This window comes from Triticum aestivum, chromosome 2A, assembly GCF_018294505.1.
Source record: "Triticum aestivum cultivar Chinese Spring chromosome 2A, IWGSC CS RefSeq v2.1, whole genome shotgun sequence".
Lineage (NCBI taxonomy): Eukaryota > Viridiplantae > Streptophyta > Magnoliopsida > Poales > Poaceae > Triticum > Triticum aestivum.
In genome coordinates this window covers 474,840,539-474,912,627 of record NC_057797.1, presented here as the reverse complement: position 1 = coordinate 474,912,627, position 72,089 = coordinate 474,840,539, and the positions used below count along the sequence as shown (strand labels likewise).

Sequence of the window (72,089 nt, the reverse complement as noted above, 5' to 3'; positions counted from 1 at the left end):
ACTGATTCTCACAATTGCGCGCCCGTACCTGGCGCGCCAAATATGTCGGTGGGAAACGACAACTATAGGATCACAAGAATGCCTACTGCGGTTGCAGGGCACGGGGTTGAGAGAAGAGCGGGTCTAACAGAGAGCACGTGGTTCGTTTACCCAGGTTCGGGCCGCGAGGATGCGTAAAACCCTAGTCCTGCTTTGGTGGATGTATTCTGAGTTCTTGAACTAGCTACGGGGTGCAACGAGCTCCAAAAAGCCAAATCCCTCTCCTCGTCGCCTTGGGCCTCCTTTTATAGAAAAAGGGGTTGCCACAATGGCACACAGGAGGTGGAAAGTCAATAGTGTTGCAAGGTTATCCTGGTATTACAGGACAAAGCGCATTAAATGCGAGGCTTAGGTGTCCCTCCACTTTATCGGGGACGGGGGCGAGGCCCGTCCCGTCCGTCGCCACTCCTCCAAGATTTGACACGCGCCCTGGCCAGCGATGCATGCGGTGCCATGTAGGTAGGCAGGCAGCTGAGGTGGCGCGGTGGTGGAGCCTCCATGAAGGGTTGCATGTCACCACGCAGGTGCCTGCCCAGCTGGTTGGGTCGGCAGCTGCATGCAAACGGTGGCGGAGACTTGGCTGGTGCGGGCCTGACGGTGGCCCTGCTGATGCGCTTGGCGAGGGCCTTGCCGGGCGGCCCGGCAAGGGTCCTGCCGTGGCGCGCAGGCGTCCCCGGCAAGGATCTTACCGGGGGTCTTGTGGGTTTCTTCGGTGAGGATGGCTGCCTTCCTATCCTCATTTGATCTTGACTATTCTTTGTCTTCACGAAGATCTGCATGCCACCACAGAGGTGCCTCCCGAGCCCTGTCCAATGCATTTGTCGAGTGTTGGTGGGCTCGAGGGTGGCTCACTCGGCTGGCGTGGGCGAGCTGCCCCGGCAAGGGTCTTGCCGGGGAAACCTGCTTTGCCCATCTAATCTTTGTGGCCTTGGTCCTTGTCGTTGCTTTGCTTCGTCTTGGGCTTCAGTCTTACCTTGGCTTACCTCCCTTGCTCTGCTTGATGTGGTCACGGGCGCGGCTCTGACTGCCCGTGCACAGGTAAAGGGGTACAAAAATGTGCCCCTAGTTTTGTACACCAACACCAAGTGCTAGATACCTGTTGTGCCACCAGATCCGAGTCACCGAAGCACTTAACCCGGCTTAAGTTCATCTCCTTAGCCATCCGAAGACCGTGGAGTAAGGCCTCATACTCAGCTGCATTGTTAGTACAAGGGAACATTAAGCGGAGGACATAACAAAACTTGTCACCTCGTGGGGAAGTTAATACGACTCCAGCCCCGAGCCCTCCAACTGTCTGGATCCATCAAAGTGAATAGTCCAATATGTGTTATCTGGCTTTTCCTCTGGTGCCTGCAACTCTGTCCAATCATTGATGAAGTCCACGAGTGCTTGGGATTTAATCGCTGTGCGAGGTGTGTATTTGAGCCTGTGAGGTCCATGCTCAATAGCCCACTTGGCAATCCGACCAGTTGCTTCTCTGTTTTGAATGATATCTCCCAGAGGGGCTGAACTGACCACTGTGATGGGATGACCCTGAAAATAATGTTTGAGCTTCCGGCTTGCCATAAACACCCCATACACCAGCTTCTGCCAATGTGGTATCTCTGTTTTGATTCGATAAGTACCTCACTGATATAATAAACCGGCCGTTGTACCGGATATTCCTTTCTAGCCTCCTTGCACTCCACAACAATAGCCACACTAACAGCCCTGGCATTAGCAGCCACATACAGCAGTAAAGGCTCTTTATCGATCAGAGCTGCAAGCACAGGCGGTTCAGCTAACTGCCTCTTCAGATCCTCAAACGCTTTATCAGCTGCATCGCTCCAGACAAAGTCATCCGTTTTCTTTAACATCTGGTATAAAGGGATAGCTTTCTCCCCGAGATGACTGATAAACCGGCTCAAAGCCGCAATCTGGCTGGCTAAACATTGAACGTCATTGATACACGCCGGTTTGGCCAAAGATGTGATTGCTGAATTTTTTTCCGGATTAGTCTCAATGCCCCTGTTTGACACCAGAAAGCCCAAGAGTTTGCCTGCCGGGACACCAACGACACATTTGTCCGGATTGATCATCATCTTGTAAACTCGGAGGTTGTCAAAGGTTTCTCTCAGGTCATCTATCAATGTTTCCTCTTTCCTGGACTTTATCACAATATCATCCACATATGCATGAACATTGTGCCCAATCTGCTTATGAAGACAATTCTGAACACAACGTTGATAAGTCGCCTGGGCATTCTTGAGCCCAAAGGGCATGGAGATATAGCAGAAGTCTCCAAAGGGAGTTATAAAAGCTACCTTCTCCTGGTCCTTAACTGCCATTTTGATCTGATGATAACCAGAATAAGCATCCAAAAAACACAAGCAGTCAGAACCCGCCGTAGCATCAATAATCTGATCAATACGAGGGAGGGCAAAGGGATCTGCTGGGCAAGCCTTGTTCAAGTCTGTGTAGTCCACGCACATACACCAAGTGTCGTTTTTCTTGAGAACCAACACCGGATTAGCCAACCACTCCGGGTGAAAGACCTCCACGATAAACCCTGCGGCCAACAACCGAGCTACCTCTTCACCAATAGCCTTGCGCCTTTCTTCGTTGAAGCGGTGGAGAAACTGTCTGACCGGTTTAAACTTAGGATCAATATTAAGTGTGTGCTCAACGAGTTCCCTCGGGACACCTGGCATGTCAGAAGGCTTCCATGCAAAAATGTCCTGGTTCTCACAGATGAACTCGATGAGCGCGCTTTCCTATTTGGGATCCAAGTTAGCACTAATGTTGAACTGCTTGGATGAATCGCCAGGAACAAAATCAACCATCTTAGTATTTGTAGCCGATTTAAACTTCAACGCCGGATCATGTTCCGTAGTTGGCTTTTTCAAAGAAGTCATATCTGCCGGATCAACCTTGTCTTTGTAAAACTTCAGCTCTTCGTGGCACAAACCGACTCAGCATAAGCCGCATCCCCTTCCTCGCATTCCAAAGCGATCTTCCTGCTCCCATGTACTATGATGGTCCCCTTATAACCTGGCATCTTAAGCTGCAGATAAACATAACACGGCCTCGCCATGAACTTGGCATAAGTCGATCGCCCAAACAGAGCGTGATACGGACTCTTGATTTTCACCACTTCAAAAGTCAATGTTTCTGACCTTGAATCATGATCATCTCCAAAATCCACCTCTAGGGCTATCTTGCCCACCGGATATGCAGATTTACCGGGTACCACACCATGGAAAATGGTGTTCGATGGTTTAAGATTCTTATCTGTCAACCCCATACGGCGGAAGGTATCATAGTAGAGAATATTGATACTGCTTCCCCCATCCATGAGCACCTTGGTGAACTTATACCCCCCAACTTGAGGTGCCACCACTAAGGCCAGATGACCCGGATTGTCAACTCAGGGTGGGTGATCCTCTCTACTCCATAAAATGGGTTGCTCAGACCAGCGCAAATACTGCGGCACAGGCGGTTCAACAGAGTTTACGGCCCTCTTGTGAAGCTTTTGATCATGCTTGCACAAGCTAGTGGTGAAGACATGATACTACCCACTATTTAATTGCTTCAGATTGCTTTGATAACCCGACTGCTGCTGCTGCTGATTCCCCTGATGGTTATAACCTCCCTGGTTGCCCTGGTTCCCTTGATTGTTATAGCCGGTTTGATTGCCCTAAAATCCTGAACCGGAGCTACCACCTCCATAACCCGGCCCATGAAAACCACCTCCTCAACCGCTGGGCGGGCCATTGTCGTATTGAAACATGTTGGAGTTCTTAAACTCCCGCATGATATAATAGTCCTTCCAAAGATGTGACGCTCGCTTCTCCTTTGATCCGTGCTTTGGACAAGGTTGATTTAATAGGCGCTCCAGATTGGGGCCCGAACCTCCGCCCCTCTGGGGTTGTTTGCCCTCACGACGCTGACCGTTATCCTGAGCATTGCTGTTAGCCACAAAATCCAAACTATTGTCGGCCTTGCGCTTACCATTATTCCCATGACCTGCCGGCTTATGCTGTTGTCCCTTGGTGTTGCCGTTCTTTTTCCCTTTCCCCGGTTTGTCCTCCTCTGAGTCAGGGTCTTTGGTATTATCTGAATCGACGTATTTAACCTAAGCGGCCATAAGTGTTGACATATCATTGCAGTGACGTTTGAGCCTTCCTAACTTCTGTTTCAGTGGCAGGAACCGGCAATTGCCCTCCAATGTTAACACTGCGATGTCCGCATTGATGCGGTCCGACGAATGCAGAATAGATGAGACCCGCTTCACCCAATGGGTTGTAGACTCCCCATCCTCTTGGACACAAGCGGCCAGGTCCACAATCGACATAGGCTGCTTACAAGTATCCTTAAAATTCTGGATAAACCAGTGTTTTAACTCGGCCCATGACCTGACGCAGTTAACTGGTAAGCTCTTTAACCAAGTACGAGTTGTCCCCTCTAACATCATGGTGAAATATTTTGCACACACCGCTTCATCTACATCCAACATCTCCATTGCCATCTCATAACTTTCAACCCATGACTTTGGTTGCAAATCGGCGGTGTAATTGGGCACCTTACGAGGGCCTTTAAAGTCCTTAGGCAGTCACACATTACGTAAAGCGAGGGTGAGACACGGCACCCCTAAGGAACTGTAGACCACACCTGGCTCCACTGAAGCGGTCGGGTGAACCGGTGTAGGTTGACGAACTCCATGCAGAGCTGCTAATTCGGCATCTCGATGTGCATGACCATGATCCACCACATCCTGTGCATTAGCACCTCCACCCACCGGGTTGTGCCCTTGCGGAGAGTTACGGCGACATGCACTACTTGACACGGCCGATTCATCCTCAACATGCCTGTTGTAGCTCCGGCTCGGGTGGGGGGATGGAATGAATCCTCTCACGACTATGCGAATAAGCCTGCTGGTGGTTTAAAGCTGTTTGAAGGAGCTCTTTGGCCTGTCGTGCCTCAATCGCAACCGGTGACTCGCCATCGGTTGGGAGGGCTACCAATCGTGAAGCGGCGGCCACAATGTTGTCCAACGGGTTAGAGTAATGCCCTTGGGGCGTCGGAACATACTGCGGCACGATGTTGCCTTAACAAGGCGGGTCCATCATGCGCGGCTGAACCGAAGCTCCTGTCCCCGACGCCTTTGTCCGGTTTAACACTGGCTGGTTACTAGTTCCTGCTCCTGGCGTATTGAAGAGATTTCTTGGCTCATAAGCCAGTGGGAGATGCGGCCGGGATCTTCTTCTCATGACTTCCTCTGAGGCATTCTGATCCAGCCTAAGCCGGTAGGCCCGAGCTTCCAACTCGGCCAGTTCCGTAGCCATCCTAGCGTTCTCTGCTGCTAGGTCCGCTTTAGCCTGAGTTATCTGATCTTTCACCTTTGCAATCTCTGCATTGTGCTGGTCCCGGGCTGCTGCGTCCACCTCTGCGGCCATCAATGTTGCCAAAGCGTCAAACAAATCAGACATAACTTGAGCCGGAGGCGGCGCAGAGCCCCCTGCTCCCGCCGGCGTTGCTGTCGCTGAATCAGAGAGCATTGCCACAGTGGTTGATGAGTGGTGTGTTGATTGTGTACCGGCCATGAAGATAGAGACCCGGTTTGGCAGATCGAGGGGGTCCGGAATACTGTTGCCATCGGACCCTCTGCTAATCTGGCCATCCTGCAACTGATACAACGATTCGGTCTCTCCAGTTGAAGACTCGTTGTCGGAGCAGACAACGGTTTCTCCATCGGATGCCGGTCCATCCTCATCTTTCGCTCCATGTATGACACCTACGAAAACATGCCTTGCTACGGGCTGAACCGAGGAAGGGCTTGCACGCTGAGCCGTCTCGATGATGTTGGTGCAGGTGTCTGGCTCAGGGCCCGGTTCGCCAATCTTGCCGATGAAGACGTGAATCCCACCAAAGGGGACCCGGTACCGTATTCGATTGAACCGGCCTCGGGACCCCATCCTGCGTCATCGATGTAGAGCTTGCCGTGACGACTCTTCGTCATCCGGCCCACAACGTACCCCTTGAGTCCATCAAAGCTGTCCTTCAAGATCTCGAAACCATCGTGCGATAGCCCCACGGTGGGCGCCAACTGTCGTGGGTTTGTCACGGCAGATGTCCTCGTGAAAGGACTTAGTCGTGGAGCCATCGCTACGGGGTAGCTTAAAGGGTTTAAACCGGACAAGGGGACATGAGAGGGTTTATACTAGTTTGGCCCCTTCGATGAAGGTAAAAGCCTATGTCTAGTTGTGATTGGTATTGCTAGGGTTTCGATGACCAGGGAGCGAATCCGCTTTGCCTGGCTCTCGAGTTGTTGTCTGTTGTCCTCAAACCGCGGTCGGGTCGTCCCTTTATATACATAGGTTGACGCCTGCCGGTTTACAGAGTCCCGAGGACGGATCATAGATGTGTCCAGCTCGGTCTCTATTCCTCTAAGTTACAATACAAATTACATGACAGAGTCAGTTTACATCTACAGGCTTTAACCTGCCTTTGGGCCTTGGGCCTTCATAAAGCGCCACCACCTTCACGTCTTCATGGGCTTCTACCCTCGTGGAGCTAACCCGGCCACTCCTAGCTGGTTTACCTCCAGTAATCATATCCCCAACACGTTCCCTCTCGGAACCATGAGCCTTCTTGAGGGAAGCTCCGGTTAGCAAGAAGCTTACACCAAAGCTTGTCCCAATTTGGCCAAATAAAATACTACAACATGTTGGTGCCATGTCATGACACCATGCCAAGTTTCATGATTTTCAGGTGTGTTTTGGATTTACATGAATTAAAAAACCAAGTTTCTCAATCATTCCGGCCGAGCCACGACGCCCAGATGTTTGAATTTCACTCCCATCTCTTGCATGGGACCTAGAAATTCACCCAAGGACACACATGTGATTTTTCAAACAACTTTGGTGCACTGGAGCCTGTGCTTGTAGTTCAAATTTGAATTATGCACATTAAATGCGTAGAAACTCAATTAATGTATAAAAAAGGCCAAACGAACCTGGAATAATTCCAAAATTTAGCACGGTACTTCTATTTGGTCTAATCTGCCAGTGTAAAACAATTAAGGCGGGAGAAGGCAGTGTACATATGTTGTTTTGCACACCGAGGTGACACGTTCCCTCTCGTAACCACGAGCCTTCTTGAGGGAAGCTCCGGTTTGCAAGAAGCTTACACCAAAGCTTGTCCCAATTCGGCCAAAAAAATTACCACAACATGTTGGTGCCATGTCATGACACCATGCCAAGTTTCATGATTTTTGGCGTGTTTTGGATTTACAGGCATTAAAAACCCAAGTTTCTCAATCTTTCTGGCCGAGCCACGACGCCCAAATGTTTGAATTTCACTCCCATCTCTTGCATGAGACCAAGAAATTCACCCAAGGACACACATGTGATTTTTCAAACAACTTTGGTGCACTGGAGCATTTGCTTGTAGTTCAAATTTGAATTATGCACATTAAATGCGCAGAAACTCAATTAATGTATAAAAAAGGCCAAACGAACCCGGAATAATTCCAAAATTTAGCACGGTAATTCTATTTGGTCTAATCTGCCTGTGTAAAAAAATTAAGGTGGGAGAAGGCAGTGTACGTATGTTGTTTCGCACACGGAGGGGACACGTTCCCTCTCAGAACCACGAGCCTTCTTGAGGAAAGCTCCGGTTTGCAAGAAGCTTACACCAAAGCTTGTCCCAATTCGGCCAAAAAAAATACCGCGGCATGTTGGTGCCATGTCATGACACCATAGACCAAGTTTCATGATTTTTAGGCGTGTTTTGGATTTACAGGAATTAAAAAACCAAGTTTCTCAATCTTTCCGGCCGAGCCACGACGCCCAGATGTTTGAATTTCACTCTCATCTCTTGCATGGGACCTAGAAATTCACCCAAGGACACACATGTGATTTTTCAAACAACTTTGGTGCACTGGAGCCTGTGCTTGTAGTGCAAATTTGAATTATGCACATTAAATGCGCAAAAACTCAATTAATGTATAAAAAAGGCCAAACGAACCCGGAATAATTCCAAAATTTAGCACGGTACTTCTATTTGGTCTAATCTGCCAGTGTAAAAAAATTAAGGTGGGAGAAGGCAGTGTACGTATGTCGTTTCGCACACGGAGGTGATACGTTTCCTGAACCACGATCCTTCTTGAGGGAAGCTCCAGTTTGCAAGAAGCTTACACCAAAGTTTGTCCCAATTCGGCCAAAAAAATTACCGCAGCATGTTGGTGCCATGTCATGACACCATGCTGCCTCTTGAGCACTGCGTTGGTTTTACCTTGAAGAGGAAAGGGTGGTGTAGTAAAGCAGCGTAAGTATTTCCCTCAGTTTTTGAGAACCAAGGTATCAATCCAGTAGGAGACCACGTGCGAGTCACCTCGTACCTACACACACAAATAAGAACCTCGCAACCAACGCGATAAAGGGGTTGTCAATCCCTTCACGACCACTTGCAAGAGTAAGATCTGATAGAGCTGATAAAAATAAGATAAATATTTTTGGTATTTTTATGATATGGATTGAAAGTAAAGATTGCAAAATAAAATAGATTAGAAACTTGTATGATGGAAAATAGACCCGGGGGCCATAGGTTTCACTAGTGGCTTCTCTCAAGATAGCATAAGTATTACGGTGGGTGAACAAATTACTGTCGAGCAATTGATAGAAAAGAGAATAATTATGAGAATATCTAGGCATGATCATGTATATAGGCATCACATCCGTGACAAGTAGACCGAAACGATTCTGCATCTACTACTATTACTCCACACATCGACCGCTATCCAACATGCATCTAGAGTATTAAGTTCATAAGAACAGAGTAACGCCTTAAGCAAGATGACATGACGTAGAGGGATAAACTCATGCAATATGATACAAACCCCATCTTTTTATCCTCGATGGCAACAATACAATACGTGTTGTTTCCCTTTCTGTCACTGGGATCGAGCACCACAAGGTTGAATCCAAAGCTAAGCACTTCTCCCATTGCAAGAAAGATCAACTAGTAGGCCAAACCAAACTGATAATTCGAAGAGACTTGCAAAGACAAACCAATCATACATAAAAGAATTCACAGAAGATTCAAATATTGTTCATAGATAATCTGGATCATAAACCCACAATTCATCGGATCTCGACAAACACACCGCAAAAAGAAGAGTTACATCGAATAGATCTCCAAGAGAATTAAGGAGAACTTTGTATTGTGTTCCAAAGAGAGAGAAGAAGCCATCTAACTACTAGCTATGGACCTGAAGGTGTGAAGTAAACTACTCACACATCATCGGAGGGGCCATGGAGTTGATGTAGAGGCCCCTCCGAGATCAATGCCCCCTCCGACGGAGCTCCCGAAAAGGCCCCAATATGGGATCTCTTGGGTACAGAAGGTTGCGGCGGTGGAATTAGGTTTTCGTGGTGCTCCTGGATGTTTGCGGGGTATATGGATATATATAGGAGGGAGAAGTAGGTCGGTGGAGCAGCGAGGGGCCCACGAGGGTGGAGGGCGCACCTAGGGGGTGGGCGCGCCCCCTGTCTTGTGGCCTCCTCGATTGTTTTTTGACGTCCACTCCAAGTCTCCTGGATCACGTTTGTTTCAAAAATAACGCTCCCGAAGGTTTCATTCCGTTTGGACTCCGTTTGATATTCCTTTTCGGCGAAACTCTAAAATAGGCAAAAAAACAGCAATTTGGGTTGGGCCCCCGGTTAATAGGTTAGTCCCAAAAATAATATAAAAGTGTAAAAATAAGCCCATTAACATCCAAAATAGATAATATAATAGTATGGAACAATCAAAAATTATAGATACATTGGAGACGTATCACACCATGCCAAGTTTCATGATTTTCAAGCGTTTTTTGGATTCACGGGAATTTAAAAACCAAGTTTCTCAATCTTTCCGGCCGAGCCACGATGCCCAGATATTTGAATTTCACTGCCATCTCTTGCATGGGACCTAGAAATTCACCCAAGGACACACATGTGATTTTTCAAACAACTTTGGTGCACTGGAGCATGTGCTTGTAGTTCAAATTTGAATTATGCACATTAAATGCCTAGAAACTCAATTAATGTATAAAAAGGCCAAACGAACACGAAATAATTCCAAAAATTAACACGATACTTCTATTTGGTCTAATCTGCCAATGTACAAAAATTAAGGCGGGAGAAGGCAGTGTACGTATGTCATTTTGCACACGGAGGTGACACGTTCCCTCTCGAAACCAAGAGTCTTGTTGAGGGAAGCTCGAGTTTCACTACACAACAACACTCGATTCGGGGCAATTAACTGCCGGGAGAAATACCGGATTAAGGGCAAATCTTCTGCCGGGAATCTTATAACTGCCGGGAGAAGTACTAAAGGGCAGTGAAACTGCCGGCAAAAGTTGAGTAAAGAGGGCACGCAAACTGCCGGAAATGACGCACACATGTCAGGTCAGTGTATCTGCCGGGAGAACCAAGTCACGGCCCGTTAACTGCCGGCGATTGTGTGGCGCGCGACATTGGGCCCAGACACGCTCTAGCGCGGGAGATACCGAAAGTTTGGGCTCCAAAGAAAATAAAGCCGCCGGCCCGAGCAGTTCTTCCCCAAATCGACCATCCCTCCAACAACCTTACCACCGCCTTTCCAAACCCTAGATCTGGGCAGTCCGTTCTTCCCCTTCCCCGTGCGCCGCCGCCACTACATCTCTTCCTCTCCCTCTCCGATCCACACACGCCCTGCTACGGCCTCACCTCGCTGGCCTGCCTTTGGATGGAACCGTCCTGGCCTAGTCCTTGCCAGATCTGGCCGCACCGGTCGTCGGTGCTGCTGGATATGGCCGCTCCGGGCCTCATCACCACCACCCCAAGTGTGCACCTCTCCACCGCCACTTCCCCGTCGTCTTCACATCCGCCTCGCCCAGTTCCAGAGTAGTCGCGTGTCTCCCGAGGAGCCCGACCCCGGCGGCCTCTCCATGGACTCCCTCCACCATAGCTAAGGCAGCGCCACTGCATCCAGAACACGGTTCAACCTCCAGAACGCTTGTGGCAAGCACCAGATCGTGAGTTCAAGTAGGTCAACCGCGAGTTGCATCTACATCGACAGGTTCTCTTCTTCTTTGTGGGCCTGCACCTTCCACGTGGGCTGTGGAGGACGGATGGCGCTGTGCTGTTCGGGCTGCAACATGACGGGCAGCGGTTCTACGTCCCCTCTCAGAGCAGCTCTTTCATGGTACTAGTTCCTCGGAGCCATCCCTATATATCATGTATATCTTAATTACTTCCTATTTACAACTAGGTATTTGGCTTGTAGAACGCGTTGTATACTCATACTTTTTGGGTAAAGCAGCGGAAGCATGTCGATACTCACTGACGAACTTAATTAGCAAAGTAAAAAATTTGTTCAAAATTCAGAACAGATACAATTTATTGTACATGCTTTTACATGTACTGGAACTGAGCATTTGCATGACTTGTGTATTCTGAAGCTTAGTCTTTTGTTATTGGGAAGTTCATGAAACAGAGTTGTTGGTCTGCCTGCCATAGAGCAATTTATGAATAGCATAGTTGCTGCCTTCTTTTGTATTCCTATACAAAGTCCAGTACTTATTTTTCATGTGTAAAAAGTGGTTGACCTGACATTATAGTGTTTAATATTTTGTACACAACAGGAATCTTGCCATCGATACACACTGAAAGTCGAAAATGATGCTTGTAGAAATAGTTGTTCTGTTAGCTATTTATCTATTTTAAATCATGGTATGACTACTTGCTTTGGAACAGTTACTTCTTGATACTATCTGATTTTTTATCTCATGTATAATTTAGTTATTCCAAGAAACAAGCTTTACAAACCGAACTGAGTTCACTAGAACTCGAAGTCTTGTGCATGGAAGAGAATTGAGATATTTGCTCATTCTATACTACTCAAAATGTATGTGTAGATATTCTTCTCATTCTGGTTCATGATGCTTCTTAATTAAGGTCTCTTTTATGAGGTTCTTCCTTTTGCAAATAATATGATTATGTAGCAACTTGGTTTCACGGCTTTGGATCTCATATCACTAGACTATATGTTGAAATGTTTGCTGTTCTTTGCTTAATAATGATAGCAGCTTTGCAAATAACAAGAACTTCAAGTATTTTGGAATGGAGGAAGTAGTAGTTAGTGTGGATTAAATTCCAGTTGCAATGTTTTTATCTTGTGTGAGCATGCTTTTCGTGTCCAGAGAATTGTTGGTGAAAGTGACTTGAAGTTGACACAACTTTGCCAGTTTGAATATTATACCGTCATGTTTTTCAGGACCGCAAGCAATTACATACTTATAATACAATGTATCCTTATTGTCTCTGTCACATTCTTTGTACAGTTTATTTATTGTTAAAGTTGTAAAGCAGTGCTTCCACAATTAGTAAAATTTACTAGAGAAAATACGAATGTTTAGTCAACTACATATTCTGACTTGTAAACAGAAGTATTGCTTGTTTTACTTACTGCAGAAGGGCACATGTTGTCTCACGTGACTTGATCGTCCTAATCTTATAGGTTGTCTGCATAGGCCTCGTGGCACCATTGTCTAGGGCTTGTTTGCTGTTGCCCACTTGTACCTCATGGAAGCCTCAAGCGTGGAAGCCAGCGCACATATACACACTCATTCAGGCTCAGGCATGAACCAAGGAAAAGTTCACAGCAGAAAACTGAAGCTCTAGCATGTGTGCCAGCCGATGAAGCTCGCCTTAACCCATCGCTCATTGCTAAGGTACCGGCACATGCTACTCTATCTGTTGTATGTTGAGCCAGAATGTATGCTACTCTATCTGTTGTATGTTGAGCCAGAATGTATTTGCCTGACTGATCATAATCCTTGTCTGGTAGGAAACTTATGGTATCCAGTACAAAGATGCCAAAGTTTCGATATAAATTTTGCTAATTTATAATGGTGGCTTCAAATTATAGTGAACTATATAGGCGGTAGGCGCTCACATCCTATTGGCCTTCGGTGACATTTTGAGCTCTTATCTGCTGTCTTTAATTGTTAGTGTGTACCATCCAACAAAATTAGCTCTAGTGCTTGGTGTGAATTTTTTATGGTTATTTAGTTTATTTCATTGTACAATGCATGGTGCTATGTTTCATAAGTATACACATGCTATGCTTGGCATGCAGTTTTGGTGGAAAAAGGAAGCATATCATGCTTACAAATTGTTTGACCTTGCATTTTATTGCTTACTGTTTACTATACATTAGTATTTGTACTTGGAAGTGTCAAAAATCTGTCATTATAATCAGCTGTAGTAATATTGCTATAGATATACACACACTGAAAGTCTGAAAGATTTCTTGTAAAAGTACATGTCAGCTGCCATATCCTTTCCTATGTCCTGTTCAGTTTTTTTAATCTTCTCTTGGTTTGATGTTATGATTTTTGTTACATAGTTCATAGATGTTGCTGGTTTGTACTTTGAAAATATTTAAAGTTATTTTTTTTCTCTTGTTCAAAATGTTCTGTATCAAGCTCGTAAGTTTAAGGATGAGATTGTTGAATGCTACAAAATTTCATACCTTTGATTTCATAATTCTATAAATTCAACCATTCTAAACTAAACCAACCAGATCATATCCTTAATTAATGGGTTTGTAGGTTAAGGGTGGATACTCAGAAGTATTTCGGTTGTGTAAGTTCTCGACATGTTAATTCGTTCTAGAGTCTCCCTTTTCCTTTCTTTTTACAATTGTCATGATTTTATATGGCCTTAGTCAATCTGTTGTGTCTGGTCTGATTTGTTAGATAACTACAATGTGTGATGAATTCTTCAATTGATTAGGAAGGCTAGATGTGTAAAACTTTGTTTATGGAGCTTGCACATGAGCATATCCATTTCACCAAATGAAGATAAAAGACTCATGTTCTTGATGTTTGAACTGGGGATCCCATGGAATTTTTTTTCTGTAACATGGTTCTCATCTCTGAACATGCACACATGTTGTTTTCATGTTAAGATATTTTTAAAACAAAATACAGTAACTGACATCTGTTTCATTAGCTTTTTATACTAATGTTTTACTTCTCTGAACTAAATTCTTGCAAATCACATTGATCTAGTTGCAGGTCTTCCATATACATCCACAATCATGTGGAGGTGTGGTTAAGCTGTGATCTTTAAAGCATTGCAAGTATGGTAACTCTTTGAATGTTGTTGTTTTACAAGATGTTGGCAAGTTTGGTATTTACTATTTTGAAGACATCGCAGGAAGTTATTCAACAAACGGTTGCGACCAAGCAATTTGTCTTCCTGGACATGGCTCCTTCTGTGCATCAAAGCTCGAACCATTTGTCTAGCTTAGTTTGAAGAAAAATAAAATCTTAGTCTTATGTAAATTCTGTTTATTGATGTAGCTAGATGCAACTCTACGCACATATGTGTTTTGTCAGTTCTGTTTATTGATGTAGCTGGATGTTACTGAACGCATGTAGGTCTTGTGTAAATTCTGTTTATTGATGTAGCTGGATGCTACTGAACGCTTGAATGAATGTTGAAGTATTGATATATAGTCATTATGTGTATGAGATCTGCTATTGAATCTTGAGTGAATTCTTCTGGATAGAAATTAGAAGAAATATACATGTGCTACCCGGATCAGGAAAACTGCCGGGGTAAGTACAAGTAAAGGGCAGACCGTCTGCCTGGCATTATTATAACTGCCGGCAATTGAATTACCGGCATACACTTGTATCTGCCGGGAGAACAGGGCTTCCTGGCAGTGGAACTGCCGGGAGATTTGTATCTGCCGAGAAATATGATTCCTGGCAGCCGTTGTTGTGGTAGTTCTATCTGCCGGGAGAAACTCTGGCAGTTTTTCTGCCCTCTTAAGGGTCTTCTTCCGGCAGATTACATGCCATCACATCGGTGTTGTGGTGTAGTGTTTGCAAGAAGCTTACACCAAAGCTTGTCCCAATTCGGTCAAAAAAATTTACTGCAACATGTTGGTGCCATGTCATGACACCATGCCAAGTTTCATGATTTTTAGCCGTGTTTTGGATTTACAGGAATTAAAAAACCAAGTTTCTCAATCATTCCGGCCAAGCCACGACACCTAGATGTTTGAATTTTATACCCATTTCTTGATTGAGACCTATAAATTCACCTAAAGAAACACATGTGATTTTCAGCAAACTTTGGTGCATTGGAGCATGTGCTTGTAGTTTAAATTTGAATTATGCACATTAATGCATAAAAGTGCCAAACGAACCCGGAATAATTCCAAATTTAAACACGACACTCATGTACTAGTTGCATGTTCACTGTACGTAAATGTTCTAGCAATTCAAACACCATCCTTTCCCTCTGTAACACCATTTTGTCTTTCAAAACATAATGAAAAATTCAGGTATACCACAAACAGTTTACTAGAAAGAATCATGTTGGATGCGATATAAAATATCTTGGCGTACCATCTTGTCTGGCTTACGCAGGAAGCTTCGTCGTCTACAGTCCACCGCCCCCGCTTGAACCACAGTTCGCTCCAGTTTCTCGCGGCACCGAGAGAAAATTTTTGGCCACCGCGGAAATATCTATCTCCCTGCCCCCTCCCTCCTACCAAAAGCCACATTTCCACTCTTCCTCCTTGCTTTCCAAGTTCAAACCTTCACTACTGCTTACTGGTAGCTCAGCCTCCTTGCCGGCGACCTTTCTTGCAGCGCCGCCTCCTCACCAGCTACCCTTCTTCTTGTAGTGCCGCCTCCTCATCGGCGACCCTTCTTCTTGCAGCGTCGTCTCCTTGCCGGCGACCCTTCTTCTTGTTGCGTGGCCTCCTCGCCACCGACCCTTCTTCTTGCTGCGCGGCCTCGTCGATATGGTCAGGTAATCCACACCCCACCCACACCATCCTCCTCCTTTCCCGTCCCACATGCCCCGACCAACGGAGCGACACCTTCCACTGAAATCACTGCCCCCCTCCTCCAATTAAGCGCCGCCCACAGCCATTTTACACGTAGTATAACATGGAGCTAAGTAGCATGCGACCGCACGCGCGAACGAGGTCGCTATGGCTGCCATGCGTGTCGATCGCCAGAGCTTGGAGGAGCACCTCATCTTCGAGGCCACCGTCGACACCGCCACGCGGTTGTCTACTTTAAAATACAGTTCGTGATGTTTTCTCGAGGCCACCGCCAGTGCCTTCTAGTGATTTGTCCTCTGTAATGTTAATATGCAATCTGATGTTCAGTTAACAGTTTGGTCCTCTGAAATGTAATGTTCAGTTAACACTTTGGTCCAACAATTGCTATATTTCATAGTACTGTTCTCAAGCATTCTTTGTTTTGTTAACTGTCTTATCTTCTAGTACATGTTTCTATTGTGCAATGTCATGCTCAGTTAACTATTTTGGTTCATTTGGTCTGCTGTCCATTTAACTATTTGGTTCAGTTCTGCAATTTGATTTTCATTTGTTGTGGGTACAATTTTGTATTGTTATGCATGTGACACCAATCGAATTTGTCTGTACTCAATACATATTCTATTGATAGTATGTCAACTCTCAGTTAACCTGATCAAGATCTTCCTTATGTGTGTTGCAGGGAAACAATGGGAGACACTGCGGTTTACCATCGAGGTTTGTTCAAGCAGGGTCCTTTGGCTAATAGCACATTGTTGTGCAGTTGTAGGAATCATTCTAATATTTAGGTTTCTTACAATTTGGTCTTGCACATGTAGGTCCTGCTGTCAGAGGCTTAGACCCACTGTCGTGGGTTTGTCACGGCAGATGTCCTCGTGAAAGGACTTAGTCGTGGAGCCATCAAAATGGGTTAGCTTAGAGGGGTTAAACCGGACAAGGGGACATGGAGAATTTATACTAGTTCGGCCCCTTCGATGAAGGTAAAAGCCTACGTCTAGTTGTGATTGGTATTGCTAGGGTTTCGATGACCAGGGAGCGAATCCGCTTTGGCTGGCCCTCGAGTTGTTCTTTCTCTGTCCTCAAACCGTGGTTGGGTCGTCCCTTTATATACACAGGTTGACGCCCGCCGGTTTACAGAGTCCCGAGGCCGGATCATAGAGGTGTCCGGCTCGGTCTCTCTCCCTCTAACTTACAATAGAAGTTTACATGATAAAGTCGGTTCACATCTACAGGCTTTAATCCGTCTTTGGGCCTTGGGCCTTCTTAAAGCGCCAGTATCTTCTCATCTTCATGGGCTTAAATCTTCATGGAGCTAATCCGGCCATGCCTAGCCGATTTACCTCCAGTAACTATATCCCCAACACCCACTGTTTGACCCATTTTGCATATGGGGAAATGAGATGTCCATGAATATCAGTCAAGTCAACAAACTCAGAAAGATTGTTAGGATGAAGAAACTTGTGACGAATAACAACAAGATCTTTATTTCCACAATGAAGAAGACATCAATCAACTATAGGATGGTACCAACTCTTTTACCTTGTTTTTACCCCTTGCGCCATTTCAAAATTTACAACGGCGATTTATGCATAGCTTTGTTTTCAGTACTTTTCAAAGCAGTTCACCAATGATTACCTCTCAAACCACCTGGATGGTCAAGAGGCGAGGAAGGTATTCATTCAACAACCATGATACAATATTGAAGTCTTGTTGAAGAGGACGAAGGTTGGACGGGAAATTATCCATAGCCACTGGCCTAAAGTTGCAAGGACATTCAACATCACTGAAGGCTCAATATTTGCCTTCCGCTTCTGTAGTTTCCCAGGTGAGATTCATCTGTCTATTTACCATGCATGATGCTACTTTCCAAAGGTTTTTGATGCTGCATGTGAAACTTGGTGCTATTGTGTAATTGCGTAACTGAGTGCCGAAGCTATCTGATGTAATTCGATTATGAAATCCTGGTTGCTTTTGTACGGATATGAAATATCTGGCATGTTTTATAAGAAATATCAGTTTGATTAGTACACGGATTATCAATAATAGGCTAATTACCCTGCTTATTGGGGTTTTCTATTGCAGACGGTTACTCAGACAGCACCATGGGCGATGAACTCAAACAACCCGCACGGTTTCTAGAAAGTAGGCGTGTTCGATCAACTAACAATCACACACGGCTTTCGGTAGCGAACAGTTTGCGTTAGGCCACCTTGCACAAACGTTTCCACACAAAGAACTATGTGTGATATACGTACGAACTGAAACGTTTTCCCTGGATTGACTATGTGGGACGTACATAAGAACATAAACGAATTCCTTGGATTGACTATGTGTGACATACATACCTACGGAAATGTTTTTCTGGGATTCACCGTGTGGGATGTACATACCTACGGAAATGATTTTCTCAGATTACCGTGTGGGATGTACATACCACCTACAGAAATGATTGGGTTTCGATGCCTCACCCGATCACACACGGCCCCAGCCTGGGTCCCAGGAGGGCCCATCCCCGACGATTTCTGGGTCGTGTGGGAAGGACACCCTATCGCACACACTCACTTGGCGACGGTTCCAAATGCCATCGAGGAAAGAAGTTAAAAATCATTTGTTTAGAACATCATTGTACAAGTGCTAATTCTTTTGCCTATATATGCTCTTATACCCCAAAAACATCCAAGGGAGCCATGTAACCACTTTTCCACCGCTGCAACCTTCTGTACCCGCGAAATCCCATCTTGGGGCCTTTTCACGCATCCTGTCGGAGGGGGAATCGATCACGGAGGGCTTCTGCATCAACACCATCGCCTCTCCGATGAAGCATGAGTAGTTTACTTCGGACCTACGGGTCCATGGCTGGTAGCTAGATGGCTTCTTCTCTCTTTTTGATTCTCAATACAAAGTTCTCCTTGATGTTCTTGGAGATCTATTCGGTGTAATACTCTTTTGCGGTGTGTTTGTCGAGATCCGATGAATTGTGGATTTATGATCAACTTATCTATGAATATTATTTGAATCTCTTCTGAATTCTTATATGCATGATTTGATATCTTTGCAAGTCTCTTCAGACTATCGATTTGGTTTGGCCAACTAGATTGGTTTTTCTTGCAATGGGAGAAGTGCTTAGCTTGGGGTTCAATCTTGCGGTGCTCAATCCTAGTGACAGAAGGGGAACCGACACTTATTGTATTGTTGCCATCGAGGATAAAAAGATGGGGTTTTCATCATATTGCTCGAGTTAACTCCTATACATCATGTCATCTTGCTTAAGGTGTTACTCCGTTCTTTATGAACTTAATACTCAAGATGCATGTTGGATAGCGGTCGATGTGTGGAGTCATAGTAGTAGATGCAGAATCGTTTCGGTCTACTTGACACGGACGTGATGACTATATTCATGATCATTGCCTTAGCTATTGTCATAACTTTGCGCTTCTCTATCAATTGCTCAGCAGTAATTTGTTCACCCACCGTAATAATTTCTATCTTGAGAGAAGCCTCTAGTGAAACCTATGGCCCCCGGGTCTATTTTACATCATATTAGTTTCCCGTCAACTTGCCAATTTCTGTCATCGTTCCCTTACTTTGCAATCTTCTAATTTTCTTTCCATAAACCAAAAATATCAAATTTATTACTTTACTATTTATCCATCTATCAGATCTCACTTTGCGAATAACCGTGAAGGGATTGACAACCCCTTTGTCGCGTTGGTTGCAAGTTGGTCTTTGTTTGTGCAGGTATTCGGTGGCTTGTTGCGTAGTCTCCTACTGGATTGATACCTTGGTTCTCAAAACTGAGGGAAATACTTATGCTACTTTGTTGCATCACCCTTTCCTCTTCAAGGGAAAAACCATCACAAGCTCAAGAGGTAGCATGGATTCATCACTAAATAAAGTCATGACCTCTCCAAATCCACGTTCATAAACATTATAAGGTTCAACACCCTCCAAAATAGTGGGATCATTACCTAGAGTTGACACTCTTCCAAACCCACTTTCATCAATATAATCATCATAAATAAGAGGCATGCTTTCATCATAATAAATTTGCTCATCAAAACTTGGGGGACAAAAAATTTCATCTTCATCAAACATAGCCTCCCCAAGGTTATGGCTTTGCATATCATTAGCATCATGGATATTCAAAGAATTCATACTAACAACATTGCAATCATGCTCATCATTCAAATATTTAGTGACAAACATTTTATTGACTTCTTCCTCTAATACTTGTGCACAATTCTCCTTTCCACTATTTTCACGAAAGACATTATAAAGATGAAGCATATGGGGCAACCTCAATTCCGTTTTTTGTAGTTTTCTTTTATTGACTAAACTAGTGATAAAACAATAAATTAAAAGATTTGTTTGCAAGATCTAAAGATATACCTTCAAGCACTCACCTCCCCGGCAACGGCGCCAGAAAAGAGCTTGATGTCTACTACGCAACCTTCTTCTTGTAGACTCGTGTTAGGCCTCCAAGCGTAGAGTTTTGTAGGACAGTAGGAAATTTCCCTCAAGTGGATGACCTAAGGTTTATCAATCCGTGGGAGGCGTAGGATGAAGATGGTCTCTCTCAAAAAACCCTGCAACCAAATAACAAATAGTGTCTTGTGTCCCCAACACACCCAATACAATGGTAAATTGTATAGGTGCACTAGTTCGGCGAAGAGATGGTGATACAAGTGTAATATGGATAGTAGATATAGGTTTTTAAAAATCTGAAAATATAAAAACAACAAGGTAGTAAGTGGTAAAAGTGAGCAAAACGATATTGCAATGCTTGAAAACAAGGCTTAGGGTTCATACTTTCACTAGTGCAAGTTCTCTCCACAATGATAACATAATTGGATCATATAACAATCCCTCAATGTGCAACAAAGAATCACTCCAAAGTTTCTATCAAAGAACATAAGATCAAATTGCTTGTAGGGTATGAAACCACCTCAAAGTTATTCTTTTTGATCAATCCATTGAGCTATTCCTATAAGTGTCACAAACAACCCTAGAGTTCGTAGTAAAATAACACCATATGACACACATCAATCAACCCTAATGTCACCTAGATACTCCAATGTCACCACAAGTATCCATGGGTCAATTATACGATATGCATCAAATAATTTCAGATTCATAATATTCAATCCAACACAAAGAACCTCAAAGAGTGCCCCAAGATTTCTACCAAAGAAACAAGGACGAAAATGTGCATCAACCCCTATGCATAGATTACCCCAATGTCACATTGGGAATCGGCAAGTTGAGTGCCAAAACATACATTAAGTGAATCAATAGAATACCCCATTGTCTCCACGGGTATCCCACGCAAGACATACATCAAGTGTTCTTAAATCCATAATAGTATTCAATCCGATAATAGTGAAACCTCAAAGGTAAAAGTCAATTCATCACAAGAGGGTAGAGCGGCAGAAACACCATATGATTCAACTATAATTACAAAGCTCGCGGTACATCAAGATCGTGCCAAATCAAGAACACAAGAGAGAGAGAGAGATCAAACACATAGCTACTGGTACATACCCTCAGCCCCGAGGGTGAACTGCTCCCTCCTCATCATGGAGAGCGCCGGGATGATGAAGATGGCCTCCGGTGATGGTTTCCCCCTCCGGCAGGGTGCCGGAACGGGCTCCCGATTGGTTTTTCGTGGCTACAGAGGCTTGCAGCGGCAGAACTCCCGATCTAGGTTTATTTCTGGGAGTTTCTATATTTATAGGAAATTTTGGCGTTGGGAACAAGTCAGGGGGTCCACGAGGCCCACAAGATAGGGTTGCACCCCCAGGGGGTAGGGTATGCCTCCACCCTCATGGAGGCCTCGTGGATCTTCTGGCCCAACTCTTTTGCTTCGGGGGCTTCTTCTGGTCCATAAAAAATCATCATATATTTTCAGCTCAATTGGACTCCGTCGATATTCCTTTTCTGCGAAACTCAAAAACAAGGAACAAACATAAAGTGGCATTGGGCTCTAGGTTAATAGGTACGTCCCAAAAATCATATAAAATAGCATATAAATGCATATAAAACATACAGGATGGATAATATAATAGCATGGAACAATTGAAAATTATAGATACGTTGGAGATGTATCAAGAGGCAACAAAAGGCAAAACGCTCTCTCTCTCTCTCTCAACGTAATGATCTATACTCTTTCTCCCCCTTTGGCAACGAGTTACCAAAAATCTTGAAAATGCATAGTGCTATGCGGCACTCTAGGCACGATCTCCGGGAGCTCCTGAAGTGATCTTCTGGCTAGTTGCTCCGGTGTGCGTAGAAGGTGTGGAGAGGACAGCATCTGCAAATGCTTCTGAAGATGTCTAAGGAGCTGGAGGAGTTGAAACTGGAGGGATGACTGAGGCAGTTGCTGCAGGTGCTAAAATGGTAGTCCTGGTGTAACTAACAACTGGCACAGCTGCAGACCTTTGTGCCCTTGGCACTCTCTGAAATGTGTTTGTGGTAGGTCTGTCATTCCTGTCCTCAACTTCTTCCTAGATCTTCTCCACAATAGTATGGATCTCTGTGACCTTCACATCTAGATCATGGAATTTGGTCTCAATGATCCTCTCAAGACTTTCTTGATTCAGAGTCAGGGTGGCCAAGCCTTCCTCAATCCTCACAATAGCCTCAAGCAGATAACTGAGTTGATCTTTCTTGGTCTTGAGCATCACTCGTGAAGCATATGGTACACTAGCTGCCTTTGCTGCCTTTGCTGCTTTTGCGGCCTTTGCTCTCTCTCTCTATCTCTCTCTCTCTCTTCTCTTGGGCTTCTGCACTAGTTGGATGAGATTCATCCATGAAAATCTCATTTTCTTCAAATTCTGGGCTTAGGGGAAGATTCTCTTTATCAAGAAGATATGTCCATGTTCCCATCTTGGAGTTGATCAAGATCTATATATGAGGGACATATCCACATGATCTCTTCTGATCAGCTACAGTTCTCTTCACTGTTTCAACTATCAAACTCATTACTTTGAACTTTTGTGGCACATCAAACATGTGGAGCAAGTTGATGGAGTGACCATGATTCATCCTATGATCTCCTGACTTGGGAAACATAGTGTGCCTCAAGATGGTGTTGATGGTGGTCAATCCTGACAGCAGATAATATATGGATCCAAGCTTGTGATTCTCCAAGCATCACCTGGGATAGTCTTGTACATGTTTACCATGGAGTTGTGGTCCTTCCTTGGCTTGGCATATACATCCATGTCATTTTCATCTTCCTTAGGGGCATTGATCAACTGGGCCCATTCAGAAATTGTAGATTGATATATGGTTCCTTTTGTCATCCAAACAATCTTGCCATTTGGATAGAAATGAGCTGTTAAGTAGAATTGCATTATCATTTCATCATTCCATTTTTTCAACTTTTTACCAACAAACTTGTCCATTTCATTCACCTTGAAGCTCTCATGCACACCTGGGAAGTATTCCTCATTGTCATTGGTGTATTTCCAGTCAACCCATCTCATATCACTGACAATAGGCTTCTTGTCTAGCAAGATAGTCTCATAGAAGTCCCGTTGTTCCTTGGTATGGAAATGATAATCTATAGCAGTCCTTCTCCTGGTGGCATAGGGATCAACCTATCTCCACAATCTCAGACATGCATCCTTTCTTTCCTTCATGTTCTCAGCAACAGGATGATCATCACTATGATCAGGAATCTTTCGCTTCAACTTTCTGAGCACTTGCTGCTCCTCATCCTCTTGAGCTTCAGGCGCTAGGGCCTTGTTCTTCTTAGTAGAAGGGAAGTTTTTGGTGGATCTCTTGGGTGCAGAAGGTTTTGGAGCTTGAGCTTGAGTTGGAGGCTTGGGGGGTTGTCTTGGGCTTAGATGGAGCAGCCCCAGACTTTATGGCATCCCCCATGAGCTTCTGAGTCTTTGGAGGTGGTGCAGTTGGCTCTTCCTCCTCCTCATCTGAATCTGAATCTCTCATCATAGATGATCTTCCAATGACGCTGGCAACAGTCTTCCTCACTCTCTCCTTCCTCTTCTTTCCTCCAGCAGCCTCTTCCTCTCTTGGTTCAAGAGTGAACTCCATAGTTTCTTGAGTGGAGGATCTGGCTTTAGACATAGGGTTTCTCTTGGCAGGAGCCTTCTTTTCCATACTAGGCTTTGTGGCAGCAGCAGCATACACCTTCTTGAGCACTTTCTTCTTTGAGGTGACCTCCTCCTCAACAAAAAAATCCTCATCCTCAGATTTTGAGGTTCTCTTCTTCCTTTGCCTAGTAGCAGCCTTAGGCAAGTTGCTTGGAGTGCTTCTGCTACCATCATCATAACTACTGTTGGAGGGACTAGTGCCCTCACTAAGATTCACTTGCTCCTCAGACCTGTTCTGACTGTCACTGCCCTCTGACATCTCAGGAACTGACCATGTGAATAGATAGGTATAGGAGTGGACGAGCATCACAAAGCACAACTATTTTGCAAAAATATTGAGACAAAAACTTAACTTTAGTTTTCTGCAGAACGCATTTCGGAGCTACCGATATGACAAACTCGGTCACACCTAAGCAATAACAGAATTTAAACATGCATTTTTGGTTAGACCAAAATGCGGTTCGGTGACTCCGAGATGCTAGGGTTTCATAGAGTAAGTGATTTTGGTCACACCGATTAGTACCCTTCGGACAGACAGAGATGTACTTGTGCAATGGCCTGAGCCAAATCAGTGAGACCGAGATCCTCAGATCGGATGGTCCGAGATGAGTTCGGCAGAAACCTAACCCTAAGTTTTTGCATCAAATCTATTCTAATGGAACTTCTCGGTGGATAGATTGATCTCATTCGTGGTAAGAATAATGGCAATGATCTTTGTGCAAGAATCAGAAAAAGAGAATGCACGAAGAGGTTGAGCTAGTACCCTAACTTGGCAACGAACTCGCTACGGCGACAACGGCGGTGAGATTTCTGTTGACGGTGATGGAGACCAGCGGCAGGAGGACACTGCGATGACCGAGATGATCCGAAGACCAAGGGGGCGGCGGAGCTGGGAGGCGCAGACGGGTGGTTTGGAGGAATTTCAAAAATTTCAACCCGTGGTATATATACCCAGTCACTGTCGGTGTGACCGAGTGGAATGACCCAGAGGCACCGAGATGCAAAACTGCTAGCAGTTACAGCAACTCGGTGTGACCGAATTGTTCAAATTGGTTGCACCGAGATGAAAACCTAGATCAACTTAATGAATTCGGTGAGACCGAGTGTGATGAGTTGGTCTGACCGAGATGCATTAAGAGGTTTTGGAAGTTTAAGCCCTTGACGGATCGGTGGCTCCGAGTGCTCCTCACCTGGAGGGTACGAATTCGACTTGTTCAAGCTTTGTGATGTAGCATGAATGGAGTTTGAGACGAGAAAAGCATAGATAGCTAGAGGGAGTACTTAGGAATTCGTGTCCATCCATTTGGCAAAAAGAAAAACCAAACAATCAAAGCTACAAATGGATGTCCTCAAATGGAGAAAATTATGCAACCAACATGCTCACACAATAAGATATCAAATGAAATATGTGGCAAAGCATGCATAAACACTCTAGCATCTATCAAGCAATTGGTGATGACTAGGTCATCTATGTATGAGTATATTGACTGAGGAGTCAGATGAGAACATTTGGTCGTAGGTCATACTCATCGTTTAAGCACAAGTGGGGTTACCACTTTTACATAAAGCATTGTTGTGTTCCCATCATTTGAGTTGCTTTAGCTCAATTCTTAGAGAAAAGCTCCCCTAGATGTGATATCCCCCCTAAGAGGGATGAACTAACCTTGGGTTTTGTCGATGATGACTTCATGTAGGTGTTGCAGATGTGGATGCTCAATGTTGATGTAGATCATTTGGAGCAATCCATTGGAGTGAGTTGCACTTTCAATACCTACATGGGTTAGTCCATGAAAGCATTAGGTTACCTTGTCCCTTGTCTTACCAACAAGAGGGTTTGTGACTCCTTGAACTAGTGCAAAATATGGAAGTTGATTGCACTTGTCCTTGCCAAAATGAATATGAGTGAAGTATTTTGGCGGAGTCACCCTCAAGAACTCTCTAGTTATTCTTCTTTGGAAACCACATCAACTTGATGAGAATCCTTGGAGTTGTAGTCGTACTTGATGAAGTAGAACTTGATGTAGTCTTTGGAACTCACTTGACCAAGGCCTTTGGAGCTTCTTCAAATGAATCAATCTCTTCTTGAAGCTTGTCCTTGCCTTTTAGCTTGTGGTCTTGTGGTGGAAGATCATCTTGAGCTTGTGTTCCCTTGAAAGAAGTAGGGTCATACTTCTCTTATTGAGGAACAAACTTCGTCTTGGGGTATTGATCTTCTTCCCACTCAGCTCCATTGTCATTGAACTTCCGTTCAAAACCAACACCTTGATTCTTCCGGTGCCTTCCTTGCTTGCGTACAATTTCCTCAAATTGCTTGCTTCCGGCAAGGCTCTTGTAAACACCTTTCTCTATAATTCCCTTCAATAAGCTATTTTCTTGCTCAAGTGCAACTTGGCTAAGAGAATCATTAGTGGAATCAAGAGAACTACTAGAAGCAACAATATTGGATTTAACATGATTATTGTTACTACTAGAAGAAGAATATTTCTTGCTCTTGTTGCTAGATTTTACTTGTGGCATGTAAGTAGACAAGAGTAAATGCTTGGCAATGTAAGAAGAACTTTTCTTTCGAAGATCATCATTGATTGCTTTTAAGAACCCATGCTCTTGCTCTAGGTTGAGCTTCTCAAATCGTAGCTTCTCATGAGTCTTTAAAAGCTCTCAATGATCCTCTAAGGTAGTTTCATGAGCTAACTCAAGAGTGTTTAGTTCTTTAGTTAGAAACTCAATCTCCTTCTTATCATTGTCATTCGTTTTATCTTGATTAGCATGATTAATAGCAATTTCATCATAGTTTTCATCACTAGTGTTGTCAACAAGTAAATCATCATCACCTAGCAAATCATCTTCATCACTATTGAAATCAACATACTCGGGGTGTGATAACTTTGGGCCTTTAGCCATGAAGCATCTTACAATTCCTTCATTTTGTGAATCGAACATGTCATAGGAGTTGTATGGCACAAGTGCAAGATCGGCAACACCTTCATCTTGAGTATATTCGGAGTCGGAGTGATAACTTCTCTCGGTGTAGTTGTCGGAGTCAGAACCGGATACACATTCACTAACATGAGCTTGATGTCTTCATCTTATGTATCTCTTTGATGACTTGTCCTTCCTTTCTGAATCCTTGCTTCTACGAGAGGGTCTTCATTCATAACGATCATCTATACTCATTCTCTCTCTTGGAGGTGATTCTGTTAGGAAACGTAGGATGCAATTTCAAAAAAATTCCTATGCTCACGCAAGATCTATCTAGGAGATGCATAGCAACGAGAGGGTAAGAGTGTGTCTACGTACCCTCGTAGACCGAAAGCAGAAGCATTTGACAACGCGGTTGATGTAGTTGAACTTCTTCTTGTTCCGGTCGATCAAGTACTGAACGTACGGCACCTCTGAGTTCTGCACACATTCAGCTCGACGACGTCCCTCGAACTCTTGATCCAACAAAATGTTGAGGAAGTAGATGAGTTCTGTCAGCACGACGGTGTGGTGACAGTGATGGTGAAGTGATCCGCACAGGTCTTCGCCTAAGCACCACGAGAATATGACTGAGGGTGTAATCTGTGGAGGGGGCGTCGCACACAACTAACAAATGTTGTTGTGTGTTCTAGTAGTGCCCCCCTCATATATATAGGTTGGACAGGAGTAGAGGCATCCAAGGGGCGCCCCAAGTAGGAGGAATCCTACTTGGGATCCTCCCAATTCGGCCCCCCTTTCCTTTTTACCGGAGGGGGGAAGGAAAGAGAGAGGGGGAGGGAAGGAAGGGGGCGAATCCTCCCCTTTCCTTCTCCCTTCCCCTCTTTCCTTCTCCTCCTATTTCGGCCTACGTGGAGGCGCATCAGCCCCTTGTGGGCTGGTCCGTCCCTCTCTTGGCCCATAAGGCCCATATCTTTGCCGGGGGTGCCCGGAACCCCTTTCGGTGACCCAATATGTACCCAATACCCTCTGGAACACTTCCGGTGTCCGAATACTATCATCCTATATATCAATCTTTACCTCTCGACCATTTCGAGACTCCTCGTCATGTCCGTGATCTCATCCGGGACTCCGAACAACATTTGGTCACCAAATCACATAACTCATACAATACAAAATCGTCATCGAACGTTAAGCGTGGGGACCCTACGGGTTCGAGAACTATGTAGACATGACCGAGACACCTCTCCGGTAAATAACCAACATCAGAACCTGGATGCTCATATTTGTTCCCACATATTCTACGAAGATCTTTATCGGTCAAACCGCATAACAACATACGTTATTCCCTTTGTCATCGGTATGTTACTTGCCCGAGATTCGATCGTCGGTATCTTCATACCTAGTTCAATCTCGTTACCGACAGGTTACTTTACTCGCTTCGTAATACATCATCATGTAACTAACTCATTATTTACTTTGCTTTCAAGGCTTCTTATGATGTGCATTACCGAGAGGGCCCAGAGATACCTCTCCGATACTCGGAGTGACAAATCCTAATCTCGGTCTATGCCAACCCAACAAACACCTTCGGAGATACCTGTAGAGCACCTTTATAATCACCCAGTACATTGTGATGTTTGATAGCACACAAGGTATTCCTCCGGTATCCGGGAGTTGCATAATCTCATAGTCGAAGGAATATGTATTTGACATGAAGAAAGCAATAGCAATAAAACTGAACAATCAATATGCTAAGCTAACAGATGGGTCTTTTCCATCACGTCATTCTCCTAATGATGTGATCATGTTCATCAAATGGAAACACATGTCTATGGTTAGGAAACTTAACCATCTTTGATTAACGAACTAGTCTAGTAGAGGCTTACTAGGGACACAATGTTTTGTCTATGTATCCACACATTTATCAAGTTTCCGGTTAATACAATTCTAGCATGAATAATAAACATTTATCATGAATAAGGAAATATAAATTAACAACTTTATTATTGCCTCTAGGGCATATTTCCTTCAGATTCCTCTCTTTTACTTCTCCTTTTAGGTGAGTCATCTCTTCTTTTGTAGGTTTCTGTACACTCACTAGAGTAGTGTCCGGGTCTTCCACAATTGTAGCAATTGTGATCATGACTAGAAGATCTTTTGTCATTGTAGGACCTTGACTTGGAACTTCTCTCTTTGCTTCTACTCTTGTAGAACTTATTGAAGTTCTTCACCATTAAGCTCAATTCTTCATTGAAGACTTGTTTCTCACTTGATGTTGTACGAGCATCACATGAAGCTTTGTAAGCACCACTAGACTTGTTGTGAAGCTCTTCCTTATCCTTGAGTGACATCTCATGAGCAACAATTCTACCAATGACTTTCGTTGGCTTGAGATCTTTGTAATTGGGCATCATTTCGATCAAGGTGCACACAGTATCATATTTTCCATCCAAGGCTCTTAGGATCTTCTTGATGATGAATTTGTCGGTCATCTCTTCGCTTCCTAAGCCGGCAATCTCATTTGTGATGAGAGCAAGCCTAGAGTACATTTCAGTGAATCCTTCACCATCCTTCATTTTGAACTTTTCAAGTTGACTTTGAAGCACATCCAATTTGGATTCCTTGACGGACTTGGTACCTTCATGCATATCAACCAAAGTATCCCAAATTGCCTTTGGATTCTCAAGGCAGCTGATTTTGTTGAATTCTTCGGGGCACAATCCATTGAAAAAAATATCGCAAGCTTGAGCATTGTATTGCAACATCTTCAATTCTTCCGCGGACGCTTCACGATCCGGTTCTCTTCCATCCTCAAAATATTCACCTTGCAAGCCAATAAACACAATAGCCCAAACAGCGGGGTTATGACCAAGAATATACATTTTCATCTTATGCTTCCAACCAGCAAAATTAGTATCATCAAAGTAAGGACCTCTACGGTGGTAATTTCCCTCGCTAGACGCCATACTCTCCTAGGTTGTGAAACCAAGGCTATAATCACCAAATCTATGGAAATCAAGGCAAATGGAGACCAAAGCTCTGATACCACTTGTAGGATCGAAAGTAGGTCTAGAGGGGGGTGATTAGACTACTTGACCAAATAAAAATCTAGCATTTTTCCCAATTTTAAGTGTTGGTAGATTTTGGCAACTGTCACAAGTCAAGCAATCAACCTACACATGAAATTCTAAGAGTGTAGCAACAGAAAGTAAAACATTGCATATGAAGGTAAAGGGAAGGGTTTGGAGAAGGCAAACGCAATGTAGACACGGAGATTTTTGGCGTGGTTCCGATAGGTGGTGCTATCGTATGTCCACGTTGATGGAGACTTCAACCCACGAAGGGTAACGGTTGCGCGAGTCCACGGAGGGCTCCACCCACGAAGGGTCCACGAAGAAGCTCTTCACAAAGTAGGCGATCTCCTTGCCCTTACAAACTCCTTGGTTCAACTCCACAATCTTGTCGGAGGCTCCCAAGTGACACCTACCCAATCTAGGAGACACCACTCTCCAAAAGGTAATAGATGGTGTGTTGATGATGAACTCCTTGCTCTTGTGCTTCAAATGATAGTCTCCCCAACACTCAACTCTCTCTCACACACACAAATTTGGCTATGGTGGAAAGATGATTTGAGTGGAAAGCAACTTGGGGAAGGCTAGAGATCAAGATTATTGTGGTTGGATTGGAATGTCTTGGTCTCAACACATGAGTAGGTGGTTCTCTCTCAGAAATGGGTAGTGGAAGTGTAGGCACGTTCTGATGGCTCTCGCACAGGTATATATAGCCTCCACACAAATCCCAACCGTTACACACATTTGACCCAACTCGGTCAGACCGAATAGAAGAACTTGGTGAGATCGATTCAGTTCAAAATGTGAATGTTAGGAATCTCGGTGGGACCGACATGATCAACTCGGTGGGACCGATGTGCTAGGGTTAGGGCAAAACCTCATATCATTGAGACCGATTGCATAAACTCGGTGAGACCGATTTCAGCAATGAGCAAACAGAGAGTTGGTTAAGCAAACTCGATGGGACTGATTGCACATTTCGGTGAGACCAAAATAATTACAACAAGCAACAGAGAGTTTGCAAGGCCATCTCGGTGAGACCGAGATCCCGATCGGTGAGACCGAATTGACTAGGGTTTCTGGCAGTGGCTATGTCAACTGAACTCGGTGGTGCCGGATAGATCAAATTGGTGTGGCTGAGTTTGAATTTTAGGTTTTGGACATATGTGGAAATGAGAAAGTGGCTGATGGTTTTGGAGCAATATCACTAATCACTTTGAGCAACTAGACCATTAAGCAACACCTCACCCCCTTTTAATAGTATTGGCTTTCCTATGGACTCAATGTGATCTTGGATCACTAAAATGAAAATGAAGAGTCTTGAGCCTTTGCCAATCTTTGTCCTTAGCATTTTGAGGGGTCCACATGCCTAGTCCATGCCATGCCAATCACTGAACTTTCTAAAATGTTTATCTTGAATGAATATTAGTTCAATGAGCTATATGTTGTTATGAATTACCAATACCACCCGGGGATTAGTTGCACTTTCGGAACGGGTTTCCATCAGATGACTCGGACTGCCAGGCCTCTTGTACAGTGTCCATGAAGGCTTCAACCCTAGGCCAGAAGCTCTCAAACTTGAAGCGCCGCCCCGACTGGAAGTCAGAGTAACAATCAATAGCTGATCTCATAAAACTTTTCATGATCAAGTAACAATCAATTCACAAGTTAAAGCATAGACCATAAACTTTCTTGAAAACTAACAAACTATATTCTTAGTCATTAAACATTTGCAATTCATCTTATTTTCAGGAAGGGTCTATGTAAGAGCTTTGATTTATCAAATTCCACATACTCAACTATCATATAGTCTTCCATGATTGCTCACACTCAAAGCATATTTTTAGAACAAATAGCATCCATCAAACATAGAGAAAGATAGTGTCTTAATGTTTCGCCTCCCAACTTATTTATCATATAGATAATTGTCAACAATAATAATTCATGATTAAATATATTTGAATGGCCATATATTCTTGGATCTTTCCCCACCACATGATACTTCCAACTAGAGAATAATTGAGGTTGAAATGAGAAGGAATACTACTGACTCTTGCATAAAAGTAAAAGATAGGCCCTTCGCAGAGGGAAGCAGGGATTTGAAAAGGTGCCAGAGCTCGAAGCTTTTAAAACAAAGATGAATATATTTTGAGAGGTATGATTTCATTGTCAATGTAACGACTGAGAGTTCCCAATATCCTCCATGCTAGACACATTGTAGGCGGTTGCCAAACAAAAAGGTAAAGTTTTTACCCCCCCCCTCCACCAACAAACACAAGCCATGGCGATCCGAATCCTCGGGTGCCCTCCATACCAACAACGATCCGGGGGAGTTTTGTTTCATTATTTTGATCATAGGACTGGGCATCCCAATCACCGGCCACTTTCTCGTGAATGACAAGAGAATAGACACTCATCGTGAGAATAACCGACCTAGCATGGAACATACTGACCGCCCCCTGTTGCTTCATGAGCTAGCTTACAAAACGGATTATTATTTGAAGATTTAGAGTTTGGCACATGCAAATTTACTTGGAACGGCCGATAAATACCGCATATAGGTAGGTATTATGGACTCATATGGAATAACTTTGGGTTTAAGGAAGTGGATGCACAAGCAATATTCCCGCTTAGTATAGGTGAAGGCTAGCAAAAGATCCTACGCAAGCACCACATGTTGGAGGATCCATAACAATATAACTTCTATACAAATATACCCAAACATAACTCATTACGTTGTCTTCGTTATCCAACTCCAACTAATTTGCTCAAGTTTGAAAATAATTAATGGGGTTCACAATCATAGAAGATGTGCAAAATAGTATATTTATATGTGGTATCTCTCTTCCTTCAATATTCTTTCGTGAATTGTTCAAGTGACAAATGCTGTGTTAGCTAACTTTCAATAAATTTTACCACCTATACTTCTTATATGTGAAGTCATTATTCCCCATGGGATAAGCATATGAAACATATATAATTTTAGATTCATGATATTCAATTCATTCAACCATTTACTCATCGGATATAAGTGAAGCATGAGAGTAAATGACAAACTACTCCAAAAAGATAAAGTGAAGATTAATGAGTAGTCAAATAATTAAGTAGCTATATGAAGACTCTCTCTCATTAAAAAAATATATCTAAGTATTTTATTAAAAATGGAAAGCTAAACAAAATATAATGATATTCCAAGGATAGCACATATCATGTGAAGAAGCAAAAACTTAGGCTCAACCAAAATTGATCGATCATTGTTGATGAAGAAAGGTGGGATGCCAACCGGGGCATCCCCTAGCTTAGATGCTTGAGACTTCTTGAAATATTAACTAGGGATGCCTTGGGCATCCCCAAGCTTGAGCTCTTGTGTCTCCTTAATTCCTCTCATATCACGGTTTTCCTAATTCTTAAAAAAACATCCACACAAAACTCAACAAGAACTCGTGAGATAAGTTAGTACAAATCAATGCAAAACCGTACCATTCTCTACTCGTGAGATACGTTAGTATAAATCAACACCTATGCATAGATTACCCCAATGTCACCTCGGGAATCCGTGAGTTGAGCGTCAAAACATACATCAAGTGAATCAATATAGTACTCCATTGTAACCATGAGTATCCATATGCAAGACATACATCAAGTGTTCACAAATCCAATATTCAGTCCAACATAACGGAACCTCAAAGAGCAAGACTCAATTCATCACAAGAAGGTAGAGAGGGAATAACACCATAAGATCTAAATATATTGACAAAGCTCGCGGTACATCAAGATCGTGTCAAATCAAGAACACGAGAGAGAAAGATCAAACACATAGCAACTAGTACATACCCTCAACCCCGAGGGTGAACTACTCCCTCTTCATCATGATGGCCGTCAGGATGATGAAGATGGCCTCCGGTGACGATTTCCCCCTCCGGTAGGGTACCGAAACGGGGTCCCGATTGGTTTTTCGTGGCTACAGAGGCTTGCGGTGGCGGAACTTCTCATCTAGGATTCTTTTCGAGGGTTTTGGTATTTATAAGAATTTTTGGCGTCGGTCTCACATCAAGGGGGTGCCCGAGGGCCCACAAGCCAGGGGCTAGGGGGTGAGCGCGCCCCTAGTCTTGTGGCCTCCTCGGCCACTTCCTGGCCCAGCTCCGGTGTTTCGGGGGTCTCTTTTGGTCCATAAAAAATCACCGTAAATTTTTAGCCCATTCCGAGAACTTTTATTTTTGCACAAAGAACGACACCACGGTAGTTCTGCTGAAAACAGCGTCAGTCCGAGTTAGTTCTAATCAAATCATACCAAAACCATATAAAATTGTTGTAAACATGACATGAATACTTGATAAATTATAGATACATTGGTGACGTATCACCATCCATCCACCTGCAGTTCCTCTGCACTCCCAACCGAGCCCTAGTGCCCCTAACAGCACCCCCAGGAAGATCACAACGCGAACAGCGCTGCTGCCGCCAGATCCGAAGAGGATTTAAGGTTTTCACTTGACCGGGTATCGGGGTGGGTAGATTGGGCCCTCAGCTGCGCCTTCATGAAGGAAAGAGGCGCCCATGGGCATCGCCACTGCCGGGCCGGCCAGACCGGCCAAGGTTTCCCCCGGACCCAAAGTACACCACCAATGCTCAGCATCACCGGAGCCTGCAGCCGCAAACCACCGGGAGGACGAGAGAGGCAGCAGGAGAAAGGGGAACCTCCAGATCTGACGCATCGGAGCACCGCGCCACGACCAGATTCCACCAACGACACGGTGCGCGCGCTGCCGAGCACGCTGGCCAGCGTCGCTTGCAGACGTCGCGAGCCGCCAAACGACGCCGCCTTGTCGACAAGGCCGCCGCCCTGAAGGATCCGCGGGCCACGTATGCGATACTCTCGCCCTCGGGCTAACGGGATCGATCCCCTCGCCACCTTCCCCGACGCCCGCGCGGGCTTTCCTGGCGGCCATCTTCGATGGCGGCGAGGGAGGGAAAGGGAACGGCGCGGCGAAAGATCTAATCGCCCCCGAGTCGCCCCTACAAATGGAAGAGAGTTTCACTTCCCGCCTCTGCACCAACTAGGGATGCATACAACCATTTTAGTATGAGTACTAAGATAAATATGATCCCTAGAATTTTTTAAAATGAGTATCAAGATATTTCTTGGTGAGTGGTTTCACCACACACCAAGCTTGATCCTCAATAAATGGGAAAAAACCCTTGTGCACCGCCTGCCAATTCTAGGAATTAAATTCGGGTTATTAGACTGCACAACCGCATGCTCAACCACTGAGCCAAGGCTCTCTTTGCAAAAAAAAAAAATTGGGAGAGAATTTCACTTCCTCAACCTCCGCACCAATCAGGGATGCATACGGCATTTTAAGTATGAGTACTAGGATTTTTAATTTCAGTTACTCACCGAGCCTAGTCTTCAATAATAAATGCATGAGTACCAGGAAAGCATGATCCTTAAGAATAAATAGAAACCTAAATTCGCCTCCGTGAGGATTTAAATCCAGGTGTTGGTTTTCTGTACATCCACTCCTCCGACCAGTCACTACCGGACTCGCGGTCTATGCCTACGGCCAAGGGCCGTCGGCATAGGCCCCCAAGCCGTCGGCATAGGTCTATGCCTACGGCTGCCGTCGGCATAGACCCGTCGGCGTAGATATCGTCAGCGTAGTCTTGTCAGACCGTCGGCATAGTAAAGCCGTCGGCATAGGGGCCTATGCCGACGGCCTGGCGTCAGCCGTCGGCATAGTATAGCCGTCGGCAGTCTTTTTCGTCTGACGGCAACGGACGACGCCGTCAAAAATGGGGACGAATCATGCAAGGCCACGTGGCAGGGCTATGCCTACGGTAAAGCCGTCGGCATAGATTCTATGCCGACGGCTTTACCGTAGGCATAGCCCTGCCACGTGTCTTCTTCTGGTTACTCCTGGCAGCAGAGGTATGCCTACGGCTTTTGTACGCCGACGGCCAGAACCAGGCTGTCGGCATATCTCCGGAGAAGCCGACGGAGGCCGTCGGCATTGTTCTGGCCGTCGGGGTATGGCCCTGTTCCGGTAGTGAGTTGAGCTAGGCTCACTCACGCAACGAGATTGACATCGCAGCTTGGCTACTTGCCGTGCATCGTGCACATCAACATTCCATCGAACACGTCATCTACAAGAGCCCGTGTATCTGCTTCTGGATGATTTTGTACTAATTTGAGCCCACGCAAGTTAATGGACTGGGTGGCTGCACTTTTGCATTTGCCAGGCTTGTGTATGAAGGTGAACCCAAGACGCAAGTCTGTGCACTGCAAGTGTCATGATCTCTTTTTCCATATGCATGCAGGGTGTGGCGTTTTCAGTTTTGCTCTAGCTCTTTTGGGGGTACTTCTTTCCACGACCCCGATTCGACATCGATACCATCACTTTGCTTTGCAGCAATCGCGATCAGCGCGTCTGAGGTGTTAAGTTGTCCTCTTCTTCTTCAACTGCCATGATGTTATCGCGATCAGCGCGTCTGTAGCCTAGTGGCAAGAGAGCGCAGTGACGTCTCCAGCAACCAGGGTTTGAGCCACGTCAGGGACGAATTTCTGGTTTCTCACAAGGGATGCTTCTCCTATATCAATAAACCATGGGTGCTAGTGCCCATGAGTTTCATCTTTTTTTTTAACTGCCATGATGTTACGGCGTAGGTCGTCGCCGCAGACCGCATCCGTCACCTCTTTCTAAGCTTGGCGCCTATAAATGGCCGGATGCCCGTGATCTTCCTCTCCACCACCCGCGCATGTGGCATGCACTTGATCCACGATAGCTACTTTGTACACAACGTGACATTGCAATGGACATGAGCACTGCCAACACCGATCCGCCTCCGTCTTCCGGCAAGACAAGCTTCCTCAAGACTTGTATCAATGGAATCAATGCGCTCTCAGGTTAATCCCTAGCTAAATTTCTTCCTCTGTTATCTGAACGATCCTAATTTTAATTTCAGAAACAACTAGCTGGATCGATCTATATATACAGCCCAATGCTATTGCAAGCTAGTAGTTCAAGAAGCACTTGTCACCTGTATGTACACATTTTGATGCATGCATGATGCATGCACTTGATTAATTAATTGTTTGTTTGTGCTTGTGCGTACGTTCACCCATGCATGCAGGGGTCGGGCTGCTGTCGATTCCCTACGCACTGTCTCAGGGCGGATGGCTGAGCCTGATCGTCTTCATGGCCATCGCCGTCATCTGCTTCTACACCGGGCTTCTCCTGCAGAGGTGTATGGACTCCAGCTCGCTCGTCAACACCTACCCGGACATCGGAGCCCACGCCTTCGGCCGGAGAGGCCGCGTCATCGTCGCCACCTTCATGTACCTCGAGCTCTACCTCGTCGCCATCGACTTCCTCATCCTGGAGGGGGATAACCTGCACAAGCTCTTCCCGGCGGCGAGCTTCCGGCTCGGCGCGCTCCGTGTCAGCGGAAAGCAGGCGTTCGTGCTGGCGGCCACGCTGGCCGTGCTGCCGACCACGTGGTTCAGCAGCCTCAACGTGCTCGCCTACGTCGCTGCCGGTGGTGCGCTGGCGTCCGTTCTTCTCATCGCCGCCGTCCTGTGGGTCGGGGTGTTCGACGGCGTTGGGTTCCGCGAGAGGGGCAGGCTGGTGCGTTGGGACAGCATGCCCAGCGCCATGAGCTTGTATTCCTTCTGCTTCAGTGGCCATGCCGTGTTTCCCATGATATACACGGGGATGAAAGACAGGAAGAGGTTCCCCATGGTACGTAGGTCCAGTTGCAATGTTACGTTGAGTTCTTGCTTGAAATCATCCCATGATTCATTATTTGCTACACTATATGTGTGATTCGTAAAAAGAAAAAGATGATTTGCTACATGAATATATGTGAATTTATCAGTGCCCGGACATTTTACATTTGCTTCACGCCGCGCAGGTGCTGTCGCTGTGCTTCATCGTGAGCACACTCAGCTACGGCTTGATGGGCATCGTCGGGTACCTGATGTACGGCGACACGCTCAAATCCCAGATCACCCTCAACGTCCCGTCGGCGAGCGTGGCCGCCAAGGTGGCCATATACACCACGCTGGTGAACCCGCTGGCCAAGTACGCGCTGGTGGTCGCCCCCGTCGCCGAGGCCGCCGAGGGCGCGCTGGGCGTCGGCAAGAGCGCGCCCTTCCGCGCGCTCGTCAGGACGGTGCTCGTCGTCGGCACGGCTGTAGTCGCGCTGGCCGTGCCCTTTTTCGCCGACGTCGTGGGCCTCACGGGCGCTCTCCTCAGTTGCACGGCGACCATGCTGCTGCCGTGCCTCTGCTACCTCAAGGTCCGGTCAAAGATCGGCGGTGACAGGGGTATGGGGCTGGAGACTGCAGCTTGCCTGGCCATTGTCGCGATTGGCACCGCGATTGTTGGGCTGGGAACCTACAGTTCCGTGAAGCAGATTATACGCAAGTTATGATTAACACAAGCAAAAATGCAGATTGTACCGCGATGAAAACTTACGGACGTGATTTCTACTATAATATTTCTCCTCTGAATTTAGCTTGTGCCTTCTCCTCTTTCAGTTCGATGTTGCAGCCTCATCCTGCAAGTTTAATGTCATAAAATTAGTCCCTAGGTGTAGCAAAACAATCGAAACGTCTTAGAGCATCTCCAACAGCCGCACAAAAATCTCGCGCCCAATAAAAATTATAGCACACCACTTTAGCATTTCTAATGCGTCGGGACCGACATTGCTTTAGCAGACGCCCAAAGACGCGCACCTAAAAAAACAGACAATGCAAATTATGAAACGCGCGCAATCTGGAGCCCAAAATATGCTGCGCGCGATAGCGTTTTTCAGCACGCCCGAAACTTTTTAGCGTTACAGCATTTGCTGGAGCTGTTCGGCGCCAAAAAGATGAATTTTTAGTGTGCGGAGCTCTTTTTAGACGTCTGGTAGAGATGCTCTTAGTTAACAATTGATGCATGGACTTGTGGGTCCTGCTGTCACGAGTAAATTGGTGCATGGACTTAATTCTATATGAATTTTTATTTTGCTAACCACAGACTTGTGGGTCCATAGCTTAATAAGTAGACTCAGGGCACCCCCTAAAAAAAGTAGAGTCAGGGCATTTGCGAGAATTGTTACTTTTCGGGCAATGCTATTCAGCAAATGTTCACTGGGATGGAATTTGCTAATGTTTTCCGCAGCAATTTATGTTGCTGGAGCGTGACAATTTCTTCTTCAAGCGAGTAAATTGTACAAATCATCATTTTGAAGACTAGATTTATGAAAAACAGTATAATATTCTTTTTGCAGAAAACATTATGTCTACGGTAATTTTTTTGTAGAAAAACACTGATTGGCGGATCGGGCTCGATTAAGTGAGATCATGACAAATCGGCCCTCCAGTCAGGCTGACGTGGCACCGCCAAGTAACGACGACGTTGGCTAACATTATCATCATGTGTGGCCCTGTGGGGTCCGCCAGTCATTGAAAGAAAAAATAAAAAATCCGATGCTCGTCAACTCCGCCGTTTGACAAATTCGTCCAGATCCGCTGCTGCTCGCCGCGTCGACCGCGTGCCGCGCCCGCTGCTTGCCACGGCCGCCGCGCCTCGCTGCTGCTGCACCCACTGCTCGCCGCGGCCGCCATGCCTCGCTGCTCGCCGCGCCCGCTCGGAGGGAGGCAGGCTCGCCCACTCGGGCTCCACGAGACGCCTGAGGGCGGCCAGGTCATTGCAGATGGCGAGGTGGTCGGGGAAGCAGGTCGCTATGCCAGGGTCGGCAAGTACATCGCGCGCCTTGCGGAGGGGCTCGCCGGAGTCGTCGGTGTCAAAGCCCGACAGTGCAAAGGCCTTGCACAGGCATGGGGAGGTGTGCGGGGAGACGGACGGGAGGGCGGCGAGCAGGCCGGCGAAGAAGGAGTGGGGGACGCACCCGCTTCTCACCGCGCCCGCTGCTTGCTCGCTGTCCGCGGCGCCCACCGCGCCCGTTGCCCGCCGCACCTGCCGCTCACTGCCGCTGCCCGTCCCAACCCCGACCGAGGTCGCCGTCGTCGCCCGTTCTGCCCCTAGATGAGGCAGAGCCCGCCATCGTCGTTGCCACACCGAGGCAGAGGCCTCCCCGCCGCCAGTGCTCCCCCGCGGATGCCATCCTCGAGCACGACCACCGCATCCCGCCGCCACCGTCCTTGACCTTCGTCGCCTGGTTGAGGCTCACAGCGGCAGCCTTTGTCCGCTAGCCTGTGCACTGCACGCAAATTGTTCGATGGAATGCCCTAGCGAGGCTTGTTAGACTGACAAGCGGCCCCCGTGTCCAACAAACGTTTACATGTAACAGTGTGAGAAATTGATGCCACGTCAGCCTGACTGGCGGGCCTCATTTGTCATAAACTCAATTAACTGAGCTCGATTTGCCAATCAGTGTTTTTTACAAAAGTTACTATAGACGTGATGTTTTCTGCAAAAAAATGTGTTGTACTGTTTTTTACAAATCTAGCCTTCAAAGTGGTTGTTTAGCGCAATTTACTCTCTTCAAGCAAACACGGCAAATTTCACAGCAAAATCCATTCATTTTAAGTTTGCCATGTGTTTATGAAGAAATTGTCATGTGCGTTTGGAGAACATGCCATAAAAAAGTGTTCGCAAATGTCATCCTCCCCGGGCAACTTGCCTCGCTGGTTATTGCGGTCCTATTTGTTGTAAAGAAATATGTGAATTATCGTTATCTATTATGAAAAATTGTGGCGAATCAATCTGTGGTTGGATGATTAGAGGGACTGTGGTATCCCCAGCCCACTAGGGTTCAAATTCTAGTACTCGCATTTATTTCTGGATTTATTTCAGGATTTCCGGCGAAGTGCATTCAGTGGGAGGAGACGTTCCGTCGACGACGAGGCGCCTACGGTGACTTCGTAAATCTCAAGATGATATGCCGACTCAGTCTTTCGGAGGTGCTCATAGGGGTAGGGTGTGCGTGTGTGCGTTCATAGGGGTGAGTGTATGCGCGTGTATATGAGCGCTTGTGTCTGCACTGATGTTCAAATTTTTTTTTATGGAAAATTGTGTTTTTTTTACATATATACTATTTTGTAGTTGGTTGAATTCTTTTGGGCTTCATTCGAACTTATCTCCGCTCGATTCAGCATCGCGTTTTTTGGGTCAACCATCTTTGTTGTCTGCCGAAGTTAGCATGGTGTTATTCGGTTTGCCCCTTGAGCGACACGCTCTTTGTATTTTTTGTGTCCTTATTTTTGAATAATTTCTCTCTCTCATTGCTCTATCCATCTTGAATCTCTCAAAGTCGAGGCAGATGTGAGTGAGAACGACAGAGTGGAGGGAGGGAAGTCGACTTTCATGGTGATTTCAACGTCTAAGTCATTAATTGTTGTGGATTTCAGCTAAAGTGTCTCTATTGAGGTCAAATTTAGCTTACGATTGTTACCTTCATGTTCGTTTTTAGATCTCATTCGTGTTTATCTCTCCATTATTTCCCCATTCAATCCTTTTTGTGAGTATTTTTTATGGCTTTCCATGCATCTCGTAGGTTGGTAGATTGTTGGTATCTTGTTCATCATAGGGATTTGGGGTTCTTCAGTTGCCTTGCAAATTTTTTAGGTTGATTTATAGATTTTTCCATTCATCTTATCATGCTTCTCTCCCTAGATGTATGCATGGTATTATCATATTGTTTGTGTATGATTCGAGGTTCTTTCGTTTCTTACATTTCGCTTGATTTTCTCCTTTTTTAATAAGCTGGTCATGTATCTCTTGTTAGCATTGAGCCAGACGGTCTTGTTAGGGTAATTTGCGTCGTGTTCATGGGTTTGTTATGGAGCAAGTGTGAGTGGTTGTAGTACGTAATGCTTTGTTGCACATGCTTTAAGGCACTATCTATCATATTAATAGCTATCTTCATTTCTGCTTTTACCTTCATAGGTTCTATAGTTAGGCTGTTGTATGTAGTTCTCTTCATGTATGTAAGTTCTTAGTTTGTACATTGTATTGTTATTTCTTTTGTTTGACATGACTTTTTGGTTCATGGTACTCATATTTCAGTAGGCTAATGTGCTGGATGAATATGTGTGTATTCACTTGTGTAGTGTTTATATTTATATGAAATTTTCTATCGGCCCTAGATGAATTATTCTTGAAAATTGTAGCTACTTCTTTGCAGATCCATACTTTAAAGCCTTTAGCCTGTAAATGTACACACGATAATGTATTTAGTTTTATTTGTTTGTCTAATTTGTATCGATAGTCGGACACTTTTCTGTGTTTCTTTATAATGTGGATCTTTGTTCTCTTTTTTTGTTCTTTATGACTTGTAATCCATTGATGAGTTTATTTATAGTCGAGCTTTGATTATTATAATTTCACTTTATGTTTATAAATTTATTTTAAAATAAGACTGGTGTAATCGGTAGACGTGGAAATATGTCCTAGAGGCAATAATAGGCAATAATAGATTAGTTATTTTCATATTTTCTTATTATTGATAAATTCTTATTCTCCATGATATAATTGGTCAAAAAAATTTGTATTGACCGGAAACTTAAATACATGCGTGAATAAATAAACAGACATTATGTCCCTAGTAAGCCTCTACTAGACAAGCTCGTTGATTGAAGATGGTTAAGGTTTCCTAACCATAGACATAAGTTGTCATTTGATAAACAGGATCACATCATTAGGAGAATGATATGATGGGCAAACCCAACCATTAACTTAGCATCTGATTGCGTCACTTAGTTTAATTGCTACATCTTTCTTCATGTCAAGTATCTGTTACTTAGACCATGAGATCGTGCCACTCCCTAATACCGGAAGAATACTTTATGGGTAATCAAACATCACTTTGTGACTGGGTGATCATAAAGATGCTCTATAGGTATCTCGAAAAGTTTTTGTTCAGTTTTATGCACCGAGACTGGGACCACTACGTAAAGGCATCCCCTCGAGATGGAGTGCCAACTTCAACTTCTCCAGAAGCCCGACAGCAGCCAAATAGCACGTCAGTGGATCCGATCTAGACTTCCCATCTTGATCGTCCCCCTCCATACTCGACGAGTTAACATCCAACTTGTTGAACCCATCATTGTACATCTCCATTGCTATCCGTTTCACGGTACATTCCCATATAACCTAGAGTAGGGTCGTTACTAACATTGCGGTGGCCCGAACCTGGATAAAATATGTTCATTGTGTCCGTCGGATAACCAAAGGTTACATCACGGTGTCATACAAATCTGCGTGTGACTATCGTTCTGTTGTTAGGAATGTCGTGAAACACCTCAACATGCCAGCAAACCAAACCTTAAACCCAAGACATGACACAAAACAAAGTAAAACCAGAGGAGTTAATAGCAATGCTATTGTGATTCTAGCATGGATAGAAATCGAGGAGGGAGTTATTGCCCGTCAGGGTAGTCATCACCTTCATTGCCCCTGCTTGCAGCCGTGACAATTCACGAGCTGCATGTGTGTGGTCATTCGCCGGCACCTAGTGGGCGATCCTAATGAACGCCCAGCAGAATGAACCATGGTGAGGAACGACGAGCTTGTCGGGGAGGGAGGAGGCATATGTAGGGTTTGGGGCAAGAGAAGCACGGATCGAAACATTTCTATCTGGATAAATCAAGTCATTAAAGAAAGGCGTTTTGGACTGTATGTGCACCCGATTAGCAACTTGATTGCGTTGAATCAACAATTTTCAAGATGTGTTTCGGTGTGCCAAGTTGACACATAGACCGGTGGTGTCATTTGTTCACAGATTTTTAATGTGTGTATTTTGTGGTGTGCCTTTATTAAATACCTTTTTATAGTACTCACTCCGTATTAAAATATATAAGTTTTTTTAAGATTTCAATATCAAGTACATACATAGTAAAATGTATGAATGTACACTCTAAACTACCTATATATAGTTTATATTATAAAATCTCTAAAAGCACTTATATATTTAGGAACGAAAGGAGCAGTTACGAGTCGTGTCGCAGGCAGGCAGGTCGCTTTTGACTTGGATGGGCTTTGTGGCCAAACTGCATGCGGTGGGTGCTAGCTAGCTGTTCCTGTGCCGAGATCCCCCCCGGCCACTTGCGGATACATGCGGCGTGACGCTGCACTGCGCTTGCATTGCCTGCTTGCTGGTCCATCCATATGGTTGTACACGGGCGATTCGATTCGACAGCTCGGAGAAGCAGCTCGCGCGGCGCCGGCCGGCTGCTTTTTGTGCCATGGCCATTTGGGATGGGAACCTTAGCGGCCAAGGATTCCCACATGCAAGCACGCAGGCAGCATCGAGAGCAGCTCCGCCCGCCCAATCACCCTACCTCTATAGTACTCCCTCTGTAAACTAATATAAAAGCGTTTCCTACTCTATAGTACTCCCTCTGTAAACTAATATAAAAGCGTTTAGATCACTGTTTTAATGATCTAAACACTTTTATATTAGTTTACGGAGAGAGTACTACGTAAGAAGAAGAGCTGCTTAATCTATAGTTGTACTCGTGGCTCCCAGAATACTCACTTTTGAGCTCCCCCTCCGACGTTGAGTGTGGCACCGTCCCAGCTGAGATTTACCAAACACTTTTATTTGGCCCGCTACGGTATGGTATGGTAAATCTCATGTGTTCTTTTTTCTTTTTCTTTTTTGCGAGGAAATCTAATCTCATGTGTTGTTGATGGCATCACAATTTACAAACAGCCCCATCTCTCACTAGCTATAGCTAGCAAGCGGAAACAAGCTGCCTACAATAATGTGAGTGCCTCACAATGACCGCAATACCGCCAAAGTTAAAAGGCCACAAACTTGGTGGTACTAGTATAGGAGTATTCATGAATGAACACCTCACCATGAACTTTCTTACTACACACACATGGAAATAACTATTAAAAATAGGATAACCTCAAGCTTTTTCTTTGAAAGGAAAGAACCCGCCCGCCCAGTTAGCCAAAACATTGGACAACTGTTACCCACGAGGAGCCCTTTGCATGCATGCATGCATACCCATCATCTTTTTGACTACTTTTCCTTTTGCCCGCGGGCTGCTGCGGCACTTGTTAATTGCTACACACACACACACCCATCGCTTCCCCTTGGTGCCCTTTCCTTAGCTCACCTGCTTTCGTGCGATGCTGAAACTTGTCTAGGAGACATCCACTCGCAATTGCTCACCCCCACCGTCTGCTACTGCTACTGCTAGTGCTATATATACCCATGGCATCCCACGGGCAAAACTCCATGTCCAAGCATCAACTACACACACCTTGCGCTACTGTACAGCCACCACAGTCCACGCAGCAAGCATCCCCTCCGGCACCACATACACACCTTTATTTTGCAGGCTAGTTAGAGTAGTGAACTGTAATCAAGATGAAGGCCAAGGCTTCCACATTCTTCAAGCAGATGCTGTCCACCATCGTCGCCGTCGTCAAGGCCAAGTCGACGGCGGTGCGCGCCAAGACGAGCACCTTGAAGACGCGCCTCCTCGTCCTCGGCATCCTCCGCAACAGGAAGCTCCTCGTCAGCGCCATCAACCACAAGATCCACGCCATCATGGGCCAGGACGACCACGCGCGCAAGGAGGAGGCCGCCCAACAAGACGACGGCGCCAACAAGGCCATCGTGCTCTACACGTCGCCCAGCTACGTGACGGAGCGCGACGTGGAGGAGGCCGCCGCCGATGAGCAGGAGGAGGAGGAGGAGAGCGACGACGAGTACTTGACGCACTCGCTGTTCCGTGAGGAAGACGACGACGACGACGAGCTGGTGAACGCGCCGGGGTCGGTGATTGACGTGCTGCGCGACGCCATGGAGAAGGAGGGGGAGGGGGCTGAGTTCCGGCTGGAGGACGAGATCGACCATGTCGCCGACGTCTTCATCCGCCGGATCCACAAGCAGCTCAAGCTGCAGAAGCTCGAGTCCTTCAAGAGGTTCTGCGAGATGATGGAGAGGAGCGCTTGATCCACCTCCATGGAATCAGATCCACCTCCAGTCCAGTGATTTATTTATTCATAAGTATGCAATGGCGCCAGCTCCATCACTCCTTAAGCCAGGATTATGTTTAGCTTAATCGGAGGCCCATGCATGTAAAGAAGGAAAAGATGAAGCCGGGCAAGAAGATGCTTATCTTCTGCTAGGGTTTTAGTGGGGATGCCAAGGTCTACTAGTCCTACGTGGTACTTTAATCATTATGTACTCATGTTCTTTTGTTCTTTAATCTGGGGGAAGATTGTAAAAGTGCTCAAGTTTTGAGGAAAAAAACAATAAATGAAGCAAATAAATAGACGGCATATATCAGCAAGCCGAAATGTAACACGTACTGATCACAAATTCTTGAAGAACAAACACGGGTATTGCAGGCAACTGAACAAATTAGCTTCAACTAAGATTTTCTTCTAATCCCCGAGAGTAGAACGCAACACGTACTAACATACAGTTCAAGCAGCCATAAGAAGAAAAGCAGAATCAAGCTCACATGACAAGGAAAAAGGGCTCGCTAGTTTTATGGATGGATGTCTCTGCTTTTGGCCAAGAAGAGAAGAGCTAACGCATACCAGTAATCCGTAGGATCGGATCAGCTAGCGTCGTCGACGTTTTGCATTGCGGTGCGCCGGCATCCCCTCGGCCTCCTCCAACTTGATGTCCTTGGCGAGGGAGACGGCCGCCACGTCCTCCATTGCCTCCTGCTCGGTGAGACGCAGGGAGAATCTCACGGGCGGCGCCGGGGCATTCCGCTGCCTTGCCCGCCGCCGCGGCCTCTGTTCCCTATTGGACTCCTGCCCGAGATACCTGGCGATCTCGGATCGTAATACCTCGGTGTCCATCGCCAACGCTGCCGCAACTCCTATGTTGTAGATATCGCCCTCGCCGTTTGTGTCGCCGGAGGTTGAGGTGGATGACGATGAGGACGTGGAGGAGCCGATCGGATTGTCCTGCGGTGCCGACGAAGAGATGTGTTCCCCAAAAGGAACCATAGGAGAGTGTAGATCCGTTTCTTGATCAACCGCGGACACTTTGCCGCTTGCCCCTGCTTTGATGCCCAGACTGACCGTGTTGTCTTGGCCGGCGATGACCGATCTGGACGGCGAACGGATGGCCACGGGTAAAACCCTGATATCTTTTCCCGCAGAAGCAGCCTCAGCCACGCCCACACGAGCATCCTCTCTCTCAGCCGCATCACCGACGGTCGCCGGTGACGGCAAGGCAACTCGTCCCATAGCCACTTCTCCCCTTTCAAGCGATGAGTGCGCGCAAGTGTGTACAGATCTAACATTCCTTTCCCCGGCACCGCCGATGAAAGCCATGCGGTCCGATCCGATATGTGCCATGTTTCGGCCGTCGACGACGTTTACCGATCGCGCCGCCGCAGTGACGCCTCCGGAAACAAGTTGCCCTGTTTTAGCCGGCGCGGTGAGCATCACCTGGCTGCTCATGCCGGCCTTCCTTTCCCCTCCGCCGGGGCCCGTCGCGCGATCTGACTGCCGGAGGGCGCTGCTGACTTGTTCCACACGCAGGGGATCGGCTGGTTCCAGGATGTGCTTCAACATGACGTTATTATGGCCCAACGTCAGCGGCGGCGGCGGCACACGAGCTTGACGGCCGGCCGACGATGAGGACAAGGGCCAAGGCGAGGACACGGTTGACAGATCCTTCAAGTCAAGCTAAATGGTGTTCCAGTTTCATTGTGTCAGAAACGAGTCCTGCTCGCGTACGTCGACAACTTGGCTGAGACCCACTCGGAAACAAACCACGCAATTTCACCGTGGGTGGTCCTCCCCCCTAATCCAACGAAAGACGTCAAGATCACACCGTGATCCTCAATTAACTCTCCGTTGATGTGATTTCCAAAAAAAAAAAAACTCTCCGTTGATGCAGATTTTTTTTCTTTTTGTATGTCTGGGACTTGGTCGACTGAGACTTCGCGACTGACGTAACCTATTGCTAATTTGGCCCGTTTTGCTTCCCTGGTCAGTGGGTTCAAGCTCCCCCATTATGGGCTTGGGTTCTGGGCTTTTCTTTGTGAGCTTGTTTTTTTTTTTTGGTTTGGGCTGTTTGTTTGTTTGAACTGAAAAAAGACCACACCCAGACAATGAAAAACCCTATCTTCTGTAGCTAAACGACGCTGGATTACCTTTCGCCCCCCTGCTTCTTCTTCGTTTCTTCTTCTTTTTGTCAAAAGTAGCTTCATTAAAATTGTTGCATGCACAAGCCAACTTGGTCTCTGTGCCTGTACTTTGGTTAGAATTGGATTCAGCAGGTGAAACCCCACCGACATGTCTAGCTCACACTATTGCTGGTGCATGTTGTCAACATACGCGAGAAACACTTTGTATAATCAAGGAGAATGTGCTTCATAAGCTCCTCTTACAAAATCAGATCTGAACATACACACACAAAAAAAATGATCTGTGTATTTGGCTATGAAAACAATCAGCTCTGCTCTTTAGTTAGAGCAGAAACAGAGGTGCTCATACCCGCAAAAAAAAAACAGAGGTGCTCGGGAACCTGACGGCAGCTACCCCTACAAATTACCGACCACAAGCTACTTTGAATATATTTTTTTGGCCACTTTATCTCCAATTAGACACGTCGAAAATTTCCAAAGAGAAAAGGGAATTCCTCATTTCAGAGCAACCGAAAATTGGGCTCCGCTTGAGCAAAAACACAACACACGTAGAAAAAAAATCGCTGCCCCAGGTCGCTCATCTTACATTTGGGCTAGTCTCTTCACTTGGACCTCTCTATATGTGGTAATTTCAGCACAAATAAGTGAACCCTAGAGAGAAAACTAAGGCGGGGCGCTGGATTTTTTGGCGCGCAGCAAAAGTGGCAGGATTGATTTACTTGGTGGGCAGGTAGCTTACACATGTTGAAATACATGCAGTTGCAGTCGGGGACGACATTTGAAATTGCATGCCTAGTGTACACATGTAACTAGAAAAAAAATCAGAAGAAAAAAACTCTATATTACACATGGCCATGGCTCCTTAATTCATGGCTAACTTGATTTGCATGAGAAAAGTTGAACTCTTAATTTAATTTAAATAACCAAAATGAAAAAGGAAAACAAAAATGAAAACAACATTTTACATTTTTCTAAAAAAATAAATTTAGGTCTCCATGAGAAAAAAACTCTCAAAATATTATTTTGTTGCCCTCGACAAACATAGTCTAGTTGCAACCATGTTGCAAGACATGTCGTTGCAGTCGCGGGACGACACTTGCAGTTGCATGCCTAGTGTATAAACATGCAACTACCCCTGCCTCTCCCGCCGCCCCTCCGATAAAACAAAGTCCAGTGGTAGTCAGGGGCGACAATTACCCGCCCTCTCTCCCGCCGTCCTCCGACAAAACAAACTCCAGTTGCATCCGTGTTGGATGACATGCAGTTGCAGCCTAGTTCAAATCCTTGCAATTGCATATCAATTGCCCACCCTCTCTCCCGCTACCCCCTCTTACAAAACAAACTCCAGTTACATCCATGTTTGACTCGCAACTGGCTCCGTAGTTGTCTTGGTTTCCCAGTTTGATACTCAATCCCTGACTCACGCGCAACTGGAGCCCTTAGTTATTTGTGGTCATAGTTACAAGTACACCATCAACTCACAATTGGGACCGTAGTTGTTCTCCTCCCAGTTGTGAGTCCACTCTCGACTCGCAACCAGGGCCTCATAGTTTTCTTATTTGAGTCCCAGTTGCAAGTCCGCACTCGACTCATAACTGGGCCCGTCGATGTTTGTCGTCTCAGTTGCAAGACCATGCTCGACTCGCAGCTGCACTTGCAGTTGTAGTTGCCCTAGTTGCAAGCCCACTCTCGATACGCAACTAGGTCCGATCAATTTTATCCTATTCGCAAGTCCACCATCAACACGCAACTAGGGGCCTAGCCATTTTGTCTTAGTTGCAACTCCATCCTTGCCATGCAATTGGGGGGCCCTGCCTTTTTTCTTGTCTCAGTTGCCAGTCCATCCTCGACACGCAACTGGGCCAACCCATTTTTGTCCTAGTTGAAAGTCCAACTACACTCTGACATACAATTGGGGTTCTCACATTTTTTGTCTCAGTTGCAAGTCAACCCACATGCGCAGTCGGGGGACTGATGAATTTCATCTCCAACTGCAACTCCACCCCCGACATGCAATTCCGAGGCCTACTTTTTTGTCCCAATTGCATGTCTGGTGTCGATTGAGATGCGTCGGTGTTTCCCCAAGGAATAAGGGTGGATGCAACACAACAACGGTAAGGTATTTCCATCAGTGATGAGACCAAGGTTATCAAACCAGTAGGAGAACCACACAACACTACATAAACAGTACCTGCACGGAAATAACAAATACTTGCAACCCGACGCGTTAAAGGGGTTGTCAATCCCTTCTGGGTAGCGATGCCAAAAAGTGACATAAGGATAGGATAAAATTGTAGTAGATTGATAGATGCAAATAAAAGTAAATAAAACGCAACAAGGTATTTTTGGGTTTTTGATAATATAGATCTGAAAATAAAAGAAGCAAATAAAAGAAAAGGCAATTGGCAATATGGATCTGAAAGTATATGATAGGAAAATAGACCCGGGGTTCGTAGGTTTCACTAGTGGCTTCTCTCGAGAAAATAGCAACGGTGAGTAGACAAATTACTATTGAGCAATTGATAGAAAAGCAAATCATTATGACGATATTCAAGACAATGATCATGTATATAGGCATCACGTCAAAGATTAGTAGACCGACTCTTGCCTCCATCTACTACTATTACTCCACACATTGACCGCTATCCAGCATGCATCTAGTGTATTAAATTCATGAAAAATGGAGTAATGCAATAAGAATGATGACATGATGTAGACAAGATCTATTCATGTAGGAATATACCCCATCTTTTTATCCTTAATAGCAATGATACATGCGTGCCTTGCTGCCCCTTCTGTCACTGGGAAAATACACCGCAAGATCGAACCCATTACAAAGCACCCCTTCACATTACAAGATAAATATATCAAGTTGGCCAAACAAAACCCAAATATCAGAGAAGAAATACGAGGCTATAACAATCAAGATTGGATATTAAATCAAGGCAAATCTGATCATAAACTCATAATTCATTGGATCCCAACAAACACACTGCAAAGAGTCATTACATCAAATAGATCTCCAACAGACCGTTGTATTGAGATACAAAGAGAGAGAAAACCATATAGCTACTACCTACGGACCCGTAGGTCTGAGTTGAACTACTTGCGCATCATCGGAGAGGCACCAATGAGGATGATGAACCCCTCCGTGATCGTGTTCCCCTCCGGTGGAGTGCCGGAATAGGGCTCTAGATTGGATCTCGTGGTTCTGGAACTTGCGGCGGCTGGAATAAAATTTCGTCGATTCCCCTAGGGTTTCTGAAGCAAGGAGGTATTTATAGAGCGAAGAGGCAGTGCGGGAGGCCACCGAGGTGGGCACAACCCACCTGAGCGCGCATGGGGGCCCAGTCGCACCCTGGTGGGTTGTGCCCCCCTCGGGGCACCCCCCAGGTGCTTCTCTGGCCCATCTGGTGTCTTCTGGTCCAAAAAAGTCCACAAAAAGTTTCGCTGCATTTGGACTCTGTATGATATTGATTTTTTGCGATGTAAAAAAACAAGCAGAAAACAACAACTGGCACTTGGAAGTATGTCAATAGGTTATTCCAAAAATGATATAAAATGATTGTAAAGCATCCAAGAATGATAATATAAGAGCATGGAACAATCAAAAATCATAGATACATTGGAGACGTATCAATGTCCACCATCAGTACACAATTAGGCCCGACCTATTGTTTGTCACATTTCCATGTCCACCCTCGACACACAACTATGGGTCCAACCATTATTGTCCTAGTTGCAACTCCATCACCGACATGCAATTGGGTGGCTGTCCTTTTTCTTGTTCGAGTCCAAGTCCACCGTCGACACGCAACTGAGGCCAACCCATTTTTGTCCTAGTTGTAAGTCGAACTACAACCCTGCCATGCAAATGCAATGGTGGGAACATTTTTTGTTCCAGTTGCAAATCAACCTTCGATATGCAACTAGGTACCCAACCAATTTTGTCCCGGATGCAGTTCCACCCTTGATACGCAACTGGTGCATGCCCCCATTTTGTTCCAGTTGCAAGTCCACCCTCTACACGCAACTGACCTGATCCATTTTTTGTCCTAGTTGCAAGTTGACCCTCGACACACAACCGCATGCCCATGACATGACTACAATTAGGGGTGTAGGATGTGACGTCCCCGATTCAATCGTACACTAATCATACACACAAATGTGTACGGTCAAGATCAAGGACTCATAGGATGATATCACAACACATCTCTAAACACAAATTAAAATCATACAAGCTTTATATTACAAGCCAGGGCCCTCATGGGCTCGAATACATCAGCTCGAGTACACAAGAGTCAGCGGAAGCAACAATATCTGAGTGCAGACATAAGTTAAACAAGATCTTCCTTAAGAAGGCTAGCACAAACATCAATGATCGAAAAGGCAAGGCCTCCTGCCTGAGAGCCTCCTAACTACTCCCGGTGGTCAGCGGTCTCCACGTAGTAGTAGGCACCCTCGGGGTGGTAGTACTAGTCGGCATCGATGGTGGCTTCTGGCTCCTGGGCTCCACCATCTGGTTGCGACATCCGAGAAAAATGGAAAAGGGGGAAAAGAGGGAGCAAAGCAACCACGAGTACTCATCCAAAGTACTCGCAAGCAAGGATCTACACTACATATGCATCAGTATCAATGAAATGGGTAATATATGTGGTCTGAACTGCAGAATGCCAGAAGAGAAGGGGAAAGCCTAGCCTACCGAAGACTAGCATCTTCAAGCATCTTGCAGCTTATAGAAGAGTAAAGAATAGCATATTATATTTAGCAAGTATGTTGTATCATTAGCGCCCACAGATCCTTTCTCGACTCCCCGCGAGAAAGCGATCCCGGAGCCATCACATCCATTTCTCATGCCTCAACATCCAGTTTTAGTTGTCGATCGAGATACAACTCCGAGCGTCCGTTACCGTGGACACTATTATTCGAATAGATAATACTTCCCTGCAGGGGTGCACAAACTTACCCAACACACTCGATCAACTCCGGCCGGACACACCATTAGGTCATGACCGACCTTGGTCGATCAACACACTACAGTCCTACCTAGTCTTAACAGAGAGGCCAACACGCCGGTCTACATCCTAAGCGCGCATGGGTCTTGGGCCCATCACCCTTTGCACTCCTGCATGTTGCGTACGCGGCAGGTGTGTAGACCTAGCCCCCCTTATACAAGAGAGGTGTTCCAGTCCAACCCGGCGCACGCCGCTCCATTGCTGACGTCCGAAGAGCTTTCGGCTGATACATATGATGTAGAGTGCCCATACTTATTCCCGCGTGGTGGTCAGTGCGAAAATGCCAGAGGCCTACTCGGATCAAATATCCAAATCGTTAGTGTCTTGGTAGCGCACGGTAACGATCAATGACCCATGATATGTGGTCCCGTCGCCCCGTCTCATGGACTTGCGGCAAGGGCTAAGAATGCCCGACCGCGCCGCATGGAAAAACTCATGGGTATCCTCCAGATCAACCTGACTGCACTTTTCTCTCGCAGATACCCCTCGGGGACAACCCGACTTCAAGATGGTTCTATGGTAAAGTCAAAGTAATCATGTGTCCAAAACAGCAAGGGGAAAACCCAAGGAATCGCCCTCGATGGATTCCCACTTGATGTAATCGTCAAGGTGGACTTGGAGAAATCACCCTCGTTGGTCCACACTTGAGGGGTTGCACGACAGAGTCGTTGTCGGGAGTGGTGAAGGAGGAATCACCCTTGATGACCACAACCGAACAATTACACTATAGGGTTAACATCAGAAGCGCTGACGAGGTATCACCCTTGGCACTCGATAGTAACTCTGCAGAGTCGTACAACTAAGGGGGGTGATGTGCAATGTCGGATCCTGGAAATCGATCACATTGATCGAGTCATCGGTCATTGATACGTCTCCAATGTATCTATAATTTTTGATTGCTCCATGCTATATTATCTACTGTTTTAGACATTATTGGGCTTTATTATCCACTTTTATATTATTTTTGGGACTAACCTATTAACCGGAGGCCCAGCCCAGAATTGCTGTTTTTTGCCTATTTTAGGGTTTCGAAGAAAAGGAATATCAAACGGAGTCCAAACGGAATGAAACCTTTGGAAACTTGATTTTCTCATCAGATAAGATCTAGGAGACTTGGACCCTCCATCAAGAAAGCCACGAGGCGGTCACGAGGGTGGAGGGCGCCCCCCTAGGGCGCGCCCCCTGCCTCATGGGCCCCTAGAAGCTCCACCGACGTACTTCTTCCTCCTATACATATCCACGTACCCCCAAACGATCAGATACGGAGCCAAAAACCTAATTCCACCACCGCAACTTTCTGTATCCACGAGATCCCATCTTGGGGTCTGTTCCGGAGCTCCGCCGGAGGGGGCATCGATCACGGAGGGCTTCTACATCATCATCCAAGCCCCTCCGATGAAGTGTGAGTAGTTTATTTCAGACCTACGGGTCCATAGTTAGTAGCTAGATGGCTTCTTCTCTCTTTTTGGATCTCAATACAATGTTCTCCCCCTCTCTCGTGGAGATCTATTCGATGTAATCTTCTTTTTGCGGTGTGTTTGTTGAGACCGATGAATTGTGGGTTTATGATCAAGTCTATGTATGAATAATATTTGAATCTTCTCTGAATTCTTTTATGTATGATTGGTTATCTTTGCAAGTCTCTTCAAATTATCAGTTTGGTTTGGCCTACTAGATTGGTTGTTCTTGCCATGGGAGAAGTGCTTAGCTTTGGGTTCGATCTTACAGTGTCCTTTCCTAGTGACAGAAGGGGCAGCAAGGCACGTATTGTATCATTGCCATCGAGGATAACAAGATGGTTTTTTTATCATATTGCATGAAACTATCCCTCTACATCATGTCATCTTGCTTAAGGCGTTACTCTGTTTTTAACTTAATACTCTAGATGCATGTTGGATAGCGATCGATGAGTGGAGTAATAGTAGTAGATGCAGGCAGGAGTCGGTCTACTTGTCTCGGACGTGATGCCTATATACATGACCATACCTAGATATTCTCATAACTATGCTCACTTCTGTCAATTGCTCAACAGTAATTTGTTCACCCACCGTAGAATACTTATGCTCTTGAGAGAAGCCACTAGTGAAACCTATGGCCCCGGGTCTCTTTCTCATCATATCAATCTCCATCACTTTATTATTGCTTTGCTTTTTCACTTTGCCTTTTACTTTTCACTTTGCATCTCTATACCAAAAATACCAAAAATATTATTTATCATCTCTATCAGATCTCACTTTCGTAAGTGACCATGAAGGGATTGACAACCCCTAAGCGCGTTGGTTGCGTTGAGCTATTGTGTTTGTGTGGGTACGAGGGACTCGCGCGTAGCCTAGCCTCCTACTAGATTGATACCTTGGTTCTCAAAATCCGAGGGAAATACTTACACTACTTTGCTGCATCATCCTCTCCTCTTCGGGGAAATCCAACGCAGTGCTCAAGAGGTAGCAAGAAGAATTTCTGGCGCCGTTGCCGTGGAGTCTGCGGAAAAGTCAACATACCAAGTACCCATCACAATCCCTATCTCCCGCATTACATTATTTGCCAGTTGCCTCTCGTTTTCCTCTCCCCCCAATTCACCCTTGCCGTTTTATTCACCCTCTCTCTCTCTATCCTCCCTCTCTTTCTCTATTTGCCTCTTTTACCCGTTTGCCTTTTTGTTTGCTTGTTTGTCGCGATGGCTCAAGATAATACTAAATTGTGTGACTTCACCAATACCAACAACAATGATTTCCTTAGCACTCCAATTGCTCCTCTTACCGATGCTGAATCTTGTGAAGTTAATACTGCTTTGCTGAATCTTGTCATGAAAGATCCGTTCTCCGGCCTTCCTAGTGAAGATGCCGCTACCCATCTTAATAGCTTTGTTGATTTGTGTGACATGCAAAAGAAGAAAGATGTTGATAATGATATTGTTAAATTGAGGCTATTTCCTTTTTCGCTTAGAGATCATGCTAAAGCTTGGTTTTCGTCTTTGCCTAAAAATAGTATTGATTCATGGAACAAGTGCAAAGATGCTTTTATCTCTAAGTATTTTCCTCCCGCTAAGATCATCTCTCTTAGAAACGATATTATGAATTTTAAGCAACTTGATCATGAACATGTTGCACAAGCTTGGGAGAGAATGAAATTAATGATACGTAATTGCCCTACACATGGTTTAAATTTGTGGATGATTATACAAAATTTTTATGCCGGATTGAATTTTGCTTCTAGAAATCTTTTAGATTCGGCCGCGTGAGGCACTTTTATGGAAATCACTTTAGGAGAAGCTACTAAACTCCTAGATAATATTATGGTTAATTATTCTCAATGGCATACTGAAAGATCTACTAAAAGGTGCATGCGATAGAAGAAATTAATGTTTTGAGTGGAAAGATGGATGAACTTATGAAATTATTTGCTAATAAGAGTGTTTCTTCTGATCCTAATGATGTGCCCTTGTCTACTTTGATTGAGAATAATAATGAATCTATGGATGTGAATTTTGTTGGTAGGAACAATTTTGGTAACAACGCGTATAGAGGAAATTTCAATCCTAGGCCTTATCCTAGTAATCCCTATAATAATTATGGTAATTCCTACAACAATTCTTATGAAAATTATAATAATATGCCTCATAGAAGAATTGCCTACCAAAGATGGCAATACCTAGATCTATTCTTGCTTGTTATGCCTAGCTAGGGGCGTTAAACGATAGCGCTTGTTGGGAGGCAACCCAATTTTATTTTTATTCCTTGCTTTTTGCTCCTGTTTAGTAATAAATAAATTATTTAGCCTCTGTTTTGGTTGTGTTTTTTGTGTTTAATTAGTATTTGTGCCAAGTAGAACCGTTGGGAAGACTTGGGGAAAGTCTTGTTGAACTTGCTGTAAAAAACAGAAACTTTCGCGCTCACGAGAACTGCTTTCATTTTTATTTGGAGAGTGATATTTAGTTAATTATTTTTGCAGATGATTAATAGATAAATTCCTCACATCCAGCAATTTATTTTAGAATTTTTTGGGTTCCAGATCTTGCGCTAGCTACAGATTACTACAGACTGTTCTGTTTTTGACAGATTCTGTTTTTCGTGTGTTGTTTGCTTATTTTGATGAATCTATGGCTAGTAAAATAGTTATGAACCATAGAGAAGTTGGAATACAGTAGGTTTAACACCAATATAAATAAATAATGAGTTAATTACAGTACCTTGAAGTGGTCTTTTGTTTTCTTTCGCTAACGGAGCTCACGAGATTTTCTACTTTAAGTTTTGTGTTGTGAAGTTTTCAAGTTTTGGGTAAAGATTTGATGGATTATGGAACAAGGAGTGGAAAGAGACTAAGCTTGGGGATGCCCATGGCACCCCCAAGATAATCTAAGGACACCTAAAAGCCAAAGCTTGGGGATGCCCCGGAAGGCATCCCCTCTTTCGTCTACTTCTATCGGTAACTTTACTTGGAGCTATATTTTTATTCACCACATGATATGTGTTTTGCTTGGAGCGTCTTTTATAATTTGAGTCTTTGCTTATTAGTTTACCACAATCATCCTTGCTGTACACACCTTTTGAGAGAGCCATACATAATTTGGAATTTGATAGAATACTCTATGTGCTTCACTTATATCTTTTGAGTTATATAATTTTGCTCTAGTGCTTCACTTATATCTTTTAGAGCATGGTGGTGGATTTGTTTTATAGGAACTATTGATCTCTCATGCTTCACTTAGATTATTTTGAGAGTCTTAATAGCATGGTAATTTTCTTAATAATAATATGCTTGGTATTCAAGATTTGTAAAACTTTCTTTTGAGTGCGTTGAATACTAAGAAAAAAATTGATGCTTGATAATTGTTTTGAGATATGAGGATGGTGATATTAGAGTCATGCTAATTGAGTAGTTGTGAATTTGAGAAATGCTTGTATTAAAGTTTGTGATTCCCGTAGCATGCACGTATGGTGAACTGTTATGTGATGAAGTCAGAGCATGATTTATTTATTGATTGTCTTCCTTATGAGTGGCGGTCGGGGACAAGCGATGGTATTTTCCTACCAATCTATCCCCCTAGGAGCATGCGCGTAATAATTTGCTTTGATAACTTCTAGTTTTTTGCAATAAGTATATGAGTTCTTTATGACTAATGTTGAGTCCATGGATTATACGCACTTTCCTTCCTTCGACCATTGCTAGCCTCTCTAATACCGCACACTTTTCGCCGGTATCATACACCCACCAAATACCTTCCTCAAAACAGCCACCATACCTACCTATCATGGCATTTCCATAGCTATTCCGAGATATATTGCCATGCAACTTTCCACCGTTCCGTTCATTATGACACACTCCATCATTGTCATATTGCTAGCATGATCATGTAGTTGACATCGTATTTGTGGCAAAGCCACCGTTCATAATTATTTCATACTTGTCACTCTTGATTCATTGCATATCCCGGTACACCGTCGGAGGCATTCATATAGAGTCATATTTTGTTCTAAGTATTGAGTTGTAATTGATGAGTTGTAAGAAAAATAAAAAGTGTGATGATCATCATTTTTAGAGCATTGTCCCAAGTGAGGAAAGGATGATGGAGACTATGATTCCCCCACAAGTAGGGATGAGACTCCGGACGAAAAAAAAGAGGCCATAAAAAAAGAGAAGGCCCAAAAAAATGAGAGAAAAAGAGAGAAGGGACAATGTTACTATCCTTTTACCACACTTGTGCTTCAAAGTAGCACCACGATCTTCATGATAGAGAGTCTCTCATTCTGTCACTTTCATATACTAGTGGGAATTTTTCATTATAGAACTTGGCTTGTATATTCGAATGATGGGCTTCCTCAAAATGCCCTAGGTCTTCGTGAGCAAGCGCGTTGGATGCACACCCACTTAGTTTCTTTTGTTGAGATTTCATATACTTATAGCTCTAGTGCATCCGTTGCATGGCAATCCCTACTCACTCTCATTGATATCTATTGATGGGCATCTCCACAGCCCGTTGATACGCCTCGTTGATGTGAGACTATCTTCTCCCTTTTTGTCTTCTCCACAACCACCATTCTATTCCACATATAGTGCTATATCCATGGCTCACGCTCATGTATTGCGTGAAGATCAAAAAAGTTTTGAAAATGTCAAAAGTATGAAACAATTGCTTCGCTTGTCATTGGGGTTGTGCATGATTTAAACACTTTGTGTGGTGAAGATAGAGCATAGCTAGACTATATGATTTTGTAGGGATAGCTTTCTTTGGCCATGTTATTTTGAGAAGACATAATTGCTTTTGTTAGTATGCTTGAAGTATTATTATTTTTATGTCAATATGAACTTTTGTCTTGAATCTTTTGAATCTGAATATTCATACCACAATTAAGAAGATTTACATTGAAATTATGCCAAGTAGCACTCCGCATCAAAAATTCTGTTTTTATCATTTACCTACTCGAGGACGAGCAGGAATTAAGCTTGGGGGTGCTTGATACATGTCCAACATATCTACAATTTTTGATTGCTCCATGCTATATTATCTACTGTTTTGGATATTATTGGGCTTTATTATCCACTTTTATATTATTTTTGGGACTAACCTATTAAGCGGAGGCCCAACCCAGAATTGCTGTTTTTGCGTGTTTTAGGGTTTCGAAGAAAATGAATATCAAACGAAGTCCAAACAGAATGAAACCTTCGGAAACGTGATTTTCTCATCAGATAAGATCCAGGAGACTTGGACCCTCCATCAAGAAAGCCACGAGGTGGTCAAGAGGGTGGCGGGCGCCCCCCTAGGGCACGCCCCCTGCCTCGTGGGCCCCTCGAAGCTCCACCGACATACTTCTTCCTCTATATATATTCACGTACCCCCAAACGATCAGATATGGAGTCAAAAACCTAATTCACCGCCGCAACTTTATGTATCCACGAGATCCCATCTTGGGGCCTATTTCGGAGCTCCGCCGGAGGGGGCATCGATCACGGAGGGCTTCTACATCATCATCCAAGCCCCTCCGATGAAGTGTGAGTAGTTTATTTCAGACCTACGGGTCCATAGTTAGTAGCTAGATGGCTTCTTCTCTCTTTTTGGATCTCAATACAATGTTCTCCCCCTCTCTCGTGGAGATCTATTCGATGTAATCTTCTTTTTATGGTGTGTTTGTTGAGACCGATGAATTGTGGGTTTATGATCAAGTCTATCTATGAATAATATTTGAATCTTCTCTGAATTCTTTTATGTATGATTGGTTATCTTTGCAAGTCTCTTCGAATTATCAGTTTGGTTTGGCCTACTAGATTGGTTGTTCTTGCCATGGGAGAAGTGCTTAGCTTTGGGTTCGATCTTACAGTGTCCTTTCCCAGTGACAGAAGGGGCAGCAAGGCACGTATAGTATCGTTGCCATCGAGGATAATAAGATGTTTTTTATCATATTGCATGAAACTATCTCTCTACATCATGTCATCTTGCTTAAGGCGTTACTCTGTTTTTAACTTAATACTCTAGATGCATGCTGGATAGCGGTTGATGAGTGGAGTAATAGTAGTAGATGCAGGCAGGAGTCGGTCTACTTGTCTCGGACGTGATGCCTATATACATGATCATACCTAGATATTCTCATAACTATGCTCAATTCTGTCAATTGCTCAACAGTAATTTGTTCACCCACCGTAGAATACTTATGCTCTTGAGAGAAGCCACTAGTGAAACCTATGGCCCCCGGGTCTCTTTCTCATCATATCAATCTCCATCACTTTATTATTGCTTTGCTTTTTTACTTTGCCTTTTACTTTTCACTTTGCATCTCTATACCAAAAATACCAAAAATATTATTTATCATCTCTATCAAATCTCACTTTCGTAAGTGACCGTGAAGGGATTGGCAACCCCTAAGTGCATTGGTTGCGTTGAGCTATTGTTTTTGTGTAGGTACGAGGGACTCGCGCGTAGCCTCCTACTGGATTGATACCTTGGTTCTCAAAAACTGAGGGAAATACTTACGCTACTTTGCTGCATCATCCTCTCCTCTTCAGGGAAATCCAACGCAGTGCTCAAGAGGTAGCAGTCATCAAGCGGGGGCAGCTGGGACAAGGTGAGGGGTTACTGGTGGATCACTAACCAGCCTATACTAAGCAATTTAGGATAAGCAGGCAAGGTATGAAAGTAGGTAACAAAAACAGGGGATCAGAGTAGGATCATACAAAAAGTAGTAGCAGTTCTAATGCAAGCATAAGAGAGGAGGGAATGGGCGATATCAGAATGATCAAGGGGGGTTTGCTTGCATGTAAGCTCGACAGACCAAAGGAAAATTTGGATGCATAGCCGTAGTCGAACACCGAAGCATCAACAGTCTCGAGGCTTACCGGAGAGGGAGGATGGGGAAGAAATAATAAGTAACAGACATACAAAGCAACAGAAAGCATGACATGAATGTATGCAGAGCTAGGGGTGTTCTAACATGGTACAACACGTTGTAGACGGAGAGGGAAAACATCTGGATGGGTTTTCCCAGTGTTTGGCCTTTTTCGGATAGACAAAAGAGAGGGGACGGTTCCATGTTCAGCATGCTAGGGGCTGATGACCCACAAGTATAGGGGGTCAATTGTAGCTCTTTTTGATAAGTAAGAGTGTCGAACCCAACGAGGAGAAGAAGGAAATGACAAGTAGTTTTCAGTAAGGTAGCATCTGCAAGTGCTGAAATTGTAAGTAGCGAGTAGTTTGATCACTACTGCAGGATGTTGCAAACGCGACACTACGGTCAGAGACCCTTTGAGAAACTGTGTGCGATGCGATAATCGCAAATGGTGGTGTATGAAAACCGTCAAAAAAGGTGAAAACGTTTGCGATGGAGGATGCATCAAACACGGTTCATATTTTAGTTGCGTGTGCGATGAAGGGCATACGGTTCAGTTCAATTAACTGCTTGCAATGAGGAGGAGCAAAAGAAACGGGCAGCCTGATGAAGGCGTGTGCGATACACAACATATGGTTCACTCGGATGAACAGTTTGTGATTAGGCAACACAAAAGAAACGGGCAGCCAGATGAAGGTGTGTGCGATATACAGCATACGGTTCACTCGGATGAACTGTTTGTGATTAGGCAACACAAAAGAAACGGCCAGCCAGATCAAGGTGTGTGCGATATACAACATGCAGTTCACTCGAATGAACTGTTTGCGTTGACACAAGAGAACAAAAACGGTTCAACTTAACAAGACGTGTGTCTTGTGCGATGGGATTGCATGCGGTTCACTCGGCCCTTGTCGTCAGTGTGTGACCTCTATGGCAACTGTTCGCTCCCCAGGCGCCTCTTCGTGTACCGTGGCAACCGTCCACCGACTCTTCGCCTTTCCCTCTCGATTTGGAACTGCTGTCACACGCTAGCTCGTCCTCCCTCATCCATTTGCCTTCACCCTTCCTTCAGCCATTGTTTGATCGTCTTCTCCATGGAGGGAACAAGCCAGAAACGACCCCGTTATTCTTGCCCCGATCTGAATGATGACGTGGTGGAGTAACTCATTGATCGGTGCGACATCATCACCTCGGCTAGCATGGCAGGTTCGTTCAAGACCATTCTCAACTCAACTAATAACATCATTACAAGGAACCCAAGGGTCCAGGAGCGGTTTGATCTCCCCTGTCTTCTTCACCGTGACCCTGCTGACTAGCGCGGGGATGAGGGAAGCCTCACCTTGTGTAACTTGATGCCGCTTGATAATGATAAGTATGCTGTTAAGATGCCATCGCTTGAGGGAAAGGCTTGGGCAGGCGCAAATGGAGATTGGGTTGTTTATATTGGGTACACCTGCGAGTGGGAACTTGTGAATGTGTACACTCATCACCGGGTTCCACTTTGAAAAATCTCAGACGACTGCCCAGAGGTTGAGTACACCAATATTCTACGTGAGTTCAAATACGATCATGCTGACTGTCGTTTACGGAAGATAGCAATTTGTTGAGTTGCCAACCTCTCTTGGGGTTATAGGAATGCTTATGTTGTCGCTATCTTCGACAAGCTTGTTGCCGTCTTTCATGGTTCGACTCGATGGATATTGCTCAAAAATCAGTTCCTATACACAGATGAGTATTGTGATGCAATTCAATATGAGGGTCTTATGTTTGCTGCCACCACTCGTGGCACTGTTTTTGCATGGAATCCTCATGATTTTGGTACATTTGTCTTCCACCGTAATTATAATTGTTTCATCCACATGCACGCAGGTTAGCTAGTTTCCCTTTACTAATTAACCTTCTTGTGTTTTGAAGGTCCTGTGAATATTCCACCACCTATACTTGAAAATTTTATTCACGAGCATGAGGACGAGCATGACACATATACTCAGTGGCGCCGGACAACTTATTCCGATGGATCACCTCTTCTTGTCTGTATACGGGGCGCTGCTGATGTTACTAAGGAAGCAGGTGTTGTCTCGTATGGTCGCACTCTCCGGACCTATTCCAACATCCGTTGTAGGGTATTCGGGATGGATACTAGTGTACTAGCGCCAACACCTTCTCCCTGGTACAATATTGAAAGTCTTGGAGGAAACTCGCTCTTCCTTGGACAAAACTATCCAATGATGGTGGAAGGCGATCCCGCTGCTGTTGACACAACGTTACTACCATTTATGAGAAGCAACTATATCTATACCTCGGACATTACTATGCTTCCCTACCGTCCCAATATGGGTCCTGACATAGGCTGCTTCAGCCTCGATGATCAGTCCTGCGTTGGTCTCGAGATAGACAGTAGCTAGCACTTCCCAGAGAATCACTTCTGGTTCAAAGCAAGCGTTTCCAACGCCGACGAGTGGTTGAGCTGAAGTTCATTTCATCGCTTTGTTATTTGTTGTGTGAGAAAAACTTTACTAGAATGTTTTGTTGGAAATGATCTATAATCCAACGTGTATCCTCGTTGATGACTTGTTGTATGTAATCAAGGGTACACTTGCATATCCGTCCATGAGCTCACGCCTGCTAGTGGTGTCCATATGAACAGTGCTAGTGATTTTAGTTGCAAAAATTAGATAGTGCTAGTGATTTGTAGCTGCATATTTTGACAAATCGCAGTGTTACAAGGTTGTCAAATGGCAATGTTACTAGATAAATAAATGTCAATCTTTCCAGTTTTAGAAATGGAAACATACCCAAAATGATAGATATGCAAATCTTACCCAATTGTTTGTACGTGGTTGCACACGGGTCATGCAAAACAACCGTTTGCGTTGAAGGGATACAGAAATCCTGCTCGGCACATTTTCCCTTGGCTTCCTGGGAAAGCTGTCAGTTTGCATACGGGTGTTCTAACTAAAACGTTTGCGACGAGTGTTTTATATTTAAAAACCATTGACGTTTTTTTAAAAGAAAATCATTTGATAAGTCTGTACATTAAGAGAGAAAAATGCAAGTTCGTTCAAACCATATCTTTCATTTAGTCACACTACGAATTTATATTCATATGATCGAGAATTCGAGATACAGTATTAAACCCCAAAAAAACTATTTCCGGCGGCGGCGGAGGTGGCGTGTCGTGCTGTCGTCGTCGTCGTCCTCTGGGACACCGTTGTTGAAGTCTTCAAGGCAGCACAAAATGTTATTCACTTGTAAATCAAACATCATGTCGTTGCACAATCGACGGGCGGGGCACGGGAGGACGGCAACTGGCGCTGCTGAGAGGTAGCGGTCGACGACAGAGTCCCATGCCACTGAGGGGGGGGGGCACGGGCACGGGCGCGGCAGGTGCAGGCAAATGCATGGGGACCGGCTCTGCGGTGGGTGGAGGGGCGCGCATGGGACCTAGAAATTCACCCGAACCTGCCCCAAATGGGACAATTTTTTTAACACGGCATGTTGATGCCGCTCCATGACAGCATGCCAAGTTTCATGAATTTCAGACAAGTTTTGGATATACTAGAATTTAAAAACCAGGCATCTCAATGTTTTGCCGGCAATCAATAGTGCCATGGTGTTTGAATTTCATTCCCATCTCTTGCATGCGACCTAGAAGTTCACCCAAGGACACACATGTGATTTTTCAACCAACTTTGGTGCATTGGAGCATGTGCTTGTAGTTCAAATTTGAATTATGCACATAAAATGCCTAGAAAACCCAGTTAATGTATAAAAAAGGCCAAACAAACCCTGAAAAATTCCAAGATTGAACACAACACTCCTGTTGTTCTATGTTGACACTAGAAATTTTTTGAAAGCAATAAGAGGCAACGGATATCATCCCGTCCCCAAAGGTGGTACGTTCCCTATCGAAACCATCATGCTTGTTGTGAGAACTCTGGTTTGTGAGAAGCTTATACCCAAACCTGCCCCAAATGGGACAAAATTTCACCACGGCATGTTGATGCCGCTCCATGATAGCATGCCAAGTTTCATGAATTTCATACGAGTTTTGGATTTACTAGAATTTAAAAACCAAGCATCTCACCGTTTTGGCGGCAATCAATAGTGCCCTGGTGTTTGAATTTCATTCCCATCTCTTGCATGGGACCTAGAAATTCACCCAAGGACACACATGTGATTTTTCAAACAACTTTGGTGCATTGGAGCATGTGCTTGTAGTTCAAATTTGAATTATGCACATAAAATGCCTAGAAAACCCAGTTAATGTATAAAAAAAGGCCAAACGAACCCCGAAAAATTCCAAGATTGAACACAACACTCCTGTTGTTCTATGTTGACACTAGAAACTTTTTGAAAGCAATAAGATGCAACGGATATCGTCCCGTCACCAAAGGTGGCACATTCCCTATCGAAACCATCATGCTTGTTGTGAGAAGCTCTGGTTTGTGAGAAGCTTATACCCGAACCTGCCCCAAATGGGACAAAATTTTCACCACGGCATGTTGATTCTGCTCCAGGATAGCATGCCAAGTTTCATGAATTTCAGACGAGTTTTGGATTTACTAGAATTTAAAAACCAGGCATCTCAATGTTTTGTCGGCAATCAATAGTGCCATGGTGTTTGAATTTCATTCCCATCTCTTGCATGGGACCTGGAAGTTCACCCAAGGACACACATGTGATTTTTCAACCAACTTTGGTGCATTGGAGCATGTGCTTGTAGTTCAAATTTGAATTATGCACGTAAAATGCCTAGAAAACCAAGTTAATGTATAAAAAAGGCCAAACAAACCCTGAAAAATTCCAAGATTGAACACAACACTCCTGTTGTTCTATGTTAACACTAGAAATTATTTGAAAGCAATAAGAGGCAACGAATATCGTCCCGTCCCGAAAGGTGGTACATTCCCTATCAAAACCATCATGCTTGCTGTGAGAACTCTGGTTTGTGAGAAGCTTATACCCAAACCTGCCCCAAATGGGACAAAATTGTCACCACAACATGTTAATGCCGCTCCATGATAGCATGCCAAGTTTTATGAATTTCGGACGAGTTTTGGATTTACTATAATTTAAAAACCAGGTATCTCAACATTTTGTAGGCAATCAACAGTGCCCTGGTGTTTGAAATTCATTCCCATCTCTTGCATGGGACCTAGAAAATTTACCCATGGACACACATGTGATTTTTCAACCAACTTTAGTGCATTGGAGCACGTGCTTGTAGTTAAAATTTGAATTATGCACATAAAATGCCTAGGAAACCCAGATAATGTATAAAAAAGGCCAAACGTACCCCGAAAAATTCATTCCCATTTCTTCCATGGGACCTAAGCATGCACTGAAGCACACAAATTTGATTTTTCAACCAATTTGTATGCACCGGAGCATGTGCATGTAGTTTAATTTTGAATTGTGCACCTGAAATGGCTAGAAAACCAGTTTAATGTATGAAATGTCCAAACAAACCCTCAATAATTCCAATTCTTTTACGACACACATACAATTGCATGTTCACTGCAGATAAAACGTCTAGCAATTCAAACATCATCCATAGTCGTTGTGACCCCATTTTGTAATTCAAATCAAGTAGATCCCACACAGTTTATTCTCACCAACCATGTGAGATGTAGTACAAAATATCTTGGGGCACTGTCGGTGTATAGTACGCCTATGGCTTACGCGAGAAGGTGTGTCGACTATAGTCCACAGCTGGCGTGTCAAGCACACTAGCTTGCTCCCCCAAAACTCCCGCCTCTACATCCCTCGTAATCTCAAAAATATCTACCGCCTGGAAGGTTTTAATGTTTGATAGCACACGATTAGTATGTGCGGACCGTGTGCGATGTCTATTAATCCCGCTCTGCTTCAGTCCCTTGATTCAAATTTTCAGTAACCCCGACATTTTACTCCCGCCTCTGCATCCCTCGCAATCTCAAAAATATCTGCTCGCCCTTGATCCAAATTTTCAGTAGCCCCGCCTTGTTACTCCCACCTAGTAAAATTTTCAGTTGCCGCAGTATTTCCTCAAACTCAACCTCCGCTCACACAGACACACACAATCCTCGAAACCATTGGTAGGTCGCTTCCATCACCAGCGCCTCCATCCTCAACCTCTGCCTGTGTGCCGGGGAGCTTGAGTAGCCAATTGCTAAAAAGAGGTTTATCACGGCCTTTTCACTCGATGCTGGTGAGGTGGCCGGCGAGGTGTCCCTGTCGTCCTCTGTGGGCCTGATCCGCCGTCGTTGGTCCCCCGATCCGCCAGCCGCCGTGCCCCTACGACGGTTCGAGGACTTCCCTGTCCTCCCCCGGACCCGGCAGCCAACGAAGTCCTACCTCAGGGGTCCGACAGCGGTGGTGGGGGACGTGGTGCACCGAGATTACAGATCGAGAGACCCACACCCGCCGGTGGCTCGGTATCTTCCACACGGCCGAGCTCGCGGCCATGGAGTACGACTGCTGGCAGGTCCGCTACCACGGCACAGCGACTAGGCTCAATTTCCCCTTCGGCACACGTCCAGTCCACCTCGTTCCGCCGGAGCCAGGGGTGGTGAACTCGGCTATGGCGCGGGAGGCCCACGAGGCGTGGGAGCGTCTCGAGGCCGAGGCCGCCGCCGAGGCCTACATGCAAGAGCTCCACCGGCAGCACCCGGAGCTCCGGGAGGCGGAGCGGGTGATCTTTGCCGGTGCGGAGGGCAGCGAGGTTATCACGCTCTCCTCCGATGACGAGGTCGAAGGTGGCGAGGACGGCAACACGGAGGGCGGCGAGGTTATCGCGCTCTCCTCTGATGATGAGGTCGAAGGCGGTGGCGACGGCAGCGCGGAGGGCATCTAGGTGGGACCCGAGGACGAGGAGATCGACGTCGACGAGTGGAGGAGTGCCTTCCCCAACGACCCCGAAGACGGTACTGGCCCGGACCCGGCTCGCCGCACACCGTACATGACGAGGAAGGATTGGCTCGACTTCTATTTCGACCGAAAGTAGTTTAGCTTAGTTTAAATTTATGTTTTATGTTTGGTTATGCAAAACTATCTATGTTTAGGTTTGAATGCATGCTACTTTTGGTTGAACCTGCTTTGAACTTGATAAAATTGAAGTTTACAACCTTAAGTTTAGGGGATCGACTAGAAAAGGCCAAAAATTGCTGGAGTATATATATCCACTAAGGGTTTTAGTCCTTTAACTTTTTAAGGATCGCCTAGAGATGTCCTTATGACTTGTTTATTTCAGTTCTTCACAATGTGATGCTCTATATGTGCAACTATTTGCTGTGCAGTTCAATTTAATCAATAACAGTTTCAACAATACCACTATGAATTACGATATTTGGTTGCTATTAAGGATATTGCACTTAACATGCCTTTTCGTTTTTCAATTGTTGTTTAGCAACATGCATTGTACTGAATGACTAAATATGCAATCCCAGGCAACATAGCAAGAAGGAAGAGTGTTACCTTAATGTTCCGATGTTGTCTAGATATACATGTAATAAAATCTTATATAATGGGGTGGATGGAGTGTTGTACTACATCATTTTTCAATTGTTGTTTAGCTTCTAATATTAACTTGGTGCTTTTAGGTACATATATCATTGCCAAAGATCCACACTTCTACCAGTTCTACGTATGGGGCAATGAGATATTCATGAACCAACATCAAGTGAGGAAACTGATAAAGATTGTTACTAAAATGGGTCAAAAGATGTCAATCGAACTATTTTTTACACTTTCTGCAAGACAACAGTGAACTGCAGGATGGTAAGTAAGAACCCAATAGCCTTGTTTTTACTGCCCGTAATGAGTTGTGTTAGATGACAATATCTGAATCTTTTTCTTTTGTAGTGGATCCTGAAGCAGTTTACTGAAGATTACCTCTCAAACTACATGATTGGCGGCCGGCCATCACAAGGGGTTGGACTAGAGTCCTACATGCCTTCTGCATCCAGGAGAGCACAATAAGGCCATTCCGCTTCACCTTCTTCGGCAACTGGAATGTTTGTCGCCTCTTTCTTTACCATCTGTAATAGTACAAGTATAGAACCCTGGTACATCATTCTTTATTTGGTGCTTCTATAATTCTTAAACATATGTACCCATGAATCGAATAATGCATTGGTTGTTTGAACCTGATGGATATGAATAAAGCTATAACCTACTTTGAAGTTTAAATTAGGTACAATTTTAAATAGCGGCAATTAAATTAGGGCGAAATTACGTTGCGGAGGTCATTACGGCACACACGGTTGGTAAAACACAAACGTTTGCGATATACACCATACTCCGAGACGGTTCACAGAGAGGAAATGTGTGCAAGCATGCACACAGTTGCCGTTTACAAAGCGTGTGTGATGTCAGACACTATCACATACGGTGTGGGAAAACTAAGTGTGTGTGATTGTCTACCTATCGTACACGGTTTGTAATCATGAACTGTTTGTGATTTGCCAGGCATCATAAATCTCCCATGCCAAGAATCTGCCTAGAAAACCGTCGTGCCTAGAATCTGCCTGGTTTTAGGCAGAACCACAAAACTCCGACTGCGATGGCAATGCGAGCACAAATGAGTGGCAAGGATGAAGTGTTTAGGATATTCGAGATATCGGAAACAGTTATATAGGGAAAACTGTGTGCATCAAGGCTCCCTATCCCTGACGGTTTTGGGTCATGTGGGAAGGACCCCCGTATCGCCCACACTCACTTGGTGACAGTTCCATATGTCGTCACGGAAAGGGGTTAAAAACCGTTTGTTTAGGACCGACGCGCACCAGTGGATAGCAAGGTAATTTGTAACGAGCAAGTAACGATAATTGTAACAAGTATGCAACAAGGCAGCCCAATCCTTTTGAGGAAAAGGACAGGCAAAACTGTCTCTTATGATAAGCAAAGCGTTTTTGAGGATACACGGGGAATTTCATCTAGTCACTTTCATCATGTTGGTTTGATTTATGTTCGCCACTTTGATAATTTGATATGTGGGTGGACCAGTGCTTAGGTGCTCTTCTTACTTGAACAAACCTCCTACTTATGATTAACCCTCCCGCAAGCATCTGCAACTATGAGAAAAGTATTAAGGATAAATCCTAACCATAGCATTAAATTCTAGGATCCACTCGGCCCCTTACGAAATAGTGCATAAACTGGGGTTTAAGTTTCTGTCACTCTCGCAACCCACCATCTATTTACTACTCCACAATGCATTCCCTTAGGCCCAAATATGGTGAACTGTCATGTAGTCGACGTTCACATGACACCACTAAGGGAATCACAACATACATACTATCAAAATATCGAACACATATCAAATTAACATGATTACTTGTAACATGATTTATCCCATGACCTCAAGAACAAAGGTAACTACTCACAAACAACAAACATGCTCATGATCAGAGGGGTATTAATATGCATAATGGATATGAACATATAATCTTCCACCAAATAAACCATATAGTAATCAACTACAAGATGTAATCAACACTACTAGTCACCCCCTAGCAACAATCTATAGTTCCGGTAACAAGATTGAATATAAGAGATGAACTAAGGTTTGAGATGAGATGGTGCTGGTGAAGATGTTGATGGAGATTTCCCTCCCCAAGATGGGAGAGTTGTTGGTGATGATGATGACGACGATTTCCCCGTCCGGGGGGGGGGGGGGAGTTCCCCCGGCAGAATCGCTCCGCCAGAGAGCAAAAGTGTTCCTGCCCAAGTTCCGCCTCGAGGCGGCAGCGCTCCGTCCCGAAAGTATCATTGTGATTTTTTCTAGGTCAAAACCACTTATATACCAGAAGATGGGCACCGGAGGTGGGCCGAGGAGGCCACAACCCACCAGGGCACGCCAGGGGGCCTGGCGTACCCAGGTGGGTTGTGCCCACCTGGTGGCCCCCCTCTGGTACTTATTGGCTCCAATATTTCTTATATATTCCATAAAAAATCTCCGTAAAGTTTCAGCCCATTTGGAGTTGTGCGAAATAGGTGGCCTGACGTAGCTTTTCCAGGTCCAGATTTCCAGCTGCTGGAATTCTCCCTCTTGGTGTGTTCCTTGCAAATTATGAGAGAAAATGCATTAGAATTACTCCAAAAAGCATTATTATGTATAAAAACATTGCAAATAACAATAAGAAAACATGATGCAAAATGGACGTATCAGCTCCCCCAAGCTTAGACCTCACTTGTCCTCAAGCGAAAACCGAAATCAAAAAACATGTCCATATGCTTTGAGAGAGAGGTGTCGATAAATACAAAATACAGACATAGAAGCATCATGTTGATTATTATAACAGCAGCAAAATTAAACATATGACTTTTACCATAGAACTTGCATCATATACTTCTCATGAATAAGTAATAGTTCATCACACAATCGAAGTATAAAGCAAAAACTCTATTAGAAACCAGCAAACTATGTTATCAATCAAATTTGCAACTACAATTCATCATCTTTTCAGGAAGAGTCACGTGTCGGAGCCTTTAAAGCAAGTCCACATACTCAACCATCATATAGTCTTCTATGATTTGTAACACTCACCTTGTACCCATGAACAAAACGTTTCAACCGGACACACAGAAAGATAGGGGCTTATGATTTTGCCACCCAACATACTCACCTCAAGGGTGGTGTCAACATTAATAACTCATGCCATATATAT

The 72,089-nt window shown here is 44.8% G+C and overlaps 2 protein-coding genes and 1 long non-coding RNA gene across 5 annotated transcripts; all 3 read left to right on the top strand.

The window, feature by feature from the left end:
• Positions 1 to 10,575: 10,575 nt before the first annotated feature.
• On the top strand, positions 10,576 to 14,564 carry LOC123189040 (uncharacterized). 3 transcript variants are annotated; one of them, XR_006495540.1, is made up of 3 exons: positions 10,607 to 11,247; positions 12,562 to 12,775; positions 14,120 to 14,564. It is a non-coding gene; the product is annotated as an uncharacterized lncRNA (long non-coding RNA). The 3 variants fall into 3 exon arrangements; XR_006495539.1 differs by having other exon boundaries at positions 10,576 to 11,247; positions 12,562 to 14,564; XR_006495541.1 differs by having other exon boundaries at positions 10,576 to 11,247; positions 11,844 to 14,564.
• Positions 14,565 to 36,676: 22,112 nt separating this feature from the next.
• On the top strand, positions 36,677 to 38,525 carry LOC123189039 (amino acid transporter AVT1I). The gene is made up of 3 exons (XM_044601358.1): positions 36,677 to 36,923; positions 37,151 to 37,758; positions 37,931 to 38,525. Exons 1-3 carry the CDS (start codon positions 36,830 to 36,832, stop codon positions 38,450 to 38,452), a joined length of 1,224 nt encoding a protein of 407 aa, XP_044457293.1. The 5' UTR covers positions 36,677 to 36,829; the 3' UTR covers positions 38,453 to 38,525.
• Positions 38,526 to 45,232: 6,707 nt separating this feature from the next.
• LOC123185423 (uncharacterized) lies at positions 45,233 to 46,295 on the top strand. Its single transcript, XM_044597301.1, has one exon. It carries the CDS (start codon positions 45,353 to 45,355, stop codon positions 45,941 to 45,943), a length of 591 nt encoding a protein of 196 aa, XP_044453236.1. The 5' UTR covers positions 45,233 to 45,352; the 3' UTR covers positions 45,944 to 46,295.
• Positions 46,296 to 72,089: the final 25,794 nt, after the last annotated feature.

Excerpts from the sequence above, each read along its gene's own strand:
- LOC123189039 (XM_044601358.1), top strand. The coding sequence starts at position 36,830 with ATGGACATGAGCACTGCCAACACCGATCCGCCTCCGTCTTCCGGCAAG. Across the intron at positions 36,924-37,150 it reads TGGAATCAATGCGCTCTCAG|GGGTCGGGCTGCTGTCGATT; the intron begins GTTAATCCCTAG and ends CCATGCATGCAG. Across the intron at positions 37,759-37,930 it reads ACAGGAAGAGGTTCCCCATG|GTGCTGTCGCTGTGCTTCAT; the intron begins GTACGTAGGTCC and ends CACGCCGCGCAG.
- LOC123185423 (XM_044597301.1), top strand. The coding sequence starts at position 45,353 with ATGAAGGCCAAGGCTTCCACATTCTTCAAGCAGATGCTGTCCACCATC.